Raw genomic sequence first — 60,948 nt, forward strand, 5'->3', positions numbered from 1 at the left:
CAGGGAGACCAGAATTTTCAATCAGATCCCCCTCATCCTTCTAAACTCGGTCAAGCACAAACCCAGAATCCTCCACTGCTCCTCATATGACAAGCCTTTCATTCCTGAGATCATTCGTGTAAACCTCCCCTGGATCCCCTCCAACACATCCTTCCTTAGATTCCGGGCCCAAAACTGCTGCAATATTCCTGGGTTTTCCATCCTGAAGCAATATTAGCAAACCAGTTGGATTTAAAATGATAGTTGATGATTGTATAATAGACGAGCTTCCAATTCCTGGCTTAATTGAATTTGGGTGGCATGGTGGCTCAGTGGTTAGCACTGCTGCTTCACAGCACCAGGGTCCTAGGTTCAATTCCAGTCTTGGGTGACTGTCTGTTTAGAGTTTGTGCATTCTCCCCGTGCCTGCGTGGGTTTCCTCTGGGTGCTCCGGTTCCCTCCCACAGTCCAAAGATGTGCAGGTCAGGTGAATTGGCCATGCTGAACTGCTCATCGTATTAGGTGCATTAGTCAGAGGGAAATGGGTCTGGGTGGGTTACTCTTTGGAGGGTTGGTGTGGACTTGTTGGGCCGAAGGGCCTGTTTCCACACTGTCAGGAATCTAATCTAATCAAATTTCACCGAATCCTGAGCTGAGATTCGAACTCCTGGTATCCAGGGTAATAACCTGGACTACTGAATGATAAACCCAGTGATAATATCATTGCTCCACTTGTCTCACCCCCTCCTCCTTTGTCATTTTCCGTCACCTGTTCACTATAAAGTATCTTGCAATATCCGGTAGTCACAGTTTACTTTAAATTTATACATCACTGTAGGCCTCTGGTGTTTCCACCAAACATAATGCACAGCTCCATCAGAAAATGTGCATGGGCTTTAGATACAGTAGAATAACCCTGTGATAGAATTATCCTTTTGAACATTTGAAAAAGCAACATGACCTCAATTGCAACGTATAAGCTTCCAAATTTTACTCATAGTTTATTTTCATGTATTGTTTTAAATTTTAAAATTAATTACATTTGATGAAAATTAAATTTCTGAACATAGTTTCTTTCAAAATGCTTGCTGCTGTACAGAGTTATCAACAAGAATTTATAAGGTGAAAGGGACAAGTTAGGAAAACTGCTGAACTCGACGAACATGTAGCTGAGCACTTCCAAATATGTTAGCAATCGCGTTTCATGATGGCCACTGACTAAACTAAAGGCGAAAAATGAAATCTACTTAGATAGAAACCGCTTAGGCATCATAATCTCCTGAATAGAACATCTTAATGTACTTAGGGGAATCTGGGAGGTATATAACGGTACAAAAAAACATCGGATCGCAGCGATACTAGGTGTAGACAGATTCTCAAATATTTTCACACGGTGGGAGGCTTAACAAAAAGAAGGCAACATGTGTGACATGGGAGCACTCGACAACCTGATAGCCAACACGGTTTACCTGCAAGCCAGGAAGAGTGTGGATGGCGATTTCAAGGAGATGAGAAAGAGGCGACAGAGTTTAGCTCTGCCAAGCCATCAGCAAAGTGCTTCAGTCAAACAAAATATTGATATTATCTACGAGAGTGTGTGTGAGAGACAGCCAATTGGCAAGAAGTTGTTTCATACGTTTACAGCAACTGTTCCAGAATATCAAGGTGCTGTGGAGTTTGTAAATGAAGTGACTGACTTTTATCTGGCAGAAGATGGGGTGAAAGACAATCTCAGGCAGAACATCGTCACTAACTTTCTAAAACCTGATTCGAAGAACTATCTCTCCTTCCTCAGCCAGGATCTGGCCGATAAATGTAAAGATGCAACAGAAAAGGATTTTGAGGAACTCTTGCCAATGGCTCAGGCAGAAGTTAGAATGTTCCTTGCCGGACAACCTTTCCAAGACTTCCAAAACAGTCCATTTTTCACCAAGTTCTTGCAGTGGAAAACATTTGAGCGACAACCTATAACTGAGAAATACTTCTATCAGTTTAGGGTGTTGGGCAAGGGTGGATTTGGAGAGGTAAGAAGACTCCTGTTTTGAAGGAGCCTCTGTGTTTGTCCAGTACTCCCTATTCCTGTTTTAAGTTTTCCAGCATGTTTGATATTTTACTGTTGGTTTCGGGATACCTGCAGTTTCAAACCCCTCCTTCATCCCTCCCCCAACTGCATGGCCATTAGGCCAGCACTGGCCATTCAGGGTAGCCAGAGACCCCTCTACAATGCTGACCAGGGGATATCTGCAGTCTTTTACTGTTCAGTATTTTAAATCTTCCTTTGATATGAGCTGAGGGTGGCATGGTGGCTCAGTGGTTAGCACTGCTGCCTCACAGTGCTAGGGTCCCAGGTTCAATCCCACCCTCAGACAACTGTCTGTGTGGAGTTTGCACATTCTCCCTGTGTCTGTGTGGGTTTCCTCCCATATTCCAAGATGTGCAGGATAGGTGAATGGACTATGGGAAATGCAGGGTTATGGGGATCGGGTGGGTCTTCAGAGGGTTGGTGTGGGCTGAATGGCCTGCTTCCACACTTTTGGGATTCTATTATTCTTCTCTTTTCTAGTGGCCCCCTCCAAAGTGAGTTTCTTTCTCCTCCCTGGCAGCCCAGGACAGGGTCATAGAGTAATACAGGGTGGAAACAGGTCCTTCAGCCCAAATTAGTCCATGCTGACCATGGTGCTCACTCAGCTAGCTCCAATTGTCTACATTTGATCCATATCCCTGGGAACAACACTATATGCATTTATCCTATCAATGCCCCTCATGATTTTATATATCTCAATAAGGTCACTGCTCATTGTTCCAATTAATAACGTCCTATCCTGGCCAACCTCTCCCGATAACTCAGGTCTACTAGTCCGACAACATTCTTGTAAATGTTCTTTGCACTCTTTCCAGTTTAACTATATTTTTCCTATAAGATGATGACCAAACCTGTACAAAATACTCCAAGTGTGGCCTCACCAACAACTTATACAACTGTGACATAACATCCCAACTCCTATACTCGCTGCCTCAACCAATGAAGGCCAGGATGCTAAATACCTCCTTCACCACCCCAACAGGAAGATTGTTTGAACACCACATTGGTGAGCCCCAGTTTTACAACCCAGAAACTCCCCACAGAAATCATGTATCTGTTGCTCCCAATGCGGTTCCCTCTACATTGGGGAGACAGGACACCCTACTCTCAGAACACTTCACAGGTCATCTCCGGGACACCCGCACCAACCAACCCCACCACCCCGTGGCCGAACATTTTAACTTCCCCTCCCACTCTGCCAAGGACATGCAGGTCCTTGGCCTCCTCCATCATCACTCGCTAACCGCCCGAAGCCTGGAGAAAGAACGTCTCATCTTCCGCCTTGGGACCCTCCAACACACGTGATCAATGTGATTTCACCAATTTCCTCATTTCCCCTCCCTCACCTTATCCTAGTCCCAGCCTTCTAACTCGGCACCACCCTCATGAATTGTCCTATCTGTCCATCTTCCTTCCCATCTATCCGCTCCACCCTCCTCTCCGACCTATCACCATTACTCCAACCTCCATCCAACTATTGCACTCTCAGCTACCTTCCCCCCAGCCCCATCCCACTCCCATTTATCTCACCACCCCCTCGGCTCATAGCCTCATTCCTGATGAAGGGCTTTTGCTCGAAACGTCAACTGTCCTGCTCCTTGGATGCTGCCTGACCTGCTGTGCTTTTCCAGCACCACACTCTCGACAAATTTATGACGAGCATTGGGAGATAGGGAGAAATGTTTGCTTTCAGGAGATAAGTCTGAAATTTGAGAAGGAGAAGGTGGAATCAGAGGTAACAGCATTACAGTTGAATAAAGGCAACCACAGATGCATGAGGGAGGAGCTGACCAGGATTCATTGGGAGAGGAGCCTGGCGGGAAAGACAGTGGAACAACAATGGAAGGAGTTTCTGGGAGTAATTCGGGAGACCCAGCTGAGATTCATTCTGAGGAAAGGGAAGCATGGTACAGGCAGGGTGAGGCAACCATGGCTGACTAGGGAAGTCAGGGGTAGCATAAAAGCAAAAGAGAAAACATATAATGTGGTCAAGGGCAGTGAGAACTTAGAGGATTGGAAAGTTTACAAAGATGAACAGAGGGCAATGAAGAAAGAAATAAGGAGGGAGAAGATTAAATATGAGGGTACGTTAGCTGGTAATATTAGAAAAGATTGCAAGAGTTTCTTTAGATATATAAAGTGCAAAAAATGAGAGGCGAAAGTGGACATTGGACCACTAGAAAATGCGATGAGAGAAGTAAGAAGACCATAAGACATAGGAGCAGAAATTAGGCCATTCAGCCCATTGAATCTGCTCCACCATTCAATCATGGCCGATAGGTTTCTTAACCCCGTTCTCCCGCTTTCTCCCCATAACCCTTGATTCCTTGACAATCAAGAACCTACCTATCTCAGTCTTAAATACATTCAATGACCTGGCCTACACAGTCTTCTATGGAAATGAATTCCATAGATTCACCATTTTCTGAAGAGGTTTCTCCTTATCTCCATTCTAAAAGGTCTTCCCTTTACTCTAAGGCTGTGCCCTCGGGTCCTAGTCTCTCCTACCAATGGAAACATCTTCCCAACATCCACTCTGTCCAGGCCATTCAGTATTCTGTAAGTTTCAATTAGATCCCCCCTCATCCTTCTAAACTCCATCAAGTATAGTCCCAGAGTCCTCAAATGCTCCTCATATGTTAAGCTTTTCATTCCAGGAGCCATTCTCATGAACCTCCTCTGAACCCGCTCCAGGGCCAGTCCATCCTTCCTGAGATATGGGCCCAAACCTGCACACAATACTCCAAATGTAGTCTGACCAGAGCTTTACAGAGCTTCAGAACCACATCCCTGCTTTTATATTCTCGTCCTCTTGACATGAATGCCAACTTTGCATTTGCCTTCCTAACGACTGGCTCAACCTGCAAGTTTACCTTAAGAGAATCCTGGAGCAGAACTCCCAAATCCCTTTGAACTACAGATTTCTTAATTTTCTCCCCATTTAGAAACTTGTCCATGCTACTAGTCTTCCTATCAAAGTGCATGACCTCATACTTTCCCACGTTGTATTCTATCTGCCCCCTTTTTTGCCCACTCTCCTAACCTGTCCAAATCCTTCTGCAGCTTCCCTACCTCCTCTGCCCCTTTGTATCATCTGCAAACTTAGCCCAAATGCCCCCAGTTCCTTTATCTAGATCATTAATGTATGAAGTGAGAAGTTGTCCCTAAACCGACCCTTGTGGAACACTAGTAGTCACCGGTTGCTATCCTGAGGGAGACCCTTTTATCCTCACTCTCTGCTTTCTGCCAGACAGCCAAGCTTCTATCCATGCTAGTATCTTGCCTTTAACACCGTGGGCCCTTACCTTACTTAGTAGCCTCCTGTGCAACACCTTGTCAACGGCCTTCTGGAAGTCCACATAGATAATATCAATTGGCTCTCCTTGGTCTAACCTGCTCATTACTTCCTCAAAGAATTCGAACAGATTTGTCAAGCATGACCTCCCCTTGATGAAAACCATGGTGACTTTGCCCTATTTTACCATGCAATTCCAAGTATTCAGAAATCTCATCCTTCACAATGGATTCTAGGTTCTAACCCATGACCAAGGCTAGGCTAATCAGTCTGTAGTTTTCCATCTTTTGCATTACTCCCTTTTTAAACAGAGGATTTCACGTTAGTGATCTTCCAGTTCTCTAGGACCCTACCTGATTCTAGCGATTCCTGAAAGATGCCTCCACCATCTCTTCAGCTATCCCCCTTAGAATTCTGGGGTGTAGTCCATCTGGTCCAGGTGAGTTATCCACTTTCAGGCCGTTCAGTTTTTCTAGCACCTTCTCCTTGGTGATGGCCACCATAGCTGAAAATGTGGAAAAGCGCAGCAGGTCAGGCAGCATCCAAGGAGCAAGAGAATCGACGTTTCGGGTATGAGCCCTTCTTCTCCTGCTCCTTGGAAGCTGCCTGACCTGCTGCGCTTTTCCAGCAACACATTTTCAGCTCTGATCTCCAGCATCTGCAGTCCTCACTTTCTCCTGATGGCCACCATACTCAACTCCGCCCCTCACTCTCTTGAGTTTTTGGGATCTTACTCATGTCTTGATAGGGATGTCCCTGTCAGGCAGGGAGGAAGCAATAAGGTAAAGGAACCGTGGTTTCCACAGAAATGGTATCTCTTGTTAAGCAGAAGAAGGAGGCTTATTTGATGATGAGATGGTTCAGATGAGGCGATGGAGAGTTACAGATCAGCTCGGAAAGATTTAAAGAGAGAATTCTGAAGAGCAAAGAGAGCAGTCTTTAGCAAATACAATAAAGGAGAACCCTAAATCTTTCTATAAATATGTGAGGAATAAAAGGATGATTAGGGTAGAAATAGGGCCAGTTAAAGACTGGGTAACTGGAAAGATTCTTGGTAGTGTGGATGTGCAGAGGGATTCTGTGGAGGTTGGAGAGGTGCTAAACAAGTGTTTCTTATCAGTTTTCAGTCAGGAAAAGAATAATATTGTTGAGGAGAAGCATGAGATACGAGATATTAGACTAGAAAGGATTGAGGTTAGTAAGGAACAGGTGTTACCAATTCTAGAAAGAATGAAAGTAGACAAGTCCCCTGGGCTGGATGGGATTTATCCGAGGATTCTCTGGGAAGCTAGGGAGGAGATAGAGGAGCCTTCGGTTTTGATCTTTGAGTTGTCATTGTCTACGGGTTTAGTACCAGAGGACTGTTCAAGAAGGGCAGCAGAGATGACCCAGGTAATTATAGACCAGTGAGCCTTCCATCTGTTGTAGGAAAAGTTTTGGAAAGGATTGTAAGAGATAGGATTATCTAGCAAGCAACAATTTGATTTCAGATAGTCAACATGATTTCCTCAAGGGCAGGTCATGTTTCACAAACCTCACTGAGGCCTTTGAGAAGGTGACCAAGCATGTGGATGTGGGCAGGTCAGTTGACGTGGTATACATGGACTTCAGTAAAGCATTTGATAAGGTTCCACACGGTATGCTGTTGGAGAAAATGCAGAGGCATGGGATTGAGGGTAATTTAGCAGTTTGGATTAGAAACTGGCTTTCTGAAAGAAGGCAGTGAGTGGTGGTTGATGGAAAATATTCAGCCTGGAGTCTGGTTACTAGTGGTGTGCCACAAGGATCTGTTTTGGAACCATTGCTGTTTGTCATTTTTATAAATGACTTAAACACAGGGTTAGTAAGTTTGCAGATGACAATAAAGTCGGTGGAGTAGTGGACAGTTTGGAAGAATGTTACAGGCTGCAGGGGGACTTAGATAATCTGCAGAATTGGGCTGAGAGGTAGCAAATGGAGCTCAATGCAGATAAATGTGAGGTGATTCACTTTGGGAAGAATAACAGGAAGGCAGAGTACTGGGTAACTGGAAAGATTCTTGGTAGTGTGGATGTGCAGAGGGATCTTGGAGTCCATGTACATAGATCCCTGAAAGTTTCCACCCAGGTGGCTAGTGCTGTTAAGAAGGCATACGGTGTGTTAGGTTTCATTGGTAGAGGGATTGAGTTCCGGAACCACAATATCATGCTGCAACTGTATAAAATGCTAGAGTGGCCGCATGTGGAATATTGTGTACAGTTCTGGTCGCCCCATTACAGGAAGGATGTGGAAGCATTGGAAAAGGTGCAGAGGAGATTTTATCAGGATGTTGCCTGGTCTGGAGGGAAGGTCCTATGAGGAAAGGCTGAGGGACTTAGGTCTGTTGTCACTGGAGAGGAGAAGGCTAAGAGGGAATTTAGTAGACATATACAAGATGATCAGAGAATTAGATGGGGTAGACAGTGAAAGTCTTTTTCCTAGGATGATGACGTCAGCTTGTACGAGGTGGGCTTAGCTATAAATTGGGATGTGCAGGTCAGGTGGATTGGCCATGCTAAATTGCCCATTGTGTTAGGTGCATTAGTCAGAGGGGGGTGGGTTACTCTTTGGAGGGTCGGTGTGGACTTGTTGGGCCGAAGGACCTGTTTCCACACTGTGGGGAATCTAAATAAATTGCGGGGTGATAGATTTAAGACAGATAGAACATAGAACATAGAACAGTACAGCACAGAACAGGCCCTTCAGCCCACGATGTTGTGCCGACCACTGATCCTCATGTATACACCCTCAAATTTCTGTGACCATATGCATGTCCAGTAATCTCTTAAATGTCCCCAATGACCCTGCTTCCACAACTGCTGCTGGCAACATATTCCATGCTCTCACAACTCTCAGTGTAAAGAATCCACCTCTGACATTCCCTCTATACTTTCCTCTAACCAGCTTAAAACTATGACCCCTTGTGTTAGTCATTTCTGCCCTGGGAAATAGTCTCTGGCTATCGACTCTATCTATGCCTCTCATTATCTTGTATACCTCAATTAGGTCCCCTCTCCTCCTCCTTTTCTCCAATGAAAAAAGTCCGAGCTCAGTCACCCTCTCTTCATAAGATAAGCCCTCCATTCCAGGCAGCATCCTGGTAAACCTCCTCTGAACCCTCTCCAAAACATCCACATCTTTTCTATAATAGGGCGACCAGAACTGGACGCAGTATTCCAAGTGCGGTCTAACCAAAGTTTTATAGAGCTGCAACAAGATCTCACGACTCTTAAACTCAATCCCCCTGTTAATGAAAGCCAAAATATCATATGCTTTCCTAACAACCCTGTCCACTTGGGTGGCCATTTTAAGGGATCTATGTACCTGCACACCAAGATCCCTCTGTTCCTCCACACTGCCAAGAATCCTATCCTTAATCCTGTACTCAGCTTTCAAATTCGACCTTCCAAATTGCATCACCTCATATTTATCCAGGTTGAACTCCATCTGCTACCTCTCAGCCCATCTCTGCATCTCTGCATCCTGTCAATGTCACGCTGCAGCCTACAACAGCTCTCTATACTGTCAACGACACCTCCAACCTTTGTGTCGTCTGCAAACTTGCTGACCCATCCTTCAATCCTCTCATCCAAGTCATTAATAAAAATTACAAACAGTAGAGGCCCAAGGACAGAGCCCTGTGGAACACCACTCACCACAGACTTCCAGGCAGAATATTTTCCTTCTACTACTACTCGCTGTTTTCTGTTAGCCAGCCAATTCTGTATCCAGACAGCTAAGTTCCCCTGTATCCCATTCCTCCTGACCTTCTGAATGAGCCTACCATGGGGAACCTTATCAAATGCCTTGCTGAAGTCCATATACACCACATCCACTGCTCGATCTTCATCAACCTTTCTAGTCACATCCTCAAAGAACTCGATAAGGTTTGCAAGGCATGACCTGCCCCTCACAAAGCCATGTTGACTGCATTTAATCAAGCCATGCTCTTCCAGATGGTCATAAATCCTATCCCTCAGAATCCTTTCTAATACCTTGCAGACGACAGATGTGAGACTAACTGGTCTGTAATTGCCGGGGATTTCCCTATTTTCTTTCTTGAAGAGAGGAATTACATTTGCCTCTCTCCAGTCCTCAGGTACGACTCCAGTGGAGAGCGAGGATGCAAAGATCTTTGCAAATGGTGAAGCAATTGCATTTCTCGTTTCCCAAAGCAGCCGAGGACAAATCTGGTCCGGGCCTGGTGACTTGTCAATCTTAATGTTTGAGAAAATTTTCAGCACATCAGCTTCCTCTATCTCTATCTATTCCAGCATGCACACCTGCTCTTCAAAGGTTTCATTCACTACAAAAGTTCGTTTCTGACAAAGATGTCAGAGGCAAGTTCTTTACTCAGAGAGTGGTAAGGGCGTGGAATGCCCTACCTGCCAATGTAATTAACTCAGCCACATTAGGGAGATTTAAACAATCCTTGGGTAGCACATGGATGATTTTGGGATAGTGTAGGGGGATGAGCTTAGATGGGTTCACAAGTCAGAGCAACATTGAGGGCTGAAGGGCCTGTTCTGCGCTGTATTGTTCTATGTTCCACCGTGAAGACTGACACAAAGTAATTATTCAGTACCTCAGCTATTTCCTTGTTCCCCAGTACTCTCTCTCTCCAACATCATTTTCCAGCAGCCCAAATGTCCATTTTTGCCTCACTTTTGAACTTTATACATCTAAACTTTATACATTTGCTTTTCTAACGCAGTATGTAGATTGTCCAACCAGAGGGGAGGCCATATTGGATTTGGTACTCGGTAATGAACCGGGACAAGTGCTGGGCTTGTTAGTGGGTGAACATTTTGGTGATGGTGACCACAATTCTGTGACTTTCACCTTGGTTATGGAGAGAGATAAGTGCGCACAACAAGGTAGATTTTACAATTGGGGGAAGGGAAATTACGATGCTGTAAGACAGGATTTGAGGAGCATACGTTGGGAGCATAGGCTGTCAGGGAAGGATGTGGTGGAAATGTGGAACTTTTTCAAGGAGCAGATACGACGTGTCCATGATATGTATGTACCGATCAGGCAGGAAAGAAATGGTCGTGTGAGGGAGCCTTGGTTGACGAGGGAGGTTGAATGTCTAGTAAAGAGGAAGAAGGAGGCTTACATAAGGTTGAGGAAACAGGGTTCAGACAGAGCAGTGGAGGGATACAGGATAGCCAGAAGGGACCTGAAGAAAGGGATTAGGAGAGCTAAGAGAGGGCATGAAAAATCCTTGGCAGATAGGATCAAGGATAACCCCAAGGCATTTTATGCGTATGTGAGAAACCTGAGAATGACGAGAACGAGAGTAGGTCCGATCAAGGACAGTAGTGGGAGATTAGATTAGATTACTTACAGTGTGGAAACAGGCCCTTCGACCCAACAAGTCCACGCCGACCCACCGAAGCGCAACCCACCCATACCCCTACATCTACCCCTTACCTAACACTACGGGCAATTTAGCATAGCTAATTCACCTGACCTGCACATCTTTGGAATGTGGGAGGAAACCGGAGCACCCGGAGGAAACCCACGCAGACACGGGGAGAATGTGCAAACTCCGCAGAGTCAGTCGCCTGAGGCGGGAATTGAACCCGGGTCTCTGGCGCTGTGAGGCAGCAGTGCTAACCACTGTGCCACCGTGCCGCCCACTAACTGTGTATTGAGTCGGAAGAGATAGGAGAGGTCTTGAACAAGTACTTCTCTTCAGTATTTACGAACGAGAGGGACCGTATTGTTGAAGAGGAGAGTGTGAAACTGACTGTTAAGCTAGAAGAGATACCTGTTAGGAAGGAAGATGTGTTGGACATTTTGAACAACTTGAGGATAGACAAGTCCCCCGGGCCTGACGGGATATATCCTACGATTATGTGGGAAGCAAGAGAGGAAATTGCAGTACCGTTGGCAATGATCTTCTCGTCTTCACTGGCAACGGCGGTGGTACCAAGGGACTGGAGAGTAGCGAATGTTGTGCCCCTGTTCAAAAAAGGGAATAGGGATAACCCCGGGAATTACAGGCCAGTTAGTCTTACTTCTGTGGTAGGCAAAGTAATGGAAAGGGTACTGAGGGATAGGATTTACGAGTATCTGGAAAGACACTGCTTGATTAGGGACAGCCAGCACGGATTTGTGAAGGGTAGGTCTTGCCTTACAAGTCTTATTGAATTCTTCGAGGAGGTGACCAAGCATGTGGATGAGGGTAGAGCAGTGGATGTAGTGTACATGGATTTTAGTAAGGCATTTGATAAGGTTCCCCATGGTAGGCTTATGCGGAAAGTCAGGAGGCATGGGATAGAGGGAAATTTGGCCAATTGGATAGAAAACTGGCTAACCGGTCGAAGGCAGAGAGTGGTGGTAGATGGTAAATATTCAGCCTGGAGCCCAGTTACAAGTGGAGTTCCGCAGGGATCAGTTCTGGGTCCTCTGCTGTTTGTAATTTTTATTAATGACTTAGATGAGGGAGTCGAAGGGTGGGTCAGTAAATTTGCAGATGATACGAAGATAGGTGGAGTTGTGGACAGTGAGGAGGGCTGTTGTCAGCTGCAGAGGGACTTAGATATGATGCAGAGCTGGGCTGAGGAGTGGCAGATGGAGGTCAACCCTGCCAAGTGTGAGGTTGTCCATTTTGGAAGAACAAATAAGAATGCGGAATACAGGGTTAATGGTAGGGTTCTTAGTCAGGTGGAGGAACAGAGGGATCTTGGGGTCTATGTACATAGATCTTTGAAGGTTGCCACTCAGGTGGATAGAGTTTGTAAGAAGGCCTATGGAGTATTATCGTTCATTAGCAGAGGGATTGAATTCAAGAGTCGTGAAGTGATGTTGCAGCTGTACAGGACTTTGGTTAGGCCACATTTGGAGTACTGTGTGCAGTTCTGGTCGCCTCACTTTAGGAAAGATGTGGAAGCTTTGGAGAGGGTGCAGAGAAGATTTACCAGGATGTTGCCTGGAATGGAGAGTAGGTCGTACGAGGATAGGTTGAGAGTTCTCGGCCTTTTCTCGTTGGAACGGCGAAGGATGAGGGGTGACTTGATAGAGGTTTATAAGATGATCAGAGGAATAGTTAGAGTAGACAGTCAGAAACTTTTTCCCCGGGTACAACACAGTGTTACAAGGGGACATAAATTTAAGGTGAAAGGTGGAAGGTATAGGGGAGATGTCAGGGGTGGGTTCTTTACCCAGAGAGTGGTGGGGGCATGGAATGCGCTGCCCATGGGAGTGGTAGAGTCAGAATCATTGGCGACCTTTAAGCGGCATTTGGATAGGTACATGGATGGGTGCTTAATCTAGGTTAGAAGTTCGGTACAACATCGTGGGCCGAAGGGCCTGTTCTGTGCTGTATTGTTCTATGTTCTATGTTCTAAAGAAACTCTTACAGTCTTCCTTAACATGACTGGCTAGCTTACCATCATATTTAATCTTTTCCCTCTTTATTTCATTTTTTGTTGCTGTCTGTTGATCTTTGTAAGGTCTTCCCAATCCTCTGGTTTCCCATTGTCCTTCGCAACATGCTTTCTCTTTTGCTTTTATGCTACCCCTGACTTCCCACATCAGCTATGATTGCCTCATCCTCCCATTACCATGTTTCTTTTTTCTTCGGATGCATCTCTGCTCTGTCTCTTGGATTACTCCCAGAAACTCCTACCATTGCAGGATTTCCTGCCTTTCCTATGAGGCTCCTCTCCCAGTCAATTCTGCCCAGCTCTTCCTTCGTGCCTCTGTAGTTGGCTTTATTCAGCTGTAATACCATTATCTCTGATTCTATCTTCTCCCTTCCAAATTGCAGAGTAAATGCAATCACACTATGATCATTGTCTCCTAAGGATTCCCTCACCTTAAGCACCCTTATCAAGTCTGCCTCATTGAATGACACTAAATCCAGTATTGCCTGTTCCCCCATGGGCTCCACCACAAACTGCTCCAAAACACCATCTCATAGACATTCCACAAATTCCTTTTCTTCCAATCCACTACCAACCTGATTTTCCCAGTCCACCTGCGTATTGAAATCCCCCATGATCACTACCTTTGCCTTTCTTACACACCCTTTCCTATCTCCTGGTGCATCTTGTGCCCCAGCTCCTGACTACAGTTTGGAGGCCTGGACATAACTCCAACAATGTTTTTTTTCATCTTTGTGGTTCCTCAATTCTATCCTCACAGATTCGACACCATCTGACCCTACTTTGTTTCTTACTATTGATCTAATTTCATTCCTTACTAATAAAGCCACCCCACCCCCTCTGCTCATCTGCTTGTCTTTCTGATAGGATATACATCCTTGGATATTCAGCTCCCAATCCTGATCCATGTCTCCGTGATGCCCACCACATCAATCCTGCCAATTTCGATCTGTGCCACTAGCTCATTTACCTTGTTCCTTATACTGCATGCATTCAGATATAACATCTTCAGTCCTGTATTAACCGTCCCTCTTCTCATTGCCTTTTGTTTGTCCAGTGTGCTTGAAGTTTGATTGTTAATCCTTTCCGTAAACTCTGTCCTGTTTGTGTCGGTGATGGAGACTTCAACAACTTCTCTGTCATGTCTTTCATATTTTTCCATGCAGTTGAATCCAATCCCACAGATGAAAACCTGCTGTTTTGTTTCCTATTGGCCATTATACTCCTTGGAGTTTTACCCTTTCCTTCCCCCTCACCCCAAGTCCTTTAGTTTAAAGTCCTGTTGACCACCCAATTTACCCTTTCCGTTAGAACATTGGTCCCAGCTCGGTTCAGGTGGAGACTGTCCCAACAGTACAGATCCCTCCTGTTCTAATACTGATGCCAGTGTCCCATTGGAAAGGAGCCCCTCTTTCCCACACCACTCCTCTAGCCATGTGTTTACTTCCCTTATTCTCGCGTCCCTACGCCAATTTGCACACGGCTCGGGCAGTAATCTGGAGATTATAACCCTTGAGGACCTGTTCTTTAATTTGGTTCCTAGCTCCTCATAATCCCTGAACAGATCCTCCATCTTCATCTCCAATATCCTTTCAAGCTGGTCAGGGATGTCCCTCACTCTGGCAACACGCCATAGACTGGACTCTGTATCCTGTTTACAAAGAATGCTTTATATTCCCCGAATTATAGAGTCTGCTATAACTACCACCTGTCCTTTTGCTGCTCCCTCTTCATTGAATCATAGAATCGCTCGAGTATGAAACAGACCCTTCAGCCCAACAAGTCCACACTGACTCTCCAAAGAGTAACCCACCCAGACCCATTGTCCTACCCTATATTTACCCCTGACTAATGCACCTAACCTACACACCCCTGAACACTACGGGCAATTTAGCATGGCCAACTCACCTGACCTCCACATCTTTGGATTGTGGGAGGGAGCCAGAGCACCCAGAGGAAACCCACGCAGACACAGGGAGAATGTGCAAATTCCACACAGACAGTCACTTGAGGCTGGAATCGAACCTGGGTCCTTGGTGCTGTGAGGCAGCAGTGTTAACCACTGAGCCACCGTGCCACCCCTCTTGAATGGCCTCCTGTGCCACAGTGCCATGGTCAGTTGCTTCATCCTCCCTGCAGCCCTTTTTCACATCCATGGGGAACAAAGAAATGACTGAGGAACTGAATAAGTAATTTGTGTCAGTCTTCACAGTGGAAGACATGAGTAATACCCCAAAACGTCAAGACAATCGGTGGGGGGGAGGTGGATGGGGGGCGGGGGGGGGGGGGGGGGGGATGTGGTGGTGGGGGAGCACAGGGATGAGTATGGTGGTAGAAGGTGCTAGAAAACCTGGAAGGTCTAAAGGTGGATAAATCACCTGGACCAAAAGGCCTACACCCCAGAGTTGTGAAGGAGACTGAAGAGTAAATGGAAGCTTTAGTAGCGAACTTTTAGGTATTGCTGGAGACAGGGAGGATTTTCCAGAGGAAAATCACAATGTAATCCCCCTTCTTTAAAAAGGGAGTAAGACAAAAGACAGGAAATTACAGGCTGCATAGTCTGACCTCAGTCATTAGAACATAGAACATAGCATATAGAATGTTACAGCGCAGTACAGGCCCTTCGGCCCTCGATGTTGCGCCAACCTGTGAAATTAATCTTATGCCCATCTATCCTACACTGTTCCATTATTATCCATAGGCAGGTCCAATGCCCATTTAAATGCCCCTAACATCAGCAAGTCTATTACTGTTGCAGTTAGGCTGTTACAAGCCCCTACTACTCTCTGAGTAAAGAAGTTACCCCTGATGTCTGACCTAAGTCTATCACCCCTCAATTTAAATCTATGTCCCCTCATGTTAGCCTTCACCATCCGAGGAAAAAAGGCTCTCACTGTCCACCCTAGCTAACCCTCTGATTATCTTATATGTCTCGAGTAAGTCACCTCTCAACTTTCTTCTTTCCAATAAAAACAGCCTCAGCTCCCTCAGCCTTTCCTCACAAGACCTCCCCTCCATACCAGGCAATGTCCTAGTAAATCTCCTCTGAACCTTTTCCAAAGCTTCCACATCCTTCCTATAATGCAGTGACCAGATCTGCACACAATACTCCAAGTGCGACCTTACCAGTGTCTTGTACAGCTGAAGCATGACCTCATGGCTCCGAAACTCAATCCCCTACCAATAATCGCCAACATACCATATGCCTTCTTGACAACACTATCAACCTGGGTGGCAACTTTCAGGGATTTATGCACCTGGGCACTGAGATCTCTCTGTTTATCTACACTGCCAAGAATTTTACAATTAGCCCAGTAATCTTCATTCCTGTTACTTATTCTGAAGTGATCTACCTCACACTTTTCCACATTAAACTCCATTTGCCACTTCTCAGCCCAGCTCTGCATCTTGTCTATGTCCCTCTGTAACCCACAACATCCTTCGACACTATCCACAACTCTGCCTACCTTAGTGTCATCTGCAAATTTACTAACCCATCCTCCTACACCCATGTCCAGATCATTTGTAAAAATGACAAACAGCAGTGACCCCAAAACAAATTCTTGCGGCACACCACTGGTAACTGAGCTCCAGGATGAACATTTCCCATCAACCACCACCCTCTGTCTTCTTTCAGCTAGCCAACTTTTGATCCAAACCGCTAACTCACCTTCAATCCCGAAACTCCTTATTTTGTACAATAGCCTAGATTAGATTAGATTCCCTACAGTATGGAAACAAGCCCTTCAGCCCAACAAGTCCACACCAACCCCCTGAAGAGTAACCCACCCAAACCCATTCCCCTACATTTACCCCTGCCTTATGGGTGGCACGGTGGCTCAGTGGTTAGCACTGCTCCCTCACAGCACCAGGGTCCCAGGTTCGATTCCAGCCTCGGGCAACAGTCTGTGTGGAGTTTGTACATTCTCCCTGTGTCTGTGTGGGTTTCCTCTGGGTGCTCCGGTTTCCTTCCACAGTCCAAAGATGTGCAGGTCAGGTGGATTGGCCATGCTAAACTGTCCATAGTGTTAGGTGCATTAGTCAGAGGGAAATGGGTCTGGGTGGGTTACTCTTCGGAGGGTTGATGTGGACTGGTTGGGCCGAAGGGCCTGTTTCCACACTGTAGGGAATCTAATCCAATCTAATGCACCTAACATACATATCCCTGAACACTATGGGCACTTTAGCATGGCCAATCCACCCTAACCTGCACATCTTTGGACTGTGTGAAGAAACCGGAGCACCCAGAGGAAACCCACACAGACACGGGGAGAACATGCAAACTCCACACAGACAGTCGCCCAAGGTATGATTGAACCCGGTTCTCTGGCATTGACCCAAGGTTCCTATCATGTGGAACCTTATCAAATGCCTTACTGAAGTCCACATACACCACATCAACTGCTTTACCTTCATCCACCTGCTTTGTCACCTTCTCGAAGAACTCAATAAGGTTAGTGAGGCACGACCTACCCTTCAAAAACCATGTTGACTATCCCTAATCAAATTATTCCTTTCCAGATGATTATAAATCCTATCTCTTACAACCTTTTCCAACACCTTACCCACAACCGAAGTAAGGCTCACTGGCCTATAATTACTAGGGTGGTCCTGACTCCCCTCCTTAAACAAGGGGACAACATTTGTGATCCTGCAGTCTTCTGGCACTACTTCTGTCGACAGTGATGACATAAAGATCAAAGCCAAAGGCTCTGCAATCGCCTCCCTGGCTTCCCAGAGAATCCAAGGATAAATCCCATCCAGCCCAGGGGTCTTATCTATTTTCAGATCTTCCAAAATTGCTAAAACCTCCTCCTTCTGGATTAGTGGTGCTGGAAGAGCACAGCAGTTCAGGCAGCTTCCAAGGGGCTTCGGATGCTGTCTGAACTGCTGTGCTCTTCCAGCATCACTAATCCAGAATCTGGTTTCCAGCATCTGCAGCTGAAAATGTGTTGCTGGAAAAGCGCAGCAGGTCAGGCAGCATCCAAGGAGCAGGAGAATCGACGTTTCGGGTATCAGCCCTTCTTCAGGAATGGCTTATGCCCGAAACGTCGATTCTCCTGTTCCTGCGCTTTTCCAGCAACACATTTTCAGCTCTGATCTCCAGCATCTGCAGTCCTCACTTTCTCCTTCCAGCATCTGCAGTCATTGTTAAAACCTCCTCCTTGTCAACCTCAATCCCATCTAATCTTGTAGCCTGTATCTCTGTATTCTCACTAACATTGCCCTTTTCCAATGTGAATACTAATGAAAAGTATTCATTAAGTGCTTCCTTTATGTCCTCAGATTCCACACACAACTTTCCACTACTATCCACTACTATCATTGATTGGCTCTAATCTTACTTTAGCCATTCTTTTATTCCTGATATCCTTGATCTTATCCACCAACAACTTCTCATGTCCCCTCCTGGCTCTTCTTAGCCTTCTCTTTTGATCTTTTCTGGCTAACTTATAACTCTCAAGCCTCCTATCTGAGCCTTCACACCTCATCCTCACATGAGCCTTGTTCTTCCTCTTGACAAGAGCTTCACCCTTGATAAGTTTTCCTTTGAATCCTCCCACCTCTTACAGATGAAAGGGGTAGCCATGGGCACCCACATGCGCCCCACTTGTGCCTGTCTCTTTGTCAGCTACGTGGAGCAATCCATCTTCCGTAGTTACACCAGCACCATTCCCCACCTCTTCCTCCGCTACATTGATGACTACATCGGCGCCACCTCATGCTCCCACGAGGAGATTGAACAGTTCATCAACGTCACCAACACATTCCACCCCGACCTTAAATTCACCTGGACCATCTGCTCCTTGATCAGGTGCTAGTGAGAGAGGATGACCTTTGACACAGAACTTATAAAGAAAAGATCAAGGATTGCACCTTATGCGAACGAATTGAAGACACATAAGATGGCTCTTAAATCTTTAATCAAATATACCCATTGCAGTATAACCTGGTGTCATGTGATTTTTGACCTTTTTCAACACAATCCAACACTGTCATCTCCACATGATTGAGACTAAGGGCAGCCATTGGATGTTATCTACCTGGACTTCCAGAAGGCCTTTGATAAGGTGTCTCACAGGAGGCTACGGAGTAAGATAAGGGCCCATGGTGTTAGAGGCAAGGTGCTAGCATGGTTAGAACCTTGGCTGTCTGGCAGAAAGCAGAGAGTGGGGATAAAAGGATTCTTCTCAGGATGGCAGCCAGTGGCAAGTGGTGTTCCTCAAGGCTCAGTGTTGGGACCACAACTTTTCATTTTATATATTAATGTTTGAGATGAAAGAACTGAGGGCATTCTGGCTAAGTTTGCAGATGATATAAAGGTAGGTAGAGGGATAGGAAGCATTGAGGAGACGGGGAGGCTGTAGAAGGATTTAGACATATTAGGAGAGTGGGCAAAGCAGTGGCAGATGGAGTACAACGTGGGAATGTGTGAGGTCATGCACTTTGGTAGGAAGACTAGAGACTATAAGGCTCTGGTGAGACCACATTTAGAGTATTTTGAGTCATTTTAGGCCCCATACCTCAGGAAGGATGTACTGGCCCTGAAGCAGACCCAGAGAAGGTTCATGAGAATGGTCCCAGGAATGAAAAGCTGAACATGTGAGGAATGTTGGATGACTCTGGGGACTACACTCTATTGACATTAGGAGGATGTGGGGAGATCTAATTCAAACTTACAGAATACTGAGCGGCCTGGACAGAGTGGATGTTGGGAAGGTGTTACCATTGGTAGGAGAGACTAGGACCCGAGGGAACAGCCTTACAGTAAAGGGAAGGCCTTTTAGACTGGTGATAAAGAGAAACTTCTTCAGCCAGAGAGTGGGGAATCTATGGATTCACTGCCACAGAAGGCTGGGGAGGCCACGTCATTGAGTGTATTTAAGACAGAGATAGACAAGTTCTTGATTGCTAAGGGGATCAAAGGTTACAGAGAAAAAGTGGGAGAATGGTGTTGAAAAACCTATCAGCCACGATTGAATGATGGAGTAGACTCAATCGGCTGAATGGCCTAATTTCTGCTCCTCTGGTTTATGGTCTTATAATAACCTGGGGGGCACAGTTTTAAGGTTTAGTGGAGGTTTGGAGGGGATTTTAGGAAAAGAATTTTCATCCAGAGGGTGATTGGTATCTGAACTCAGTGCCTGAAAGAGTGAAAGAGGCAGGAACCTGCAAGATATTTGAGAAGTATCTAGCTGTGCACTTGAAACGTCATAGCATGCAAAGCAGAGGCAGTGTCCCTATATTTGAGCTCAGAGATGCAAGTTCAAGTGCCACTCGCTCCATCACTGATTAGAAAATATCTACAAGGCTACAGAGTGGATTGTTGCATGGTAACTTCCAAACTGCTGTGCCTGAACATCTGGGTTCAAGTTTCACCTTGTCAGTTTCTGAACAGGTTGAATAGAAAATATCTATAAGTCTATAAGCCAAGAGCTGAAAAATAGCTTCAGAATAGATGGGACAAAAACAGAAATTGCTGGAAAAGCTCAGCAGGTCTGGCAGCATCTATGGAGAGAAATCAGAGTTAGCGCTTCAGGATCAGTTCTGAGGAAGGGTCACTAGATGTGAAACGTTATCTCTGATTTCTCTCCACAGATGCTGCCAGACCTGCTGAGCTTTTCCAGTAATTTCTGTTTCGGTTTCTGATTTTCAGCATCACAGTTTCTTCAGTTTTTATGGAGAATAAGAAGAACTAGCAAAATCATAGAATCCCTACAGTGTGGAAGCAGGCCATTCAGCCCATACTGACTATTCAAAGAGCATCCCACCCAGATCCACTTCCCCTATAACCCTGCATTTCCCATGGCAAACCCACACATTCCTGAACACTGTGGGTAATTTAGCATGGCCAATTCACCCTAATCTGCTCATCTTTGGACTATAGGAAGAAACCAGAACACCTGGAGGAAACTCGCACAGACATGGGGGAGAATGTGGAAACACCATACAGTCACCTGGGGGGTGGAACCAAACCCAGATCCATGGTGCTGTGAAGCAGCAGTGCTAACCACTAAAGCCACCGTGCCACTCAGCACTGACACAATGAGTGAAAGAAGCTCACCCTGTGCTGTTAAAAAACTCTCTAACTCTTAAAATTTCAAAGTGTACAACAAGCAATTTTGCATTTTGTTGGTTTAAATATTTGTGAACATTTTTAGATATGCATAGGGATTGTCTAAAATCTGTGGATTAAGGCAGATTATTGTATGAATTAAAAGCATCAAATTTTGCTTTGTTAGGTGTGTGCTATACAAGTGAAAACAACTGGGAAGATGTACGCCTGTAAACAGCTGGATAAGAAACGGCTGAAAAAGAAGCATGGAGAGGAGATGGCCCTCCTCGAGAAAGAAATCTTGGAAAAGGCGAACAGCCCATTTATTGTCAGTTTGGCCTATGCGTATGAAACCAAGAACTACCTGTGCTTGGTCATGACCTTGATGAATGGAGGAGATCTGAAGTTTCACATTTACAACATCGGAGAACGGGGAATCGAAATGAAGCGTACGATATTTTATGCAGCCCAGATTACTTGTGGAATCCTGCATCTTCACTCTATAAAGATTGTGTACCGCGACATGAAACCAGAAAATGTGCTTTTGGATGACAATGGCAACTGTAGGCTCTCAGATTTGGGGCTTGCAGTCAAAGTGAAAGAGGGTAAATCCATTACACGTATTGTAAGTACATTCAGACACGGTAAATACCCAGAAATTATTGTGTGGCAATTCTATGACTTTAAGAAGTGCATTTTGTCCTTTTTTAAAAAGAATTTGAGACAAAGGCGAAGAGCAGTCTGCTCAAAGCCAGTAAACAGCTTGTGAGGCCCTGGGTTGTTTTTTCTGAGGTTGGAACAATAGAAGCAGCCTGAATGGGTGGGGTCAAGCTCCCACAGAACCAGGATTCTCAGTTTTAGCTTTTAGCAGTTGCTGAGATCTTGAAGCTGGATGTGGAAGCTCTTATTCCTCTCTCTATTACAACAAAAATCTGGGGCCCTCTTCCTACTGCTAGAACTGCATGTGAGACAACCTGTTTTACTGAATTTGCCTTTGCATATGGTGTGTTTATGGGGTGTTACTATATCGGAACAGTAAATTAGTAATTGGTTTTAATATATATATATATGTATTCTTTTGTTAAGCATTTCAACAGACTTACAGTTAAGCCAATTATTTATTTTCTTTTTATTTTGTCTGTATTTTAACTGTAGTATAAAAATGTGTCGATAGGTTGACCAATCAAATTGCATCTGGAATACAATGCCTTACACTTACCTTTAAAATAAGAAAAAGTTAAAATCTACACTATCTTCTTAGTATATTTTGACGGGGTTTGGTCTAGTATATAACAATGTGTTGTGGAAATTGGGTAATATCCAATGACAAATATGCCAAGGAAGCAATTGTATTACTATTGCATCAGCAGATAAGAGAAATTCTTTAATTATAACGTTGGAATTAGTTATCTCCTCTGTGTTATTCTGTCATAAAATTCACACTCTGTAAATTTGCACAGTCGGGATAATTTGGATTGTAGCTTTCACTAACTGTGCATTTGCGGTACAATGGAGAAATTAAAGAGTTGCTGTCTGATTTTATTGAGCTGAGGTGTGGTTTAGCAAAGCTGGATGGGAAACAGTGACTTAAAGATAAGTCAGTGTAGGAGCAGTGAGAGGGAATTCAGGAGGTTCAGAGTAAAGGCATCCCCACAAAGAGAAAGCTGAAGCATGCCTGCATGTCAAGAGGTTAACAGCCTAAGATAAGGCAAAAAAAAAGAAAGCTTGTGTTTAGCACCTAGAATTCTACTACAGAAAGCCAAGAGGAATATAGAAAGTGGAGGAATGTCAAGAAAGGAAGTAAGAAAGCAAAGTGGGGGATGGGCTTAAAAGCATATTGACAATTGGCTTGCCCATAGAAGGCAGAGGGTAATGGTGTTAGGTTTGTCAGGCTGGAGATCCATGACTAGTGGTGTTCCACAGGGATTCGTACTGGGACCGCTGCTGTTTGTGATTTATATATATGACTTGGATAAAAATGTAGGTACGTGGGTAAGTCAGTTTGCTGATGCTATAAAGATTGGTGGAGTTATGGATATTGTGGATATGGGGTGAGAAATGGCAGATGGTGTTTAATCTGGGTAAGTGTGAGGTGTTACACTTTGGGAGATTAAATGTTAAGGAAAAGTATACAGTTAGTGGCAGGATCGTGAACAGCATTGATGTACAGAGGGATCTTGGGGTTCAAGTCCATAGCTCCCTGAGAGTGGCCACACAAATAGAAAGGGTGGTAAAGAAGACGTATGACATAGAACATAAAACAGTACAACACAGTACAGGCCCTTCAGCCCACACAATTGTGCCCAGCATTTATCTTAATGGGTTTTGAGAAGATTTGTAGTTCAGGTTGAGGTTCTGGATGTAAATTTGCTCACTGAGCTGGAAGGTTCATTTCCAGACCTTTCGTCACCCTATTAGGTAACATCTTCAGTGGGCCTCATGCAAAGCACTGCTAATAATTCCTGCTTTCTATTTATAAATTTGGGTTTCTTTGAGCTGGTGATGTCATTTCCTATGTAAGGATACTAGCGAGAGAGGGTCATGTCATTTTGTGGCACATACAGATAAAGAAGGACACCACTTCGACTGGGACAACATATCCGTCCTAGGACAAGCCAAAAAAAAGACACGCACAAGAATTCCTAGAAGCATGGCATTCCAACTGGAACTCTATCAACAAACACATTGAGTTAGACCCCATCTACCAACCCCTGAGAAAAAGAACAGGAAGTGACTTCACCACAGGAAATGACACCATCACAGGAAATGACTTCATCACAGGAAATGACATCACCAACACAAAGAAACCCAAACACATAAATAGAAATCAGGAATTATCAGCAGTGCTTAACCTGAGGCCCACTGAAGACGTTACCTAGTAGTGTGAAGAAATGTCTGGAAACGAACCTTCCAGCTCAGCGAGCAAACCTACATCCAGATTTAACTTAATCTAAGATCAATCTAGCCTACACACCCCTCAATTTACTTCTGTCCATGTGGTTGTCCAACAGTCCCTTAAATGTCCCTAATGTTTCTGACTCTACTACCACCAGTGGCAGTGCATTCCATCACTCTCTGCGTAAAGAACCTATCTCTGACATCTCCCCATACCTTCCTTCAATCACCGGAAAATTATGACCCCTCGTGAGAGCCATTTCTGCCCTGGGGAAATGTCTCTGGCTACCTACTCTATCTATGCCTCTTATTACCTTCTACACGTCTATCCAGTCACCTCTCTTCCTTCTTCTCTCCAGTGTGAAAAGCCCCAGCTCACTCAACCTCTCTTCATAAGACATACCTTCCAATCCAGTCAGCAACCTGGTAAATCTCCTCTGCACCCTCTCTAAAGCATCTACATCCTTCCTGATAATGAGGTGACCAGAACCGGACACAATATTCTAAGTGTGGTCTAACCAGGGATTTATAGAGCTGCAGCAAAACCTCACGGCTCTTAAATCCCCCTATTAATGAAAGCCAAAATACCATACGCCTTCCTAACAACCCTATCAACTTGGGTGGCAACTTTGAGGGATCTATATAAATGGACCCCAAGATTCCACTGTTCCTCCACACTGCCAAGAATCATGTCTTTAACCCTGTATTCAGCATTCAAATTCGACCTTCCAAAATGAATCCCTTTGTATTTAACCAGGTTGAATCCCATCTGCCACTTCTCAGCCCAGCTCTGCATCCTGTCAATGTCTTGTTGGAGCCTGCAACAGCCCTTGACATTATATACAACAGCACTGACCTCTGTGTCATCAGCAAACTTACTAATCCACCCTTCTGCTCTCTCATCCAAGTCATTTATAAAAACTACAAAGAGCAGAGGACCAAGAACAGATCCCTGTAGGACACCACTGGTCACCAACCTCCAGGCAGAATACTTTCCATCCACGATCACTCGCTATCTTCTTTTGGCCAGCCAATTCTGTAGTCAGACAGCCAGATATCCCTGTATTCCATACCTCCTAACTTTCTGAATTTTAAACTTGCTTTAAAGGCAACATGCTTGCCCTTATTGGTTGGGGAATTGAGTACAGGAGTCAGGATGTCATGGTGTAGCTTTATCAGACTTTGATTAGGCCACACTTAGATTATTGCATTCAATTCTGGTCGCCACATTACAGGAAGGATGTGGAGATTTGGAGAGGGTGCAGAAGAGGTTTACCAGGATGCTGCCTGGATTAGAGGGAATGAACTATAAAGAGAGGCTAGACAAACTTGGGGTGTTTTCTCTGGAGCAACGGAAGCTGAGGGGAGACTTGATAGAAGTTGATAAAATTATGGGATGCACAGATAGGGTTGACAGTCAGATTCTTTTTCCCCAGTATTGAAATATCTAACACTAGGGGGCATACATTTAAGGTAGGTAAAAACAAGACATACATTTAAGGTGAGGGGGGCAAGTTCAAAGGAGATGTGAGGGACAAGTCATTTTACCCAGAGAGTGGTAGGAATCTAGAATACGCTGCCAGGGGTGGTGGTGGCGGCAGGTACAATAGGGGCAATTTAAGGGCCTTTTAGATAAGCACATGGAAATGTGAGGAATAGAGGGATATGGACCAAGGACAGGCAGAATGGATTAGTTTCATTTGGCATCATGTTTAGCACTATGTCGTTCCTGTGCTGTACTGTTCTATGTTCTAAGCAAAATAAATGTGAACCCAAAGATGTTTTATCAATACGTTAAAAGTAAGAGGATAACTATGGAAAGCATAGGGCCTATGAGAGGTAACCTATGTAATCAGGTATGGAAGGTTTGAGTTATAAAGAAAGCGGTGATAAACTGGGATAAACTTTTCTCATTGGAATCTAGGAGGTTGAGAGGTAACCTGATAAAAGTTTATAAAATCATGAAGGGTATAGATAGGGCTAATGGGAGGTGTCTTTTCCCTCGGATGAGGGATTTCAAGACTAGGGGGCACATTTATAAGGTTAGAGGAGAGAGATTTAAAATACAAGGGGCAAATCTTTTACACAGAGGGTGGTTCATGTGTGAAATTAACTTCCTGAGGAAGTGGTGAATGTGGGCGTAATTACAATGTTTAAACGACTTTTAATTAGTACATGAATAGGAAAGATTTGGAGGGATATGGGCCAGGAGCAGGCAGGTGGGACCAGCATGGACTGGTTAGACCAAAGGGTCTGTTTCTGTACTGTATGACTCTATAATTCTACATGTGGAGGTGGAAGGTGGCAGTATGGTGCTTTATTAATACACTGTGTCTGTCTTCATAAAGCAGAGGGATGATGTTGATATTGCAGTTAAGGAGGAGTATGAAGTATTGAATGTGACAAACATAGAGAGGAAGGTGTATTAATGGAATAAACATCCTTGACAAAGGATAAAACATCAGCACGGAATGACATGTACCTCAAGCTGTTAAAGGAAGTCGGGAGAGTGTAACAGTCATTTCTGGTCACGTCAATATTGTACTCAAGATGATACCGAGGAAATGATGCAAGGAGTGGAGGATACAGCTCTAAGGAGAAATCTGATTGGGTGGGTTTGTTCTCCTGGGAACAGAGGAGTCTACCGGGAGGTTTGATTGAGATGTTTGGTATTGTGGAGGTTCAGAGCATGTGATAGACCTCAGCAGAAAAGTCGGTGACTAAAGGACATAAACAGAAGTGATTAATAGAAAGATTAGAAGAGGGAATGAGGAGTAGAGTTTTTATTCAGAAGGTGGAAGGAGGTTTGACCTGACTGCGTGAAGAGTAATAGACACAAAAATCCTGGACTAATGTAAGAAGAGCCTGGATATGCATTTTAATTGCTGTAGCCTGCTGGGCAGCAGACCAAATGATTGAACGTGGGATTAGGCTTGGTGTCTTGTTGGTTACCTCAGGCAGGATGGGCCAAGGGGCCTCTTTCTGTACTGTAAGCAGTCTGTGATTTGTCCTGCTCCTTCACTATTCACGCCCATCCTGGTCTATGCCAATAGACTCTTTATTAAACACAGAGATAGGGGTGGTGATACTTATCCACAGGACACTTACCAAACGCACAAATATCTAATTTATTCAAATTAATTTTTAACAGTTTTTCAAGTCTTAACTATTATGAATCTATCTCTCTGGCACTAAAATTGTGATTTATAAATGTGGAGTGAAATCCTTCTTAATTATAGTTGGAAATTGTTTGAAAAGAAAACCATTTTAACCTGACATTTCTGTCTCTTTTATTCCTAATATTTTCCTCATTTTATTTTTTGTGCACATCCCCTGGTTAGACGCTGCAGGGAGAATTCCCTGGTACCACAGAGATGGAGCTGGTTGCAGGAAACGCTGATTGGTTGATGTAACATGCTGTTACTCTCCCCGTTTACACACGCCCCAGGTCCTTGCAAATGATTCCACACCAAACTTATTTTTTATTCATTAATGAGATGTGGGCATCCCTGGCCAAGATTTATTACCCTTCCCTAATTGCCCTTAACAAGATGTTGATGAACTGGCTTCTTGAACCACTGCAATTCATGTGGTTTGGTACACCTGTAGTGCTGAGCCACTGCAGTGTCCCTTGGATACAGTACACACTGCTGTTCCTGTGCATCATTGGATAGAGTAACAGTAAAAGATGGTGGAAAGACATCCAGTGAGATGTTCCACTTGATGATGTTGAGCTTTTTGGGTATTGTTGGATCAACACTGATCCAGACAAGTGGAGAGACTTCCATCACTTTGTTAATGTGGTTGAATTCATTAAGTTTCTTGTCATGGTAATTCTCCAAGGCACGGCGATGGGTTGGGTATTCGCCATTGACAATGCCATTGAATGTCAACATTATGAAGGGAATAGATATGATAGAAGCAGGGAGGTTGTTTCTATTGGCGGGTGAAACTGGAACAAGAGGGCATCACCTCAAAATGAGGGGGAGCAGATTTCAGACTGAGCTAAGGAGGAACTTCTTCATTCAAAGGGTTGTGAATCTGTGGAATTGCCTGCCCAGTGAAGCAGTTCAGGCTGCCTCGTTGAATGTTTTTAAGGCAAAGACAAATTTTTGAACAGTAAAGGAATTAGGGGATACGGTGAGGGGGTGAGGGGGTGGGTAAGTGGAGCTGAGGCCGTGAAAGATCAGCCATGATCTTATTGAATGGCAGAACAGACTCGATGGGCCTGATGGCATACTCCTGCTCCGAGTTATTATGTTTTTATTCTTTGGGGAAGGTCATTGGCTCCTTTACAAGTGGCACAAATATTACTTGCCACTTATCAACTCAAGCCCGAATGTTGTTCGAATGCTGCAGCATGTGATCAGATAAAACTGGAAATAGTGAAAATCATCAGCAAATATCCCAGCTTCTGACCTTGATGTTGGAGGGGATGTCATTGGTGAAGCTGCAGGTTGGGCCCAGGACATTGACCTGAGGAACTCCTGTAGCTTTGTCCTGGGGCTGAGGAGATGGACCTCCAACAACCACCCCAAGCATCTTTTCTTGTGCAAACTAACCAGACAGAGGAGAGATATCCTAGGAGAAAGTGAGGACTGCAGATGCTGGAGACCAGAGTTGAAAAGTGTGGTGCTGGAAAAGCGCAGCAGGCCAGGCAGCATCCGAGGAGCAGGAGAATCGATGTTTCGGGCAGAAGCCCTTCTTCAGGAATGAGGCTGGTGTGCCAAGTGGGCTGAGATAAAAGGTTGGGGGGGGGGGTATTTGAGGGAGGGGCGCTGGAGAGATATCCCTCCAGTTTCCCCTGGTTTCAATTTTGCTCGAGTTGCTTGATGCCACACTCTGTCAAACACTGCTTTGATGCCAACAGTGTTCACTGTCACCTTTTTGTCCATGCTGGGGCCAAGGCTGTAATGTGGTATAGAGCTGAGTGGCCCTGGCAGAGATTAACCTGAATATCAGTGAGCAGGTATTACTGATTAACTGCCACGTAGTAACATGCTGAGTGACAGTTTCCCTCATTTTTCTGATGGGTCAGTAATTAGTTGGATTGGATTTGCCTTGCTCTTTCTGACATTTTCAGTTGGATGTGTGATGGACCAGGCCAGACCCCCTCAAAACATTTCAAGAAAGTAGCCCGAGCCCTAACTTTGATAGTTGCTTTAAGCAGGTGTAGAGTGGATACTCTCGGAGTGATGCAATTGGTCCAACCAAGTTGCGTTAAACAAAACAGAATTTATTTACAAGTTTACCGAATGAAACACAACAAAACAGAACAGAATAAGAATAACTTAACCTATCCAAAAACCCAACAGATTACCCCAGCTTAATGATGTTGTTCCAAATACTTGCAACAATCCCCAGAAACACCCCTTCTCAAAAGAAGTAAAATCAAACCCAGGTTCTTATAGGAGACAAGTCAGCGAGAGGGAGGGTCAGCATGGACCTGCTTCTTTGCATCCAACAGCTTCACAACTGACTGCTCACTAAAACCAAACCAAACCAGAGAAAAACTGAGCTGGGAGAACTGGCCACTCCCCTTTCATTGTACAAGTGTTTGTTTTAAACTTGAAAGCTTTTTTCCTGAGGCAGTATCTGTTAGCTATAATCAAACTGGCCCTAAAACCCATCCAAGCCAGACCTTTCAGAATCGCTGCTTTTACAACCTCCATGAACAAAAAAAAGCATCCAAGGACAGCATAACCTTGTTAAGATTCAATTAGATTAGATTATCTACAGTGTGAAAACAGGTCATTTGGCCCAACAAGTCTGCACTGACCCTCCGAAGAGTAACCCACCCAGATCCATTCCCTTACCCTATTACTCTGCATTTACTCCTGACTAATGCCCCCAGCCTACACATCCCTGAACACTATGGGCACGGACAATCTGCCTAACCTAATCATCGTTGGATTGTGGGAGGAAACAGGACTATCTGGAGAAAACCCACACAGACACGGGGAGAATGTGTAAACTCCACACAGACTGTCGCTCATGGCGGGAATCGAACTCGGGTCCCTGGCGCTGTGAGGCAGCAGTGCTAACCACTGAGCCACTGTTAAAGGAGCAGCATCATCACAGATGCCAGTAGTACTGTAACAACCTGTCCAAGCATTTGTAGTTCAAGATAACAAACACATAGTACTCTTTCTGGGGTGTTGTCAGGGGTCATAACCTTTGAGGGTCTGTGCTTTCAACTGTGCCCTGGGATCACATGCAGTAAATCAAATTCAATGAAAGATGGCTTGCTATGGACCCTCAGAGGAGGCTGAGATGGATGGTCCACTCCACATTACTGGCTAAAGATAATAAGTATTGGTCACCTTGGTCCCAGTCTCTCATGAGAGACTGACAACTGGTGGTGAGTTTAACCTGAGGGTCACCATGCCTCAGGTGAAGAGCAAGATCAAGAAGGTGGGCTTTTCATGGTAACCTCAGCCAGACAGGAAGTGCACCCACACTGTTGGCAATACTCTGCATCGCAAACCAGCCATCCAGCCAACTGAGCTAACTGGCGTCCAGGCTAGCGACAGTACCAAATGCATATTGGTTCGGTAGGTTGGTACCTAATTTTTAGTTAGGCTTGGTGCTCTGGGTTTCTCTTTTTGAATCCCCTGGTTTGATGGTAATTGTAGATTGAGGGATGTGCCAGCTCACCGAGTTTGGGCTTGAGTATAGCTTTACTGGAACTATATGTTGTGTTGGCCCACAACACATCATGGATGCTGTTAGATCTATCTTATTCAGCATGGTGACATGGTGGATCTTATACCTAGTATGAAGATTTATTTATCTCGTTTATTTATTCATTTTGTGGGATGTGGGTGTCATTGGCTGGGACCAGCATTTATTGCCCGACCTTAGTTGCCCCTTGAGAAGGTGGGGGTGAGCTGCCTTCTTGAACCGCTGCAGTCCATCTGCCAAGGGTTGACCCACAATGCCATTAGGGAGGAACTTTGTCTCCATTAGGAGAGTGCTATGTGGTAAGTCTGACCAATACTGTCTTCGACAGCCGTGATGTGGAGGAGCCAGTGTTGGACTGGGTTGGGCAAAGTTAAAAATCACACAACACCAGGTTAGAGTCCAACAGGTTTATTTGGAAGCACTACCACTTGAAGCGCTGCTCTTTCATCCACCTGATTAAGGAGCAGCACTCTGAAAGCTAGTGCTTCCAAATAAACCTGTTGGACTCTAACCTGGTGTTGTGTGATTTTTAACTTTGACAGGTGTGTCTACAGTTGGTAAATGAAGTGCAAAATCAAGCAAGTTCCCCTCTTTTCATTGGTTCTCATGCCACCGAAGTGGCAGATATGACCTTTGGAGTTTGGCCAGCTTGGTCAATAATGGTGCCAGTCTTTGTGATGCTCGAAGTTCACCAGCCTGAGTCCACTCTGTGCCCTTGTTATCCTCAGTTTGTCTTCAGGGAGTCGTGATTCATCAGCTGAGGGTGGCTAGTAGTTTGTAATCAGAAGGTTTCCTGACCCATGTTCAATATGATGCCACAAGACATTATGGAGTATGGTGAGATACTGAGGACTTCCTGGACATTCCCTGCTAACCATGTATAATCGTGCTACCGCCTCTGTGATTGGAACCCGAAAATGGTGATGGAGGCTGTTGGGACATTGCCTGTACAATAATGACTCACTGTTTATGATATCGTCAAGACTGTTGCTAGATGAGCAGGAGTATAAGCTGTCGCACTTTTGGCTTTACAGGACTTTACAGGGTTACTGGACAGGTTGTACCTTGGTCATGTCTGGTCTCTGAATGGACTGTCTGGTTTTATCCTTCAACTTTACTGTCTTGGTTTGGTACCAGCTTACTGCAGCGAATTGCTTGCTTGGGGCATTTCGGAGTCAACCACATTGCTGTGGGTCTGGAGTCACACGCAGGTCAGATTAGGCAAAGTCGGCAGATAATGTTCTCCCAAGGACATTAGTGAAACTGGCTGAAAGGTTTTTATAACAATCCAATAGTTTTGTGGTCAAAAATCACATGACACTGGGTTCTAGTCCAGCAAGTTTATTGAAATTGCACGTTTTTCGGGCGTAGCCCCTTCACCAGGTTTACACCCGGGAACAGTGCTCCAAAACCTTGGGATTTCAAATAAACCTGTCAGACTATAACCCGATATCATACAATTTGTGACTTTGTCCGCCTCAATCCAACATTGACACCTCCACATAGTAGTTTCATGGTCATTGTTAGTGAGATTCCGGATGAATAGAATAGAAAAGTAGCAGAGAATATCCGTTATCGTCATGTGTACTCGATTGTAGAAGTAAGCATGAAAATCTTTTACAATGTCTGCCTCCTATGGCACCATCTTAGGTACAAGTAGCCAGGTACAAATCTTGGATACAAAAGAGGAATAAAAAGTAGTGACATTACTTTACAAAGTTAAAAAAAAGTTAGAAATAAGACATTGTTAAATGGTTGACAATAGTCAGGTAAAGAAATTTCAAATAAACATTACATTGTAGCAACTAAGTACAGGATATTTTTTAGGAATAACTGTTGTTATAACTAGGTGCAGGATGAGGTTCCCAAATTGTTACAATTCCGACAGAATACCCTAAATTATTAACCTCCATGTAAGGAGATGGGAACTGACTCCCTTCAGTTATTCACCCACTCCCTTAGAAATAATTCCTTCCCTTATAGATAACTTTCCACCAGACCGAAGTGAATTTATGTCTTAACAGGAACCAATTTAACTAGACTTTCTAAAATTAACAGCAATTGCTAGTTTATTAATTGTTCAGTACAAGAACAAATGGCAATGAAACATATACATAAAGAATATAACTAAGAAATGTGCCTAAAAAGAAAAAAAAAGACAGAAATGGATTGGTCTCTGAATTGTTTGTGAAAATCAGAGAAGGTGATATTGCAGCAGTTTTCAGATGGCAGTGGTGTTGAAATTGAGAGTTAAGCAGTCCCAATATTGATATTTTAGCTTTGCAGATTGGCAGAAATTCTGTTCTGATTCCCTTCAAGCATTTCAAGTGAAAGATCTGTGTTTTGTTTTACCTACAGTGCAGAGGTATTTAAAATATGGTTCTAAAGCAGATTCATTTTGGACACAAAATGCTAACTCTGGCTCAGTGGTTAGCACTGCTGCTTCACAGCACCAATAACCCGGGTTTGATTCCAGCCTTAGGTGACTGTGTGGAGCTTGCACATTCTCCCAGTATCTGTGTGGGTTTCCACCAGGTGCTCCGGTTTCCTCCCACAGTCCAACAATGTACAGGTTAAGTGGATTGGCCAGGTTAAATTGTCCATGGATGTACAGACTAGGTAGGTTAGCCGTGGGAAATGCAGGGTAACAGGGATGGGGTGGGTCAGAGTAGGACGTGCTTCGGAAGATCGGTATGGATTTGATGGGCCAAATAGCCTTCTACACTGCAGGGTTTCTATGGATCCTCCACCCATAGACCTGCTGGTTTTCTCCAGCATTCTCTGTTTATTTCGGATTTCCAGCATATGCGGTATTTTGCTTCAGTGTTTAAAATGGCTGTTCCCAAAATCGGTGGACCCCACAGCACTCAGAATGCCTGGCCAATAACAAACACAGATTAGTGCAACAATTAGTTTTTAACCACTTCTTTTTTGTGTCTTCCTGGAAGGTAAAGCAGGAATACCTGCAAGGAATACCTTCCTGCTGAGAGAGGGAATAATCAACCCTCCCTGTTATCTTTTCTCTGTCTATTTGGAAATCTCTGACCCATTCTAGGGGTAATATTCCAAGGGCTTCACACAGGACTTTGCCTGACAGTCTCTGCATTTCTATTTGGAGGTTTTTTTTTATCCACTGTAATCCTCTTTTTAAAATAAATACACATTTTGAAATTAAAAGTAAAAAAATGTCTGTAAAAACATTGGAGTTCCGATCTATTATTGTGATATTGTGAAGAATGTTATAAGTACAGTCATTAGTACTCAGCAGATAAAGTGGTCAATTCACTGTCATTCATGATACTTTAATTTCAAGTTGGAAAATTACTGAAATTAGTTTAACTATTTTTGGAAAACAGCATTGATTTGATTCAATTTACCTCAGAAAATTCTCTTAATTCAATTTTAGCTTCTACATTTGTGCGTATGTAAATATCTCGGTTTCAACTACAAAACTGTAAACTTAACATAATTAAAACATCCCTCATTAATAGCCGTTTAACATTAACAATGTGCAATGCTAATTTGTAGCTCATGTAAAATCTAAGAAATTTATAAAATGGTCTCTTAATTTAAAAGCTGGGAAATATAACGCCGTAGTTAAGTGAAAGTGTGCAAAAACGAAAGGTGGTAATAGCTTCATAAATCCAAAAGTGAAGTTTAAGTGGTCTGTGCAATGATGGAACTACAGAAATTGCAGTGCAGGTAGTAACTATGATAAATGCAGCCTGGATTAGTCTTCCAGAAAGCTATCCTCACTTGATTTTTTAGTAATTAGTAATATAGGGAGACCACAGAAATGCTACCTGCTGATCTCTGCAGTTAGGAATGACAATTAAATGGCTCATCCAATGTTGAGGGAAAGTAGGGGAGAGGAATAAAGATGTTATATCATTATAGTTTGACCAAACTTGGAATATTGCATACTCTTCTGGTCTCTGCACTACCAGAAGGATATGGATGCTTTGGAGAAGGTACAGAAAAGGTTTACTAGCATGTTGCCTGGTATGGGGGATTTTAGCTATGAAGAAAGGCTGGATAGACTGGGTTTGTTTTCACTGGAACACAAGAATTTGAGGCATGACCTAATTGAGGTTTATAAGATTGTGAATGGCATGGGTAGAGTCGAACATATGAGGCTAAATCCCAGGGTGGAGAGGTCAATTACCAGAGATCACAGGTTCAAGGTGTGCGGTGGAAATGTTTAAAAGACTTGTGCAAGGCATGTTTTTAACACAAAGGGTGTTGAGTGCCTGGAACCTGCTACCAGAGGAGGTGGTGGAGGAATACAGGAATAGGAAGGGAATAGAGGAGTACTTATCCTGTAAGTGAAGACAGTTTTAGTGTGGAAGGGCAAAATGTGTTGGTGCTGGCTTGGGGGGGGCCGAAGGGCCTGTTCCTGTGCTGTATTATTCATGGTTCTAATAATGGCCATCATAACTGCTTGTCCATGCTGGCAAGGCAAGATGATGAAGAATGATCAAATCATTGTAATGACAATAAAACCAGGAGGAAGGACACAGAGACATGAAAATAAAACAGCAAGCGATACACACTAATGAAGCAAGTAGCCAGTGAGAAAAGAGAAACATAGAAAAATGTGGTCATCTCCTACAGTGCCTCAGTGAGAGTATGTTCTTTTATTTCTGGCCTGTAGTCTTTGCTGGTGCAAAGACTGTGAAGGAATCGTCAAGTAACAGTGAAAAATATTCAGCAAGGGTTTACACGCTGTTTCCATATGACAGTGCAATTATAATCATGTCAGGAGAGAATGGGGTTTCAGCTAGGATAGCCCACATGGTTAAATAACATCAGGTTAGGGTCCAAAAGGTTTATTTGAAATCACAAGCTTTCGAAGCACTGCTCCTTCATCAGGTGACGAAGGAAAAATGCTCCAAAGCTTATGATTTCAAATAAACCTGTTGGACTATAACCTGGTGTCATGTGACTTTTGACTTTGTCCCACCCCAGTTACAACACCGGCACCTCCTCACCAGAAATAACTCATAACCACTGAATCTCAGAATTCCTGCCAGAATGGTCATTCAGACTGGGCCAGACAGATTACAGCCTCAAACTACCTTCTGGTGCAACTCAGAAGAGAGGGATAATGGCAGAAATCTACAGTAAAGTTGCAGAAAGAAAAACAGAGTTGGAAAAAAAACAAACAAGCTAGGAGAGAAAAGAGCAAAGTGCATAGAATAGTCTAAAGTTAAATATCACGAGTGAAAGAGAAATAAAGGAAACATTTATTGGAATCTGAATAAATACTGAGCATTGCAAAGGAAGTGTCAATACAATTTAATGTCTGCCCATTTTATTCTAGCAGTTTGTAACCGCAGTATTTTGGATTTGTTTTTAATTCTGTTGCGGGTGTCACTGATTGGGCCAGCATTTATTGTCCGTCCCTAATTGCCCCTTGTGAAGGTGGTGTTGAGCTGTCTTCCTGAACTGCTGTAGTCCCTGTGCTGTAGATAGAAACTAGGCTAATCTTTGCTGCATCTAGCACCGATGATTTATATTTACTCCTTCTGTTGTAAATTGTATTCTGATTACTAAATTTTGCTTTTAAGCGTAAATGAGAATTTTAAATAGAATCAGTTTCAGTTCTAAACAGCATGATGCAGTCCCAATGCTATTACATTACCGTAGGGTAATCACAGCCTGAAAATGATTGGGTATTAGTGCAGGTCTTTCCATGCACAATATTGATGCACTCTCACTGCACCTACATAATAAAGATTACATCTTGTATGACACAGGCTTACCAAGTTGTCGTTAGACAAGCTGCGCATTGAGTATCAGAGTTGGGAGGTCATGTTGCAGCCATACAGAACATTGGTTAGAATCTTTTAGAATCCTGCATTCAATTTTGGTCTCCCTGCTATAGGAAAGATGTTGTTAAACTGGAAAGGATTCAGAAAAGATTTACAAGGATGTTGCCAGGGTTGGAGGGTTTGAGCTTATAGGGAGAGGCTGAACAGGCTGGGGCTGTTTTCCTGGAGCATCAGAGGCTGAGGGGTGACCGCATAGAGGTTTATAAAATCATGAGGGGCATGGTTAGGGTGAATAACCAAGGTCTGTTTCCCAGAGTAGAAAGTCCAAAACTAGAGGGCATAGGTTTAAGATGAGAGACGGAAGATTTTAAAAGGGACCGAAGAGGCAAATTTTCACACAGAGAATGGAATGAGCTGCCAGAGGAAGTGGTGGAGGCTGGTACAATTATAGCATTTAAAAGGCATCTGGATGGGTATATGAATAGGAAGGGTTTAGAGGGATATGGGCCAAGTGTTGGCAAATGGAACTAAATTAATTTCGGATATCTGGTCAGTATGGAGGAGTTGGACCGAAGGGTCTGTTTCCATGCTGTACATCTCTATGACTCTATGTTATTGGGAATGTGCGACAATTTCTTATCGGTTTAATGGTCGAATTAATCTTCGGCATTTCTCCATGAGGTTCTAAACAGACTGTGCTTTTCATGTTCTAGGCTGGAACTAATGGTTACATGGCTCCAGAGATACTGAAAGAGGAGAACTACAAATACCCTGTGGATTGGTTCGCTTTGGGATGTAGCATTTACGAAATGATTGCTGGCCGAACACCTTTCAAGGATTATAAAGAAAAGGTCAGTAAAGACGAAGTAAAAAGAAGAACGCTGGAAGATGAAGTGAACTATGAAAACCCCAAATTCACCGAGGAGTCGAAGGACATTTGCAAACTGTTTTTGGCAAAGGGCTCAGAAGAACGTTTAGGCTGCAGGTAAGAATCTTGAATACATCAATAATTACTCTGTTACTACTAACAGCAAGGCTCAATATTTATTAACTGCTGCTAAGTAATCAACAGTACTTTTTATTTGTTTATTTATGGAATGTTGACACCATTGGCCATTTATTACCCATCCCTAATTGCCCAGAGGACAGTTAAGAGTCAATCACGTTGCTGTAGGGCTGGAGTCACATGTAGGCCAGACCAGAAAAGGATGGTAGATTTCCTTCCTTAAACGCTTTAGTGAGCCGTACATGTTCTTTTTTGATTATCAACAACAGTTTCAGGCCGTCATTAGTCTCTTAATTCCAGATTTTTATTGAATTCAAATTCTACCATCTGCCATGGGAGGATTCAAACCCATACTGTGAAATTGTTGATACTTTTTAAGACAAATGTTAGTTGTTTACTATTATAATATGGTTAGGGAGGTCAGAGAAAATGAACTGACATTGTTAAATTCAAATTTGAGGTAAGATTTCTTTGCCTAAAGGGCATTCATGTACCTGATAGGTCTTTTTAAAAACAAATTATTCACATTGGGCTAGTCTTTATTAGATTCAAACTTCACAACCTAACATGGCAAGATCTGAACCGATGGCCCCAGAATACTAAACTGAAGTTATTGGATAACTAATCTAGGCATGTTACCATGACAGCACCACATCTCTGTTGCAGCTGGCTATAAAATTACATAATGTTAATCCATTCAATTAAAATATACCTTTGTGTTGCCAGAGTCACTTACATTTTGAAATAAAAACAAAAATCTCTGGAAATAGTCAGCAAGTCTGGCAGCATTTGTACAGAGAATATCGGAGTTACCATTTCAGGTCTATGAGGGTGAAATAGTGACAGGTTGAGAGCAAGTGACAGGAGGGAAGGCAGTGTGAAAACAGGCCATTCAGCCCATTGGGGAGAAACTTAAGACTGTAGATGCTGGAGATCAGAGTTGAGAGTGTGGTGCTGGTCAGGCTGCTGTGCTTTTCCAGCATTCAGCCCATTGAGTTCACATCAAGCCTCCAAAGATCATTGCACCCAGACCCACCTTTCTCCCCTATCCCTGGAACCCCGTATTTCCCAGAGCCAATCTAGCTAACCTGCACATCCTTGGGCCTGGACACCATCGACAATATCCCATGGTCCATCCAGCTAACCTGCACATCCTTGGGCCTGGACACCATGGACAATATCCCATGGTCCATCCAGCTAACCTGCACATCCCTGGGCCTGGACACCATGGACAATATCCCATGGTCCATCCAGCTAACCTGCACATCTTTCCCCCCTTTGTTTGCAACAGTGACATGACACACCATTCCTGGGCAATACCACTGTTGTGATCTACCATCTCAAAACCTCAGTTTTTGGAGGCCTTTCATCTGTTCCACTGTGATGCTGGTGGAAGCGTGGACAGAATTATATCTTCATTCTGCATCAGTGTGGGGTTTCACGAAGGTGTAACTTGTCAGGGTTTGGAGGGGTTAGCCCTTGTCTCTCAGCGGCCAGCCCTGTACTACCTGAGGACCTCAGTAGACTGCAGGAACCTGTGAACTCTCTTGAATATTTAAATCAGGCGAACACCTCGGATCTCTAGAGCACATCACCAGGACCTGGCATCGGTGGCAAGCCAAAGGTTGGACATTGATGGAGCAGGAGCCTTCTTGTGGTGATGAACTCTACAGGTTGATGACAGGACACTGTCAAAGCAGTGTGGGTGCAGTTGGTAGTGCTCCGCACCCCTGGGGGATGCCAGCGATGGTGGAGAACCCCAGTGCCAGCTGAGGAATTGGAGATGTCACATAGGGTCTCATTTGCTTCTTGAAACAAACTATCGGCATAATTGTTTGTGGGAGCTGTTACCGTGAATGCCAACCAGTCGTTCTGAGTGCACATCCAGCTCCAGCAGTTGCTGCTGTTCAGAGCTACCAGCCTGGGACATCCATAGCGAGTACTCACCGTGTGCATCTAAGAGCTGTGGAAAATGACAGCTAGTGAGGGCCTAGTGTCCTCCATGTCCTTAGCGGGATCTCAACCTCTTGCTTTTCCTTCTGAAGGCTCTACAGCAGCTGCTCAGGACGCACTTGTTGCTGGAGTTGTTGATGAAATAGTACTTGCTACCTCCTTCCACGCTGTCTTCACCTGAAGCCACAAAGACTCCAGCAACAACAATGTCTAACAGTAACCGTCACATCAATCTCAATGCAGTGTCACGTTAGGTCCTAACAAAGTGCAGCATGAAGGCTTCACAAGGAGGCCGATGTTATACCTCAGTTAGGAGATCTAAGGAATGTATCCTTCTCAAATAGATTGTAGAGCCAGAGTGTTTATGCTACATCGCAGGGAGTGAAACTCTGGCAGTAAGCTACTGTGATAGGCTCCTCCCCCCCGATCTAAAAGGTGTCACCCTCCAACGTCACATTCTTGCCTATGTTTAGTTCAGTGTGTGAATGTGACAGATCTGAAGCATCATCCATTCTGTTTGCCCTGAAATATAATTCAGAAATAGAGTCATAGAGCTGTACAGCATCAAAACAGACCCCTCAGTCCAACTCGTCCATGCCAACTAGACATTCTAAATTAATCTAGTCCCATTTGCCAGCGTCTTGCCCATTACCCTTTAAACTCTTCCTATTCATGTAACCATCCAGATGCCTTTCAAATTGTACCAGCCTCCACCACTTCCTCCAGTAGCTCGTTCCATACACGTACCACCCTCTGCATGAAAAAGTTACCTTTTAGGTCCCATCTAAATCCTTCCCCTCGCACCTTAAAGCCATGCCCTCTAGTCATAGAGACGTATAGCATAGAAACAGAATCTTCAGTCCAACTTGTCCATGTCAACCAGATATCCTAAATTAACCTAGTCCCATTTTCCAGCAGTTGGCCCATATTCCCCTAAACCCTTCCTATTCATATACTCATTCAGATGCCTTTTAAATGTTGTAATTGTACCAGCCTCCACCACTTCCTCTGGCAGCTCATTCCATACACACACCAACCTCTGCGTGAAAACATTTCCCCTAAGGTCTCTTTTATATCTTTCCCCTAAACCTATGCCCTCTAGCTCGAACTCCCTGACCCCAGGGAAAAGACTTTGTCTATTTATCCTATCCATGCCTCTCATGATTTTATAAACCTCAGCCTCCGCGCTCCAGGGAAAACAGCCCCAGCCTGTTCAGCCTCTCCCGATAGCTCAAATCCTCCAACCCTGGTGACATCCTTGTAAATCTATTCTGAACCCTTTCAAGTTTCACAACAGCCTTCCGATAAGAAGGAGACCAGAATTGTACACAGTGAAAAGCCATGTGACACATGTTAGTGTTGATCATATTTGGTTTACTGACATGACAAGGAGGCATTTAACGCAAAATATCTTAACGCTCACAATTTCTTGGGGCGATTATTTGGAAAATTCTGGGAAAATGCTGATAAAATGCAATTTCATGCCCCAAAGGTCGTGTTAGTCAATCAGTGGATGCAAGGCTCTAAAGCAGGGTCACTGGACTCAAAACATTAACTCTGCTGTCTCTCCACAGATGCTGCCAGAGTTTTGGATTTGTCCAGCAATTTCTGCTTTTGTTTGGACAATATGCTTTCTTTAAGATTCTTTCTGCCAAATTGGACAATTTCACGCTGTTCCACATGTGCTCCATTTGCCAGATCTTTGCCCAATCACCGAACCTATCTCTAACCCTTAAGGAATACGAAACCCAGCAAATGCCTGGATGAATCTTGACTCAGGAAAGTACAGTGTACTACTTACCACTATCGTCTCCAAATCACTCCCTGTGTGTAAACTTGGTCCACTACTTATCGTCATTTATATAAATGATTTGGATGCGAGCATAAGAGGTGCAGTTAGCAAGTTTGCAGATGACACCAGAATTGGAGGTATAGTGGACAGCGAAGAGGGTTACCTCAGAGTACAACAGGATTTTGACCAGATAGGCCATTGGGCTGAGAAGTGGTAGATGGAGTTTAATTCAGATAAATGGGAGGTGCTGCATTTTGGGAAAGCAAATCCTAGCAGGAGTTATACACTTAATGGTAAGGTCCTAGGGAGTGTTGCTGAACAAAGAGACCTTGGAGTGCAGGTTCATAGCTCCTTGAAAGTGGAACATAGAACAATACAGCACAGAACAGGCCCTTCGGCCCACGATGTTGTGCCGAACTTCTATCCTAGATTAAGCACCCATCCATGTACCTATCCAAATGCCGCTTAAAGGTCGCCAATGAATCTGACTCTACCACTCCCACGGGCAGCGCATTCCATGCCCCCACCACTCTCTGGGTAAAGAACCCACCCCTGACATCTCCCCTATACCTTCCACCCTTCACCTTAAATTTATGTCCCCTTGTAACACTGTGTTGTACCCGGGGAAAAAGTTTCTGACTGTCTACTCTATCTATTCCTCTGATCATCTTATAAACCTCTATCAAGTCACCCCTCATCCTTCGCCGTTCCAACGAGAAAAGGCCGAGAACTCTCAACCTATCCTCGTACGACCTACTCTCCATTCCAGGCAACATCCTGGTAAATCTTCTCTGCACCCTCTCCAAAGCTTCCACATTTTTCCTAAAGTGAGGCGACCAGAACTGCACACAGTACTCCAAATGTGGCCTAACCAAAGTCCTGTACAGCTGCAACATCACCTCACGACTCTTGAATTCAATCCCTCTGCTAATGAACGATAATACTCCATAGGCCTTCTTACAAACTCTATCCACCTGAGTGGCAACCTTCAAAGATTTATGTACATAGACCCCAAGATCCCTCTGTTCCTCCACCTGACCAAGAACCCTACCATTAACCCTGTATTCCGCATTCTTATTTGTTCTTCCAAAATGGACAACCTCACACTTGGCAGGGTTGAACTCCATCTGCCACTCCTCAGCCCAGCTCTGCATCATATCTAAGTCCCTCTGCAGCCGACAACAGCCCTCCTCACTGTCCACAACTCCACCTATCTTTGTATCATCTGCAAATTTACTGACCCACCCTTCGACTCCCTCATCTAAGTCATTAATAAAAATTACAAACAGCAGAGGACCCAGAACTGATCCCTGCGGAACTCCACTTGTAACTGGACTCCATGCTGAATATTTACCATCTACCACCACTCTCTGACTTCGACCGGTTAGCCAGTTTTCTATCCAATTCGCCAAATTTCCCTCTATCCCATGCCTCCTGACTTTCCGCATAAGCCTACCATGGGGAACCTTATCAAATGCCTTACTAAAATCCATGTACACTACATCCACTGCTCTACCCTCATCCACATGCTTGGTCACCTCCTCGAAGAATTCAATAAGACTTGTAAGGCAAGACCTACCCTTCACAAATCCGTGCTGGCTGTCCCTAATCAAGCAGTGTCTTTCCAGATACTCGTAAATCCTATCCCTCAGTACCCTTTCCATTACTTTGCCTACCACAGAAGTAAGACTAACTGGCCTGTAATTCCCGGGGTTATCCCTATTCCCTTTTTTGAACAGGGGCACAACATTCGCTACTCTCCAGTCCCCTGGTACCACCCCCGTTGCCAGTGAAGACGAGAAGATCATTGCCAACGGTACTGCAATTTCCTCTCTTGCTTCCCACATAATCCTAGGATATATCCCGTCAGGCCCGGGGGACTTGTCTATCCTCAAGTTGTTCAAAATGTCCAACACATCTTCCTTCCTAACAGGTATCTCTTCTAGCTTATCAGTCCGTTTCACACTCTCCTCTTCAACAATACGGTCCCTCTCGTTCGTAAATACTGAAGAGAAGTACTTGTTCAAGACCTCTCCTATCTCTTCCGACTCAATACACAGTCTCCCACCACTGTCCTTGATCGGACCTACCCTCGTTCTCGTCATTCTCAGGTTTCTCACATACGCATAGAATGCCTTGGGGTTATCCTTGATCCTATCCGCCAGGGATTTTTCATGCCCTCTCTTAGCTCTCCTAATCCCTTTCTTCAGGTCCCTTCTGGCTATCCTGTATCCCTCCACTGCTCTGTCTGAACCTTGTTTCCTCAACCTTATGTAAGCCTCCTTCTTCCTCTTTACTAGACATTCAACCTCCCTCGTCAACCAAGGCTCCCTCACACGACCATTTCTTTCCTGCCTGATCGGTACATACATATCAAGGACACGTCGTATCTGCTCCTTGAAAAAGTTCCACATTTCCACCACATCCTTCCCTGACAGCCTATGCTCCCAACGTATGCTCCTCAAATCCTGTCTTACAGCATCGTAATTTCCCTTCCCCCAATTGTAAAAACTTCCTTGTTGTGCGCACCTATCTCTCTCCATAACCAAGGTGAAAGTCACAGAATTGTGGTCGCCATCACCAAAATGTTCACCCACTAACAAGCCCACCACTTGTCCCGGTTCATTACCGAGTACCAAATCCAATATGGCCTCCCCTCTGGTTGGACAATCTACATACTGCGTTAGAAAAGCTTCCTGGACACACTGCACAAACACCGCCCCATCCAATCTACTTGATCTAAAGAGCTTCCAATCAATATTTGGGAAGTTGAAGTCGCCCATGACTATGACCCTGTGGCTTCTGCACCTTTCCAAAATCTGTTTCCCAATCTGTTTCTCCACATCTCTGCTGCTATTGGGGGGCCTATAATAAACACCCAACAAGGTGACTGCACCTTTCCTATTTCTGACTTCAGCCCATACTACCTCCAGAGGCAGATCCCCCTCAAACTTCCTTTCTGCAGCCGTTATACCATTTCTAATTAGCAATGCCACCCCCCCTCCTTTTTTACCACCCTCCCTAATCTTACTGAAACATCTGTAACCAGGAACCTCCAGCAGCCATTCCTGTCCCTCATCTATCCATGTTTCCGTGATGGCTACAACATCGTAGTCCCAGGTACCGATCCACGCCTTAAGTTCACCCACCTTATTTCTGATACTCCTTGCATTGAAGTATACGCACTTGAGCCCATCTCTGTGTCCGCAAGTAGTCCCTGTCAGTGCTACCTTCTCCACAGCCTCCCTACAGTCTTGGGCATCCTGACACACAGCTAGCTTACTTGCTGGACTACAAGTCCGGATCCCATTCCCCTGCCAAATTAGTTTAAACCCCCCCGAAGAGTGCTAGCAAACCTACCCCCCAGGATATTGGTGCCCTTCTGGTTCAGGTGCAACCCGTCCTGTTTATACAGGTCCCACCTTCCCCAGAATGCAGTCCAATTGTCCAAATATCTGAAGCCCTCCCTCCTACACCATCCTTGCAGCCACGTGTTCAACTGCACTCTCTCCCTATTCTTTGCCTCTCTGTCACGTGGCACCGGCAACAACCCAGAGATGACGACGCTGTCCGTCCTAGCTTTTAGCTTCCAGCCTAACTCCTTGAGCTCTTGAATGACCTCCCCACCCCTCTTCCTACCTATGTCGTTGGTGCCAATGTGTACCACGACTTCTGGCTGCACACCCTCCCCCTTAAGGATTCTGAAGACACGGTCCGAGACATCTCGGACCCTAGCACCCGGGAGGCAACAAACCATCCGAGAGTCTCGCCCATGTCCACAGAACCGCCTGTCCGTCCCTCTAACTAGAGAGTCCCCTATAACTAGCGCTCTCCTCTTCTCCCCCTTTCCCTTCTGAATCTCAGAGCCACAGACCCCTTCACTGCAGCTTACACCTGCAAGGCTGTCCCCCCCAACAGTTTCCAAAGCAGCATACTTATTTTTTAGGGGAACGACCACAGGGGAACCCTGCACTGCCTGCTTCTTCCCCTTCCCACCTCTAACTGTTACCCAGCTACCTCTGTTCTCCAGCGTAACTATGTCCCTGTAGCTTCTATCGATCACCCTCTCAGCCTCTCGAATAATCCTCAGCTCATCCAGCTCCAGTTCCAGTTCCCTAACTCGTTCGGTGAGGATCAGGATCTGACTGCATTTCCTGCACACGAAGTCGGCAGGAGTATCGGTGGTCACCCCTACCTCAAACATCCTGCAGGAGGAACATTCCACCGCCTGCGCTGCCATGACTGTACACTGTCTCCAAAAACAAGAACACTGAGTCAATAACCTGTGGACTTTAAAGTTAGGTTAGAGGAGGAGGGTGGGAGGGAGGCCCTACGGAAGTAGGACCTGGGGTCTAGAACACACCCACTCAAATACTAATCACTTACCTTCCCGCCCAGCTATGCGCTCCAACCTCACTTCCGCTGCCCGCTACAGGTAAGTAATTTTGAAACAAACTGTCTTACCTTAGCTGTAGTCTCCCGGGTTCGTTTTTCCTCGGCCGCTGCTCCCACTCAAAAAAAAATCAAAAAAAAAAGTCGCAGGTAGATAGGATAGTGAAGAAGGCGTTTGGTATGCTTTCCCTTATTGGTCAGAGTATTGAGTACAGGAGTTGGGAGGTCATGTTGCAGCTGTACAGGACATTGGTTAGGCCACCGCTGGAATATTACATGCAATTCTGGTCTCCTTCCTATCGGAAAGGTGTTGTGAAACTTAAAATGGTTCAGAAAAGATTTACAAGGATGTTGCCAGGGTTGGAGGATTTGAGTTATAGGAAGACGCTGAACAGGCTGGGGCTGTTTTTCCCTGGAGCATCGGAGGCTGAGGGGTGACCTTATAGAGGTTTACAAAATTATGAGGTGCATGGATAGGATAAATAGGCAAAGTCTTTTCCCTGGGGTCAGGGAGTCCAGAATGAGAGGGCATAGGTTTAGAGTGAGAGGGGAAAGATATAATAAAAGAGACCTAAGGGGCAACATTTTCACACAGAGTGTAGTATGTGTGTGGAATGAGCTGCCAGAGGAAGTGGTGGAGGCTGGTACAATTGCAACATTTAAAAGGCATCTGGATGGGTATATGAATAGGAAGGGTTTGGAGGGATATGGGCCAGGTGCTGGCAGGTGGGACTAGATTGGGTTGGGATATCTGGTTAGCATGGACAGGTTGGACCGAAGGGTCTATCTCCGTGCTGTACATCTCTATGAGTCTATGACAGTGTTGTGTTAAAGTTAATTTTGTGGGGCTAAAAGTTCACCATACACATTTACAATATGATAGTTGTGCCAAAAATTACCATGGCCCTTATGCACTTTTTGGAATTCTGTCTTGCCGTATCTCATCAGAACAAAGGAAGGGCATTTAACTACTCAAGCCTGGTCAGCTATTCAATGAGAAAATGTCTAATCTGGGACCTAACTTATAGAATCATAGAGTCCCTACAATGTGGAATCAAGCCACTGAGTCCACACCGTCCCTCCATAGAGCATCCTACCCAGACCCACTCCCCTCCCTGTAACCATGCATTTCCCTCAGCCAACCCATCTAATCTGCACATCCCTGGACACTACAGGGCAGTTTAGCATGGCCAATCCACCCTAACCTGCACAACGTTTTGCTATGGGAGGAAACTGGAGCAGTCAGAGGAAACCCAGGCAGACACGGGAAGAATGTGCAAAACTCCACGCATACAGTCACCCGAGGGTGGAACTGAACCTGGGTCTCTGGCGCTGTGAGGCAGCAGTGCTAACCAATGAGCCACCATGAACAAGAAGCAGGAGTAGGCCATTCAACCCCTCAAGCCTACTCCACCATTCAATAAAATAATAAAGCTGCCATAGTCCCACTTTCTCATTAGAGAGGGTGAGGCATTGGTTTAACCTCAGGGTCACCATACCTCAGGAGAGGGGAGAAGGAGACTCCTTCATTGTAACCTCAGCTGGTGTGGAGATTGAATCCACGTCAGTGGTATTACTGTTAATGTTTCAGGTCAAATGACCCTTCAAACATTAACTCTGATTTCTCTCCACACACCTGCTGAGCTTTTCCAGCAATTTCTGTTTTTGTTTCTGATTTCCAGCATCTGCAATTCTTTTGTTTTTTTAAACTTGTCTTACTTTCCAGCCAACTGAGCTACTTTAATTCTTACTTTAATTCAACAATTTAAATTATAGCGTTGTCAAATCATGGATTTAACCTCCATCTTTAATGATCACCCAGAATAATTCCATTCCACAGCACGTGTGCATTTCTTGACAATAGAAAATGAGATGCCAGTTTGCTATCAGTTACTTTGTGCTGTCATGAAAGACTACTTTTAACATCTCGGATGTTGTTACAATGTCTCTGTACATGGGCTGCATTCATTGAAATTGGCCTTCATGAAGTACAGGTTACTAGGTGGGTCTTGTTCACACTGTCATAACGTAGACCATTATATTCCTATTTTCAACCAAGTCTAATGGCTCCAATCACCTTCAAATAAGACTCAGCCTCTGGCAACTTACAAGGAAAGGTACCAGTTCAATTTCTTTCTCAATGTGGGAGTATTGGTTAATTGGGAAAATTGCTTTATTTTTCTTAGAACATTTCTGCAATGAAGTAGCAAATTTGACTGGAACATTGCAGAGATGCTCTCTAACTAATCTGTTCAGATGTGCTGTTACATGGCACTGCAGGAGGTGGGATTTGAACCGAAACCATCAGGTCTGAAAAGTTAGGCTACTGCAATGGCACCACAACAGCTCTTAGAAAGGAATCTTGGATCAGGGACCTTTGAATATTGGATATCATGACAGACACCACCAGTAATCAATGATGCTCAAATAAAAGCATTAGTTCTCATGTTTTTCCCAGATTTTCTTTTACAATTGCTCAGTTAGCTCTTCAAAATCTTCCCTAACAGAGGTGAAAGAAATGCAACAGCTCTTGATCAATGAGACCATGGAAGGGGATCAGGCCTAAGGATCACTCATCATTTCTTTTTCCTGAAAATGAACAAATGATGATTGAAAAATATATTATTTCATTAGAGGCAGATTGCAGAAGGTTCACTCGGGATGATCCCTGGTGTGGAGGGATTGTCTTATGAGGAGGCACTGAACAGGTTGGGTCTCTACTCACTGGAGCTTAAAAAAATGAGAGATCTCAATGAAACATTTTGGATTCTGAAGGGGTTGACAGGGTCAATGCTGAAAGGGTGTTTCTCCTCATGGGAGAGTCTGGGACCAGAGGGGATAGTCTCAGAATAAAGGGGCACCAATTGAAGACTGAGATGAGGAGGAATTTCTTCTTTCAGAGGGTTGGGAGTCTTTGGAACTCCTTGTTACAGAGAGAGCTGTGGGGGCAGAGTCCTTGTGTATATTTAAGGCTGAGTTAGAGAGATTCTTGATCAGTTGGAAAATCAAGGGTTACAGGGAAAGGGCAGGAAATGGACATAAGGAATCCTGATCCAATTGAATGGCCCGCTCCTGTTCCTATTTCTTTTGATCTTAAGAAATAAACACAATGAATGCAGGAGGAACTCAGTGGATCTGGCAGCATCTGTAGAGAGAAAAATAGAGTTAATGCTCTGAGTCCAGTGAGCTGTTACCAGAACATCAAATGAGGTTTGACTTGCATAAGATCTATAAAACAGCAATTACAATAAAAACTGAAAATGTAGGTGATATGTAAAAATGTTCCACTGTGTTCTTATTTTAGGGGTGAAAATGATGACCCTAGAAATCACCCTTTCTTCAAATCGATCAACTTCCAACGGTTAGAAGCTGGACTTACTGAGCCTCCTTATGTGCCAGACCCCTCCACGGTGTATTGTAAGGACATCGGAGATATTGCTGACTTCTCTGAGATCAAAGGTGTTGAAATCACTGACCAGGATAAGCAGTTCTACAAGAAGTTTTCTACAGGTGCTGTCACCATTCCGTGGCAGGAAGAAATTATTGAAAGTGGTGTATTTGATGATCTCAATGACCCTTCCAGGCAGGAGGCTGGTGACATAGCCAATGGGTCTGGAGAGGCAAAATCAGGTGTTTGTATGATTTTGTGAAATGTTTAACCAAACCTTTCCTTACTTTGTCTACTTGATGCTCTTCTGACCAAGAAGTTGAGATGAGAATTTACCTCAGTCCCTGATTAAATACAAATAAAGACATCAGTTCCAAACCACAGCACCACTGAGGCCATGCAATCATTAAAAACCTTGCTGGACCTTTAGAGAAGGTGGAAACATATACAACTGGCAATACTCTGGCACAGGGAGAGAGATTAATTTTTGAAATGATTTTTCTGAAAATGGACATCCATTTTTGCTGTTGTCAAACTACAGGGTGTAAAGACAAAAGAAAACACCCATTGAAGGTGAAAATGAGCAGAAATATTGTTGTCAATTTCTGTGATGCATAAACAAATATGAAAAAAAAATTTGGGCAAATTGCACCTTCTGAGTGATATATTAAAAGGGCTTACCTTTGTTCTTATGGAGATCGATGCTTGGTTCAGTTCCCATTTGTGCATTGAGTAATGGTGCTTTGTACAGGAAATAACAGAAATCTATTGAATAATCATACCTCTCTCTGATGGATTACATGATATCAATTGAGAAAGTAATAGGGATGATCACAACTAGGATTCAACTTTGAGTTTTCCAAATGAACATCTTGTACTGCATCGAGTGTTGTACAATGCATTAGCCACTAGTGACAATGTAGTAAACTGAGAATACAGAAGAGATGAATTGCATTCCTGGGGTTCATTTCTTTTAAAAAAAAGAAATAGGCATAATCTAATAGATATGTGTATTTTAATATTGTTTGCACATGTATTAAGGAAATGCTAAGACAAAAGCAAAGGGCACTAATGTTTCTCCAGTGCTTTACTTCCCTTGTTAATGAATGGTGCTCAATGTTTGGTAATGAAGTCGACACAGGTATCAATATTGTGTGCATATATAAGACATGAACTATTACAAATGAAGGCACATGATTCCCTGTAGCTGTGTTTCTTTCACAATATCTAGCGGACAATGCTGTAATATTGTAGCAACAACAGTAGCAAAAAATCATTTTTTAAATAAGCAATGTTATGTTATAATGTGTCCATACTTTGAAAAGATACAAAGTAGTTTCCTTCATTCACATGATATATCAACGAGCTTTGACGTTGGGATCCACCTTGTGGATCTCTGCCGCAATGCCCATCATGTGTGTTGTGGGTTGAGTGGGACTTGGTAGAAGGTTGAGCAGGATCTTAATTTTCATGGATAAAGCTATTTCCATTCTAACATCAGAACTTCACTCAGAATCATTGACGTTCAATAGAGTGGGTGTCCATTTGTGCTTGCTGTCTTGAAAGCAATAAAAATTTAAGCCAAAATAGACAAAATTCAATTGTTACTCAAGGAATCTGATGTTATTGTTATTGAAACTTGTAGGTTTTTTTCATAATGTTTGTGCCATGCATTGTGGCCCAACCATCTCCAGCTGGTTTGACCCTCATGGGGTCAGAAGTAGGGATGTTCACTGATGATTGCACAATGTTCAGCACCATTTGCAACTCCTCAGATACTGAAGCAGATATATTCAAATGCAGCAAGACCTGGACAACATTCGGGTTGAAAACTAGCAAGTAACATTTGCACCACAGGCAATGGCCGTCTCCAATAGGAGACCATCTAACCATCACCCCTTCACATCCAATGGCATCACCATCACTGAATGTTCCACTACCAATGTCCTACTGGTTACCAGTGACCAGAAACTGAAGTGAAGTCACCACATAAACACAGTGATACAGGTCAGAGGCTAGGAATCTTGCAGAAAATAACTCACCTCTTGACTCCCCAAAGCCTGTCCACCATCTATATGACAGTGATGACACCATCTAGTGATGGAATATTCCCCACTTGCCTGGATGGGTGCAGCCCCAACAACACTCAGGAAGCTTGACACCATCCAGGGCAAAGCAGCCCACCTGATTGGCAACACATTCACAAACATTCACTCTCTCCACCACTGACTATCATCATTAGCAGTGTGTACTAGGTACAAGATGCTAGGTGTGTGTAGAAAGACTACAGGTAGGTGAAATTGCATCAGAAGGGATATCTACATTTGTGTCTATCCAGAATCCACATCGTTTTGATACAGCTCTATTGATCAGCTCAAAAGGCCAGAGTTCATCAGTGGCACTATGGGAAGTGTTGAAATACATCACATTATAAGATAATAGGCCATTCAGTCATCAAGCCTTCTGCACCATTGGACTATGGCTGATATGTTTCTCCCATCTTCTCTCTGTAAGCCTCAATCCCCTTATTAATCAAGATCCTAACTATAAGACCATAAGACCATAAGACATAGGAGTGGAAGTAAGGCCATTCGGCCCATCGAGTCCACTCCGCCATTCGATCATGGCTGCTGGGCACTTCAACTCCACTTACTCGCATTTGGGCGGCACGGTGGCACAGTGGTTAGCACTGCTGCCTCGCAGCGCCAGAGACCCGGGTTCAATTCCCGCCTCAGGCGACTGACTGTGTGGAGTTTGCACATTCTCCCCGTGTCTGCGTGGGTTTCCTCCGGGTGCTCCGGTTTCCTCCCACAATCCAAAGATGTGCAGGTTAGGTGAATTGGCCATGCTAAATTGCCCGTAGTGTTAGGTAAGGGGTAGATGTAGATGTAGGGGTATGGGTGGGTTATGCTTCGGCGGGGCGGTGTGGACTTGTTGGGCCGGAGGGCCTGTTTCCACACTGTAAGTAATCTAATCTAATCTAATCTCCCCGTAGCCCTTAATTCCCTGAGACAACAAGAATCTATCAATCTCTGCCTTGAAGACATTTAGCGTCCCAGCCTCCACTGCACTCTGCGGCAATGAATTCCACAGGCCCACCACTCTCTGGCTGAAGAAATGTCTCCACATTTCTGTTCTGAATTTACCCCCTCTAATTTTAAGGCTGTGTCCACGGGTCCTAGTCTCCTCACCTAACGGAAACAATTTCCTAGCATCCACCCTTTCCAAGCCATGTATTATCTTGTACGTCTCTATTAAATCTCCCCTTAATCTTCTAAACTCCAATGAATACAATCCCAAGATCCTCAGCCGTTCCTCATATGTTAGACCTACCATTCCAGGGATCATCCGTGTGAATCTCCGCTGGACACGTTCCAGTGCCAGTATGTCCTTCCTGAGGTGTGGGGACCAAAACTGGACACAGTACTCCAAATGGGGCCTAACCAGAGCTTTATAAAGTCTTAGTAGCACAATGGTGTTTTTATATTCCAACCCTCTTGAGATAAGTGACAACATCGCATTCGCTTTCTTAATCACAGACTCAACAGACTTCACTGTGTAGGACCCTCAGGCCACCAAGTACTGAACTACAGAAGCAATTATCCCAACACCCACAAACGAAGCTGCATTAGAACATTATTTCAATGAGCCACCACACACTGCAGCACAGAGGAACTACGCAGAGCAGAGGAAAATCACCTATACCATGTATTCGAATAGAATGGGTACCCAATGAACACAGTCTGCTGATTTCTCAGCAACAAACCCAGCCAAGCAGACAAAACACATCCAGAAACCCTAGCCACTCTCCCCTATATCAAAGACATCTCGGAAATGTCTGCCAGACTACTTAGAACCCTTGGCATCATGGTAGCCCACAAACCCACCAACACACTAAAACAGCAGCTAATGAACTTGAAAGACCCTATACAGACAACAGGCAAAACTAATGTCATTTACAAAATACTTGGCAAGAACTGTAACAAACACTACATTGGACAAACAGGCAGAAAACTAGCCACCAGGATACATGAACATCAACTAGCTACAAAACGACATGACCCTCTCTCACTAGTATCCTTACATACAGGTAAGGAAGGACATCACTTTGACTGGGACAACACATCCATCCTGGGACAAGCCAAATAGAGACATGCATGAAAACTCCTAGAAGCATGGCATTCCAACCAGAGCTCTATCAACACACACATTGTTGATCCCATTTACCACCCCCTGAGAAAAAGAACAGGAAATGACATCATCACATGAAATGACATCACCAACCCAAGGAAACCTGAACATATAAATAGAAAGCTGGCCATGCCACCAGCACTTCATCCAGAGGCTCGTTAATGATACCTAGTATGGTGATGAAACATCTGAAAACGAACCTTCTAGCTTAGCAAGCAAACCTACACCCATACTGTGTCCTTGATTCTTTTCAGAAGGGTCATAAAACACTCCGGGCTCCGAATCGGCTGGGTTGGTACAGAGATGAAAACGGTATTGGAAGGCCTTTTTGTTTATACGTAAACAGATGAGACTTTATGCCAAAGCTTTCATGTTTCAGAAGTAACCCATACAACAAAAGGGAAGTAGTCAGTCCTGGAAGCTGAATTCTTGTTGTTAGTCAGTTGAGTGCAGCAGAAACTGTGTGGAAACAAGTTGCTAAACTCTGTCTCCTTCTGCCCTTCTGACTTCGACCTGTAAGCCTTTGTTTCATTTTTGCTCTGTGTTTAAGGGGGTTTATTTATTGGGACTGGTGTGTATTTTCAGAACAACATAACTAAGTCTAGTTTGGATACGATACGTTAGGCGGTATTCTATACTCTGTTCTTTGTGTTTCATTCTGTAATTTTGTGAATACGTTTTTATCTGTTTTAATACCTGATAGTCAACCTAGCGAGGAGAAAGTGAGGACTGCAGATGCTGGAGATCAGAGCTGAAAAATGTGTTGCTGGAAAAGCGCAGCAGGTCAGGCAGCATCCAAGGAGCAGGAGAATCGACATTTCGGGCATGAGCCCTTCTTCAGGAAGGGCTCATGCCCAAAACGTCGATTCTCCTGCTCCTTGGATACTGCCTGACCTGCTGCGCTTTTCCAGCAACACATTTTCAGTCAACCGAGCTAACTTACTCTGGGTAATTTTCACTGTACACTTACCAAAACAAATTGCAAAGTTATGGTCTGGGGCTGCCTGCTTAAGAATGTTTTGAGTGTCTGGCCTAGTCCATAACAAAGTACAGTGAGGTGCACAGCTACCAGAATCATGAAACATCTCTCAATCCACCCTGGCCAATACCTCTTTAATATTATTGCCTGGCCCAGCTGCACTCAGTGGCAAATGTTTTCAGAGGATTTTCTTGGATTCTGACTCTGTTGCAACCAATATGACTAACCCTGCCTCATAGTGGAACTCAAGACCTTATTGACAAAGAGACAATGTGCCAGAGCTGGCATATTAAAGAGAGGCAGGAGGGGGACATTGCTTCAGAATCTCAGGGATTATCTTTGGTCAGGATAAGGGGGGTTGGGGGGGTGGCTGTGTTATTGCAGTGACTGCCAGGGTATGGGTGCTTGGGGTGACAGGTCTGTGTGTCCCTCACACCAAGGTCAAATACAGATTTCTGATTCTTTAGATTTATATTTAGATTTTATTGTCATGTGTACTCAAGAACAAGAGTACAGTGAAAGGTTTACATCCATTCAAGATGGCGGAGGTGGAGTAGACAACGTTCTACAATTTTAAAGTTTTTTGTATTATAAGAAAACTTACCTTGGAGCAGCTGAGAGCTGGAACAGAGCGGGCTGGAGTGAGTGAGCTGGAACAGGGTGGGCTGGAGACCTGGAGTGTGCTGGAACGGAGTGGGCTGGAGACCTGGAGTGAGTGAGCTGGAACGGAGTGGGCTGGAGGCCTGGAGTGTGCTGGAGACCTGGAGTGAGTGAGCTGGAACGGAGTGGGCTGGAGGCCTGGAATGTGCTGGAGACCTGGAGTGAGTGAGCTGGAACAGGGTGGGCTGGAGGCCTGGAATGGAGCAGGGCCATTTGTTGGACTGAACAGACTGGGGTCCAGCCGGGACAATCAGTGGCTTATGAGGCCAGTCAGACAACATGTGGAGACCACTGCACTGAGCTCCTACATGTAATGTTTTTAATGTAATCTGTTTATCCAACTGTAATGTTTGCAATTCGGATACAAAGCAACCAAATTGAGACCTTTACATATGAAATGTTCCGAATCAGTAGCTAAACATCTTAGATCATGTATATCCCTCCATGACCTCAACTGTTCTCTATCTGTGTAACACATCGTCTTATGCCCCTTCTATTCCACGGTGGCTCAGTGGTTAGCACTGCTGCCTCACAGCACCAGGACCCAGGTTCAAATCCAGCCTTAGGTGACTGTGTGGAGTTTGCACATTCTCCCAATGTCTGTGTGGGTTTCCTCCGGGTGCTCTGCTTCCTCCCACAGTCCAAAGATGTACAGGTCAGGTGAATTGGCCGTGCTAAATTGCCCATAGTGATAGATGCATTAGTCAGGGGTAAATGTAGGGGAATGGGTCTGGGTGGGTTATTCTTGGAAGGGTCAGTGTGGACTTGTTGGGCCAAAGGGCCTGTTTCCATACTGTAGGGAATCTAATCATTCCAGTGTTCCTCTTGTAGATCACTGACTTTAATCTGACTGCAATGGAAAGCCCGGTTTTCAGCTTCCAACCCTCTAAACCCTGGTGTTCTCTCTTTAAGACTCCCTAATTTACCCTTTGTCTTTTACGATACTCCTTAAAACATGTCTCTCTGATCAAATCCCACCCCTAACATCACCTCATGTGGCTTGGTGTCAAATTTTGTCTGAAATACAAAGACGCTGACAATATAGAAACTGAGAAAGTGAGGACTGCAGATGCTGGAGATCAGAGCTGAAGATGTGTTACTGGAAAAGTGCAGCAGGTCAGGCAGCATCCAAGGAACAGGAGAATCAACGTTTCAGGCATAAGCCATTCCTGAAACGTCGATTCTCCTGTTTCTTGGATGCTGCCTGACCTGCTGTGCTTTTCCAGCAACACATTTTCAGCAATATAGAAACGGAGCCAATGTCTATGTGTTTGTATGATAAACATCACTGTGGTGTGGTTAATAACTGGGCAGGGTGTGCTTGCAAACTGGACTTTGGATGAAAATAAACTAGGAATAGAGACTGGGATCATTCTGTTTGTGTGTCAGTTCAGCCAAAGCTTTTTTTTCCCCAGGTGGAGGAGTACAGTACCAGACAAAAACTCCAACCTTGAGAGATTAGCTAAAGCACTAATGAAATTAATAGATTAACCATCAATCTCTATAGGTTTATGATTCAAAGTAAAAGGCAACTCATGAGTTTTATACTAAATTTCTTAACTGTAAAGTCTCTTGATCTACAGACTGTAGGATCAGTATTATTGCTATGACATTCCAATCATCAAAACAGGCGCTAACCTTATCTCAGGACTCTTCAGGACTGGCACCCTCCTGTTGCCAAACACCCCGGTCAAACATCACTTTGCAACTCTATTTTTGATTTCTATATAAATACTAACAGCAGACAACAGTACGCCTGGCTACAGATGCTGTAGGTGCACTGCATTCACTTCATCTGTGTCTTATTTTCAGCATTTATGTGGTTTCATTCACCATTTCAATTTTTATGGAAGATTTCACCTGATTTTTCGTAAGAGGAGTTTATGTCCAAGATAAACAATCATTTGTGAAAATAACAATTATGCAAACTACAGAAGATTTGACAATTAATGATTTGTAGTTAAGCTTCCAATAGCAGGGGACCTCAGACCCATGGCATGTGACTCTTGCCTGATGTGGGAGCTCAGGGACGTATCTGATGTTCCTGACTCTTACATTTGCAGGAAATATGTCCCAGCTGCAGCTGTTCTTTGACCACATGACGGATCTGGAGCTGTGGATGGACTCACTGTGGAGCAACTGCGATGCTGAGGAGGTCGTGGAGAGCACATTTATTGAACTGGTCACACCCCAGGTTAGAGTTGCTGAGGGAGACAGTGAATGGGTGACCAAAAGACAGAAAAAGAGTAGGAAGGCAGTGCAGGTGTCCCCTGTGGTCATCTCCCTCCAAAACAGGTATACCATTTTGGATAGTGTTGGGGGGAGATGGCTCACCAGGGGAGGGCAGCAGTTGCCAGGATCATGGCACCGTGGCAGGCACTGCTGTTCAGAAGGGCAGGAAAAGGACTCGTACAGCCATAGTCATAGGGGATTGTATTGTGAGGGGAGTAGATAGGTGGTTCTGTGACCGAACACGAGACTCCCTGATGGTATGTTGCTTCCCAGGTGCTCAGGTCAGGGATGTCACCGATCGGCTGCAGAGCATTCTAAAAGGGGAGGGTGAACAGCCAGTTGTCTTGATGCATATAGACACCAATGATATAAGTAGAAAGCAAGATGAGGTCCTGAAAGAAGAATTCAGGGAGCTAGGGGAGAAGTTAAAGGGGGGGACCTCAGAGGTAGTGATCTCAGGATTACTACCAGTGCCACGTGCTAGCCAGTGTAGAAATGAAAAAATAGGCAGGATGAACACATGGCTTGAAAGATGGTGCAGGAGGAAGGGGTTCAGATTTGTTGGACATTGGGACCGGTTCTGGGGAAGGTGGGACTATTACAAAATGGATGGTCTACATCTGAACCAGACTGGAACCAATGTCCTTGGGGGAGTTTTTGCTACTGCTGTTGGGGAGGTTTTAAACTAATGTGGCAGGAGACTGGGAACCAGAAGAGAAAACAAGTAGGCAGCGAGGTGGAGACTGCAGACTGTAAAGATCATTGTGGGCGGCACGGTGGCACAGTGGTTAGCACTGCTGCCTCACAGCGCCAGAGACCCGGGTTCAATTCCCGCCTCAGGCGACTGACTGTGTGGAGTTTGCACATTCTCCCCATGTCTGCGTGGGTTTCCTCTGGGTGCTCCGGTTTCCTCCCACAGTCCAAAGATGTGCAGGTCAGGTGGATTGGCCATGCTAAATTGCCCGTAGTGTTAGGTAAGGGGTAGATGTAGGGGTATGGGTGGGTTGCACTTCGGCGGGGCGGTGTGGACTTGTTGGGCCGAAGGGCCTGTTTCCACACTGTAAGTAATCTAATCTAATATTATCATGAAGATAGCATTAATAAGGGGAAGAATAGGCAAAGAGCAGATGAACGCAAAGAATTGGTGGCCTGAAGTGCATCTGCTTTATTGCAAGGAGTATCGTGGATAAAGCATATGAACTTAGGGCTTGGATTGGTGCCTGGGAGTATGACGTTATTGCAATCACAGAGATTTGGTCGAAGGAAGGGCATGATTGGCAACTAAATGTTCCAGGATATAGACACTTCAGACAGGACAGGGAAGGAAGTAAAAGGGGAGGGGGTGGAGTTGCATTGCTGGTCAGGGAGGACACTATGGGGGGCTTGAGTAGTGAGGCATTATGGGTGAGCTGAGAAATAAGAAGGGTGCAGTTACATTGTTGGGGCTGTATTACAGGCCTCGCAACAGTGAGCGTGAGGTAGCAGAACAAATAGGTAAACAGATTATGGAAAGATGTAGAGGCAACAGGGTGGTGGTGATGGGAAATTTTAATTTTCTCAACATTGACTGGGATACACTTAGCATCAGAGTCTAGATGGGGCAGAATTTGTAAGAAGTGTCCAGGAGAGTTTTCTAGAGCAGTATGTCAATAGTCCGACGAAGGAAGGGGCCATATTGGACCTGGTACTGGGGAACGAGCCAGGCCAGGTGGTAGAAGTTGCAGTGGGGGATTTCTTTGGGAACAGTGACCACAATTCTGAAAGTTTTAGAAAACTCGTAGACAAAGAAGAGAGGTCCAAAGGGAAGAGTACTAAACTGGGCCAAGGCCAATTATATCAAAATTAGGCAGGAGCTGGGAAATGTGGATTGAATACAGCTATTTGAAAGAAAGTCCATATTTGATGTGTGGGAGGCTTTCAAAAATAGGTTAAAGATAGTGCAGGATTGGCATGTCCCATTGAAAGCAAAGGATAGGAAAGGCCAGATTCGTGAACCGTGGATGACAGGAGAACTAGCCAAGAGGAAAAGGGAAGCATACATAAGGTCCAGGCAGCTAAGAACAGAACGGACCCTGGAGGAATATTGGAAGAGTAGAACCAATATTAAATGAGGAATCAAGTGGGCTAAAAGGGGTCATGAAATAACTTTAGCGAGCAGAATCAAGGAGAATCCTAAAGTATTTTATTATATAAGAAGCAAGCGGGTAACTAGAGAAATGATTGGTCCACTAAAGGATAATGAAGGAAGGCTGTGTGTCGAACCTGAGAGAATGGGTGAGGTTCTGAATGATTAGTTTGCGTCAGTGTTCACTGAGGAGAGGAACATGATGAATGTTGAGATTAGAGATAGAAGTTTGATTAGTCTGGATCACGTTGACATAAGTAGGGAAGATGTGTTGGGTATGTTAGAGGTTATTAAGGTGGACAAATCCCCAGGACCGGATGGGATCTATCCCAGGTTGCTGAGGGAGGCGAGAGAGGAAATAGCTAGGGCCCTGACAGATATCTTTGTGGCATCCTTAAATACAGGTGAGGTGCTGGAGGACTGGAAGGTTGCTCATGTTGTTCCCCTGTACAAGAAGGGTAGTAGGGATATCCCAGGTAACTACAGACCGGTGAGCCTGACGTCAGTGGTGGGAAAGTTGCTGGAGAAGGTACTGAGAAATAGGATGTATTTATATTTGGAAAAGAATGGGCTTCTCAGTGATAGGCAACATGGTTTTGTGTGGAGGAGATTGTGCCTTACCAATTTAATAGAGTTCTTTGAGGAAGTGACCAAGTTGATAGATGAAGGAAGGGCTGTAGATGTCATATACATGGACTTTAGTAAGGCATTTGATAAGGTTCCCCATGGTAAACTAATAGAGAAAGTGAAGTCACATGGTGTGCAGGGTGTTCTAGCTGGGTGGATCAAGAATTGGTTGAGCAACAGGAGACAGAGAGTAGTAGTTGAAGGGAGTTTCTCGAAATGGAGAAAGGTGACCAGTGGTGTTCCACAGGGATCAGTGCTGGGGCCACTGTTGTTTGTGATATACATAAGTTATCTGGAAGAGGGCAATGGTGGTCTGATCAGTAAGTTTGCAGATGACACAAAGATTAGTGGAGTCGCAGAAAGCATAAGGGACTGTCAAAGTATACAGGAGAATATAGATAGACTGAACAGTTGGGCAGAGAAATGGCAGATGGAGTTCAATCAGGGCAAATGTGAGGTGATGCATTTTGGGAAGTCTAATTCTAGAGTGAACTATACTGTAAACGGAAAAGCCTTGGGAAAAGTTGATGAGCAGAGAGATCTGGGAGTTCAGGTCCATTGTACCCTGAAGGTGGCTGCACAGGTGGATAGAGTGGTCAAGAAGGCTTATGGTATGCTTGCCTTCATCGGACGGGATATTGAGTGTAAGAGCTGGCAGGTCATGTTAAAACTGTACAAGACATTGGTTTAGCCGCATTTAGAATACTCTGTACAGTTCTGGTCGCCACATTACCAAAAGGATGTGGATGTTTTGGAGAGGGTGCAGAGAAGGTTTACGACGATGTTGCCTGGTATGGAAGGTGCTAGCTATGAAGAGAGGTTGAGTAGATTAGGATTGTTTTCATTAGAAAAAAGGAGATTGAGGGGGGACCTGATTGAGGTTTACAAAATCATGAAGGGTATAGACAGGGTGGATAGAGACAAGCTTTCTCCCAGGGTGAAGGATTTAATAACGAGAGGTCACGCTTTCAAGGTGAGAGGTGAAAAAGTTAAGGGGGATATACACAGAAAGTACTTTACACAGAGGGTGGTGGGTGTCTGGAACGTGTTGCTAGCCGAGGTGGTAGAGGCAGGCACGGTAGATTCATTTAAGATGCGTCCAGACAGATGCATGAGTAGGTGGGGAGCAGAGGGATCCAGATGCTGAGGAATTGGGCGACAGGTTTAGACAGTGGATTTGGATCAGCTCAGGCTTGAAGGGCTGAAGGGCCTGTTCTTGGGCTGTAAATTTTATTTGTTCTTTGTATTTAGTTAATGTACTTCAATAAATGGTATTTTTCAAATATCTGTTTGTATATTAATTGACTTTATATTATTGATCATGACTATTAAATCTCTGGCAGGAACCTGGTCAGGGTCTGAGCAGTGTGGACGATGTTGTGATTTGTGACAGAATCTGATGGACGGTCCAATGAGGCCCAA

At 44.4% G+C, this 60,948-nt stretch overlaps 1 protein-coding gene across 1 annotated transcript; it reads left to right on the top strand.

Annotated features, from left to right (window-relative positions):
- The first annotated feature begins 1,318 nt into the window (after window positions 1–1,318).
- On the top strand, window positions 1,319–50,313 carry LOC140478684 (rhodopsin kinase grk7-a-like). Its single transcript, XM_072571956.1, has 4 exons — window positions 1,319–2,003; window positions 21,016–21,453; window positions 36,895–37,166; window positions 48,629–50,313. The coding sequence occupies exons 1-4, from the start codon at window positions 1,401–1,403 to the stop codon at window positions 48,972–48,974; spliced, it is 1,659 nt and encodes a 552-aa protein (XP_072428057.1). The 5' UTR covers window positions 1,319–1,400; the 3' UTR covers window positions 48,975–50,313.
- Window positions 50,314–60,948: the final 10,635 nt, after the last annotated feature.

This window comes from Chiloscyllium punctatum, chromosome 6, assembly GCF_047496795.1.
Source record: "Chiloscyllium punctatum isolate Juve2018m chromosome 6, sChiPun1.3, whole genome shotgun sequence".
In the NCBI taxonomy this organism is placed as follows: Eukaryota; Metazoa; Chordata; class Chondrichthyes; order Orectolobiformes; family Hemiscylliidae; genus Chiloscyllium; species Chiloscyllium punctatum.

Coding starts and splice junctions, on each gene's coding strand:
- LOC140478684 (XM_072571956.1), top strand. CDS start 1,401: ATGTGTGACATGGGAGCACTCGACAACCTGATAGCCAACACGGTTTAC. Junction 2,004..21,015: donor GCAAGGGTGGATTTGGAGAG/GTAAGAAGACTC, acceptor TTGCTTTGTTAG/GTGTGTGCTATACAAGTGAA. Junction 37,167..48,628: donor GAAGAACGTTTAGGCTGCAG/GTAAGAATCTTG, acceptor TTCTTATTTTAG/GGGTGAAAATGATGACCCTA.